This window comes from Amblyomma maculatum, chromosome 11 (assembly GCF_055883805.1).
Source record: "Amblyomma maculatum isolate TAMU_Amacu chromosome 11, ASM5588380v1, whole genome shotgun sequence".
In the NCBI taxonomy this organism is placed as follows: Eukaryota; Metazoa; Arthropoda; class Arachnida; order Ixodida; family Ixodidae; genus Amblyomma; species Amblyomma maculatum.
In genome coordinates this window covers 142576754-142648842 of record NC_139354.1, presented here as the reverse complement: position 1 = coordinate 142648842, position 72089 = coordinate 142576754, and the positions used below count along the sequence as shown (strand labels likewise).

General features: G+C 43.9%; 2 protein-coding genes across 2 annotated transcripts; one reads left to right on the top strand and one right to left on the bottom strand.

The window, feature by feature from the left end:
• Positions 1 to 31075: 31075 nt before the first annotated feature.
• Positions 31076 to 34418, bottom strand: LOC146175106 (uncharacterized). Its single transcript, XM_084584533.1, has one exon. The coding sequence runs from the start codon at positions 33247 to 33249 to the stop codon at positions 31159 to 31161; it is 2091 nt and encodes a 696-aa protein (XP_084440659.1). The 5' UTR covers positions 33250 to 34418; the 3' UTR covers positions 31076 to 31158.
• Positions 34419 to 40324: 5906 nt separating this feature from the next.
• LOC146175105 (uncharacterized) lies at positions 40325 to 52109 on the top strand. The gene is made up of 8 exons (XM_084585524.1): positions 40325 to 40329; positions 40990 to 41198; positions 43297 to 43371; positions 43454 to 43504; positions 44806 to 44910; positions 48174 to 48406; positions 51082 to 51241; positions 51859 to 52109. Exons 1-8 carry the CDS (start codon positions 40325 to 40327, stop codon positions 52107 to 52109), a joined length of 1089 nt encoding a protein of 362 aa, XP_084441650.1.
• Positions 52110 to 72089: the final 19980 nt, after the last annotated feature.

The following is a 72089-nucleotide window of genomic DNA, read 5'->3' as shown; positions in this document are numbered from 1 at the left end:
AGGGAAACCTGAATTTCTCCTTTTATTTCAAACCTTACAGGAAAATAGCTTTGAAACCACAGGTTTTCTTTTTTCCCTGCCTATGTGGAATCGCTCAAAGACGGTCCTGAATTACGTGTGTATACCGAGGGTCAAAGACATGCTCATCCGTTACTAAATATTAAGATTCTACTCATTTATGCGCGATACTATAACAAACTAATGAGATATCTGAACAGAATAATGTGTACACGAGAAGCTAAAGTGAAATACATTAACCTATTAAATTAGATATTACATTTTTATTCTACTCTTTTACACACACAGCTTTAACCAGTAAATGCTTTTAGTTTGAGCTGGTTTACTTGCGAAGCTAAATAAAATAAACGGCTATTAATCAAACTAGACTATTAAATTGGAATTTAAAGGTTTATCGACACCCGGAAAAGGTACCGCTAAACCGTAGGGGGATAAAACACGCACTGCTGGGACTGCTGATAATACCTAAACCATAGCAAAGTACATATAGGCTGTCAGGAAGTACTGGTGTTACGTTAAGCAGAGACTGCAGTGTAAAATGAGTGAACGTGCCTAACTCGTGGTTGCTTTTCAAATTAGGAGAGAAAACGAAAAAAGCATGTCCGATGGCATTTGTCATGACAGCGACAGCTCTGCCCCTAAACCAAATCAAGCATGAAGCTACTTAGGTAGTGCAAATAATAATAATAATAATAAATAACGAAGGACCCTATCCACCCACTGAAATTTATCAAAATTGCTGGAGCGAAAGACAAATAAGCAACGAAATGTACGAAAAATATCACATACTGGCAATTACCATCCAATTTACTGATTGGAAAATTAATTTTCCATCAAAATAATAAAATGAACAATATCCTGAGGCTGGCAAGTGCTAGTTCCCGACAAGCAGTCTCACGCTCACGGTTTTGGTGATCGGGCGTGAAGATGAGGCGGCACGATGAGGGTGCGATCCGACACAATGGCGAAGATTTGGCCGGGCCACCCAGGGCAGAAGCCCCGAAAAATTCAATCGTCCATCAGGTTCGCTGCCAAGGCTGGGGAGGCAGCTTCCACCCGCAGTGGGACACGGTAATTTCCTCTGTGCCGATGGTCAGATTGAAGCTCTTGTAGGTTTGCTGTCGCATTTTTGTTACATGCACACAGCTAATAGCGAACAGGCGCTGGCACACACACATACACCAGCATCATGCAGCACGCCCGCCAGCCGCACCGAACTCCGATGTCTGCCACCGAAAAGGAACGAGATACCAAGTGCTTAGGCGCACGGAGTTGAAATGGGGAGGGCAAAGAAGTAAGCACACACAAAACGGAGAGCTCGCGGCCTACGCGGTATAAAGCGTGGCAGCGAGGAGGAGAGATGAAATGCGAGCCAGCGACGCAGGGGCCACCGCTGTCTGAGAGGAAAGAGGGGAACGCAGGAGAGGAGGAGTCACTGTCTAGCCACTGCGGCCCTCGACGAAGCAACCGCCAGCTGTCGCTAAGGATGAGTCACCGTCTGACAGCGCGGAGGGGGCTGTATACTGAACTGCCATCATTTTCTTGATATTTTGAATTGCTCAACTTTACCGACCATGCTTTTGTGTACCGGACTGCGGCCGCATTTTAAATGAAAATGCGAGTTAGTAGGCGGAAAGAGGAGCATATAGCTATAACCCAGCACCCTCCTGGATTAAGGAACACATGGTGTAATAATTATAGTGCAGCGAAATCTGCAGAATATTTGAAATATTAGGAGTCGTAGCTATTTTCTAAATTGGATACAATTAACACTGAGCATGCAGGCCATGCTGAGTAGAAAAAATGAAGCTCGACCACATGATGCCAATATTGGATATTTGCAGAAGGTAGACGAAGGCCATATATTGCTAATATACAATAATTATGGCGCCTACATAATTAAGGCCCCGATGAGGTTATATAAAGTCCTGTTGACGCCAGGCATATATGGCCCTGGTCTGTCTATATAAGGTCAAGACGATGCCATATATGCCCTTTATCAGGCCACGTAAGGTCGCGAGGATACCATATACGCCCCTGATCAAGCCATATAAGGTCCCGCTACCCGTTCAGATATGGATTATATGTTGCCCGATATGGCCAAATCTGAGCCATATAAGGGCAAACTTTTGCACATATATGACTTATTTGTTGCCTCATATATTTGTATCTGGCAGCATATGTTCCATATCTGGAGCAGATATGGGATTTCTGTAAGGGCTGAGGCTCTAACGTCGACGTCGCCAGCCGGCGAAAGAAGAAACTAAAGTTGAACGCCGTATGCTGGGAGCGTACGCATGGCACGGGCTGCTCGGTTTCAGTAGCCTGCCAAGCTGATCCTACACTTCTGGTCCTCGGCTGCGACTTCGTGCATTGCTTACCAGCCAATATTTTCTGAAATGGTTGCTCGGTACGTACCGTAAGTTTATTCGTATAATTCTGTGGAAGCAGTGGTTTAGTACTGAGCCACAGGAAACCGCGGAATCGACGAGTCCCGTCCTATCAATTTATGTCAGCATTTTCAAACATGAATAAATATTGATCATCTTATACGGTAGTACTGTTTAGTGCGAAATCATGCACGATACTAAGGCTATCTGGCTAACTATAGACTGGCTTTTTTAAACACTGCAGGAAGTATAGAACGTTTTTCTATGTTGCCTTAAAATGCTGACCATTCATCCATCGGCAGCTTTACACACTCCGGCTTAGAAGTCCCCATTTTTTCTGCTCTCATCCGTGCACACAAATCATAATGCACTTCAAGGAACACCAAATATTTTCGTGCATTGGCCTCCATAACGTTGAAGCAACCTTGTTAGAAAAAAAACGCTATAATGTTGCAAATATAATTATGAAGTACAAGAAAATCAGGGGCCCTTCTAGTTGAGCAAATTATAAGAAATTATAAAATGCGATGCAGCAGCTGCTTCTGCAACCTTCCTTCTTTATGGCCTTAATACAATGAAACGGTTTCTTTGGCAACTATATTTTACAATCTCAATTCACTTTGCACTGATTCTTGAACTTCGAATTTAGGCGAACGGCATACGACTGCAGGCAGCCGCGTGTTACCCATGTCCCACTGCTACATCTGCGGTCGTCGATTGTGTTGCTGCCATTCACCACATGACTGCTAAGCCAAAAACAGGCATGGCCTTGCGATCTGTATAACCCTTAATTATTTTATTTTCTACAGCTCGACATGAGGATAATCTCCAGTTGTATTTCTAGTAAAATTATTTTATTAATCGTCAGCAGCACAGGAGAGGTTTGGTGTGAGTCGAGACATTAACGAAGCAAAATCAAATTTGTGACTATATCATTCCATGCAATATACCTAGTGGAAAGAGCAAAAAAAAAATTTCAAGCTTTCAGAAATGAACTTTCCTCGCTGTTCGAGTATAGAGTTACTTTTACGTAGTTACAACAAACATACACTACTACCGACTACAGGAAAACTGGAGAACTGCAAAAAGTTACAAAGAAAAACGATGAAATCTGACATTGCAAACAAACTTTCTGTCGCATTATTGTCACGGGCCTAAAAAATTTATCAGATGGAGCATCATCTGAACTGGAACGTATGGCTAGACGGAAAAGTATACGATTAAAAATAGCAATCAAGTAGCTTTTGCAAATTAGGAAAATCTAAGTAGTGAATTCGCATGACATGATGCACATAGAAGTAGATATCAAACGGTAACCAGAAAATCTGTACAGAATCTGGCATTTCCACACTGCAAATAAAAAAAGGCTTTGAATTCTGCACTTTATATTGCTGCAACTATTCAAATAAATACGAATATTTTCAGAGTGTTACTTACAAAACGGTGTACGGGTCGTATACGTCTCAGGTTTATCTGTCTGATTCACTGGTGATGAAAGAAGAGAGAAATTAGCAATCTTACTACAATTATTGCTTAACATTGGCAGATATTGCGATAATTTATCAAGCTTTTAAATAGCTCTAAGACGGTGCTCTCTGACAAAGGGAGTAACATCTTAGGCACAATGAGACCATATTTACTTAAGACGTCTATGTTGTGCTCATAGCATATATTTCGTGAACACAAGGATAATGGAAAGCGGGAAGAATAATTTATTGATTTCAGACGTCTCCAATTGGTTTTGGCGATAGGTTTAAATGATGGGTTAGTTAAGAACACGATGTTACTAAATCCGTTACTCAGTGGCTTTCTTTAAACATTCTCTATCCGTATGAAGGAATGTACTTGTGGGAAAACTGTTCGACTAACAAGCTTTTGTATAAGGATAGTTATCGGTGGCGTAGAGGTGGACCAACCTCCTCTCCCGCAAGAGGACTGTAGTTCGTATCCCGGTAGGCGCATTTTCCTACCGCATTAAAAAAAACATTTCCTGTCGATCGAATTGCATAAATAGGTTTGAGGTGCAATCTGGTAGTGAACAACACCTCTGGAAACGCACACTCTCAGCAGAACAAGATTTTGCTACACTGACGTAGTAACTGGCCGCAACCTGCTAGGAATATTCACACAAAACTCCGATCATCTTTCCCCAGAGGCTAAAACAAGGTGGGGGTCACACCTATGATGCCACGGAATTTGTTTCGAATGTTTGGCTCCGGAAAGGCCGCAGCTGGGAACTGACCCTGGCTACAATGAATGCTAGAACTGTAGCTAGGGATGCTAGTTTTGCAGTCCTCTTCAAGGAATGCGAGCATTATAAGGGATCTATGGATTAGTGAAGCTAGAAGGTCAAATGAGGCATACATTGTGCTTAAAGACAGTCCTTTACTGTGTTATCAAGAGTTAGTGGGTCGACGAAAACAAGGAATAGTGTTTCTTGACAATAAGCATATGGATGGTAGCATTGATAAACTCTATACTAATAATAAGATATTGGCAGCCAACGAATTTAAGCTTAATAAGTGGAATAAACTGAAGGTTGTACAGGCCTATGCGCCTATATGCAGTCATAATAGCAAGGCAATCGAAAGCTTCTACGAAGCTGTACAGCCGGCATCGAAGAAAGTTTTAAAGCAGTATACTGCAGTGATGGACGAATTTAGTGATCAAGTATGCAAATTTCCGGCCGTACACCAGGAGTGGGTAGGTTTGACATGATAAAGCCCTAACGAGATGACCAAAAATAAGTTTGACTTCATACTGTGTTCCACACCTTGCATTGCTCACAATATAGAGGTGACCGAAAAGGCGAGATACTGTCACTACTGGATAATAAGGCCTCAAACAGCCTAGTTTTGAGCAGCAGGCGTAATAGATTAGTAAGGATGAAGTAGAATAAATAATTAGCGATGAGAGTAAAGCTAAAGGAATTCAGTATCTCGTTACAGACTAGATATTAAACTCTATCCGAGGAAAGCGACCTTAGCCTAGCAACAGTGAACAATAATTTCAAAGGTATCATTATTGATTGCGCGGTAGAAGTAGGCAGTAGGACAGTTCGAGAGGATACCGGTAAACTATCTAAGTAGACAAGATATTTCATTAAGAAACACCAAAGTATAGAAGTAACCAAGCAAATATACAGCGTAGAGTTAACAGAGATATCAACGCTAATCAATAGGCGTAAAGTGGCCGACATAACGTAGTATAACATGAGGAAAATGAACCCTCCTCTACAAAATGGCGGTAGCCTTAAAGCAATGGAGAGGAACTTAGACATAGGCATAAGTCTTTTGTATGCGTTAAGGGACAACGCAGGCGATGTGACCACTAATATGGACAGTACAGCTGAAGTAGCCGATGAGCTCTATACTGGCTGACAGGGTAGAGGAAGTAGTGAGGACAATATTGAGATTGGCTGACGTTCAGCCAGTAACGAAGGAAGTGGTTAAGAAGTCTTTAAAAGCTCTGAAAACGGAAAAGCAGCTGGCAAGAAGCAGGCATTTAAAACCTTGATGAAGGAAGGGGGATATCTTGCCAGTAAAACTGGCCATTCTTTATAAGCAATGTCTGGTGGCATCAACTCTACAGGAATTACGCCAGAACATTGACATTATCTTAATTCTTAGCAAAGGGGATGCTTATGACCTGAAAAGTTCTAAACCAAGCAGCTTACTATCCGTGAGGTACAAGGTATTTACTGAGGCAACTGCTAAAAGAATCAGGAATGCTCCGAATATAATCCGTCCTTATTATAGCATTTATTTATTAGAAAAAAACATTCAACTGCATAGAAACCTCATCAGCTATACAGGCATTACAAAATCAAAGTGTACCTGAGCCATATGTGAAGTAGTCGAATATATTGCCGCGAAACCGTCAAAACTGTATTTGTTGTTCTGCGAAACTGCTGGCGCTTACCGGTCCCAAAAAGGCGTCGTCGTCATCGTCCTTCGGGGGAGCATCGACGGGAGCGCGTGATAGGCAGTCTGCGTAGGAGTGCTTCTGGCCCGACTTATAGACTACAGTCAAGTCAAGTTCTTGAAGTCGTAGGCTCCATCTGGCAAGGCGACCGGAGGGATCTTTCAAATTAGCCAGCCAGCAGAGCGCATGATGGTCGCTAACAACATTGAATGGTCGGCCGTATAGGTATGGACGAAACTTAGAAGTAGCCCAGATGATTGAAAGGCACTCCTTCTCGGTCGTCGAGTAATTGACTTCGGCTTTTGTGAGGGACCTGCTAGCGTAGGCGATTACGCCTTCCTATCCGGCACTCTTCTGGACAAGAATGGCTCCTAGGCCCACACTGCTCGCGTCGGTGTAAATTTCGGTCTTGGCGTGTTCATCAAAGTGGCCAAGTACAGGAGGGCATTGCAGGCGGCGCTTAAGTTTGTCGAAGGCTTCTCCTTGCGGCGCTTCCCATTTAAAAGGTACGTCAACCTTTGTAAGCTGCGTCAACGGTTCGGCGATCCGTGAAAAGTTTCTGACACATCGTCGATAATAAGCGCACTACCCAAGGAATCGGCGCAATGCTTTCTTGTAGACAGGTGGTGGGAATTGTGCAATTGCAGCTGTTTTCTCCGGGTCTGGGCGAATACCGTCTATGCTAACGATGTGACCTAGGAACCGGAGTTCTTCGTAAGCGAAGTGACACTTCTCTGCCTGTAGCGTTAGTCCCGATGACTTGATGATTTTCAGCACTGTCTGTAGTCGTTTTAGGTGGTCTTCAAAGTTTGACGAGAAGACAACAACGTCGTCCAAATATACCAAACAAATTTGCCACTTCAAGCCTGCCAGGACTGTGTCCATTCCTCGTTGAAATGTGGCTGGTGCGGAACAGAGGCCAAATGGCATCACCTTGAACTCAAAAAGACCGTCCGGTGTGATGAATGCGGTCTTCTCGCAATCTCTTTCGTCTACCTCAATGTGCCAATATCCGCTCTTCAAGTCCATCGATGAGAAGTACCTTGATTTGCAGAGCCGTTCGAGAGTGTCGTCGGTGCGGGGAAGCGGGTAGACATCTTTCTTCATTACGCTATTCAAGAGGCGGTAATCAACGCTGAAGCGAAGTGTGCTGTCTTTCTTCTTCACCAAAACTACTGGTGCCGCCCAGGGGCTGTTCGATGGCTGGATTACGTCATCACGCAGCATTTCCTCAACTTGATCGCATGGCCTGGCGTTCTCGTGGCGATACACGATAAGGGCTTTGGCGCAGCGGTCGGGCGTGTTCGTCCGTTTTTATGCGGTGCTTGGCCAGTGGTGTTTGTCGTACCTTCAATGACGATGAGAAGCATTCCCCGTAGCTTCGAAGCAGACTGAAAATCTGGTCGTTCCTGCTGTGGGTCAATGCCGGGTTGATGTCAAATGTGGGCTGACGGAATAGGTCCGGTGCGTCTTCCAGCGTTTGGTCGTGGCGGGCGACTACATCTTTGAGGTCCGCTAATTCGTCGAGAAAAGCAATCGTCGTGTCCTTGTTGAGATGTCGGTATTCTTTGTTACCAGAACCTGAGCTCGACCTCTCCGGGATTTCGTGATGCCTCTTGCGATGCCGACATCTCGTTTTAAGAGCAATCGGATATTTCCTTCGACGATGTCTTCAGCGGTTTCGATGTTTGCGCTACCTACGCAGAGTGCGATGCTTGATTGGGGCGGGACGGTCAATTCTTCATCGAGGACGTTTAGAGGGATGTGTTGCATCGACGTCGTCGTAGCAGGAATGGCTTTGTCTGCAGAGAGCTTGATGAGCTTGGATCGCAGGTCGATGATAGCCCCAATGTTCATTTAGGAAGTCCATGCCTAAAATCACGTCGCGGGAGCACTGCTGTAAGACCACAAAGCTGGTGGGGTAAGTACGCCCATTTATGGTTATTCTTGCAGTGCATCGTCCTGATGGAGTAATCAGGTTGCCACCTGCGGTGCTAATCAGCGGGCCATACCAAGAGGTGGTAACTTTTCTGAGCTGAGAGGCTAACGGTCCACTAATGACTGAATAGTCAGCTCCGGTGTCTACTAGGGCAGTGACTCTGCGACCGTCGATATCAACTTCAAGGTCACTTGTTCGCGTCCTCGCATTGCAAGTGGGCCTTAGTGTCCGATCTCGGCTCCGTCGTTTCTTCAGGTCATGGCCGGGGCATACCGTTGTTACTTCGCTGGGCGGCGGTGTCTGCTTGGACTCTGGTCGTGTTGTCGTCGATGACGTCGTGTGGAGCTGCTTCGAAATGGCTGCGTCGTCGTTAGTGGTCGTCTGCGGCGGAGGATGTTCGTCTTTTCGCCGTTGAGCAACCTCACCTCCAAAGGTTGCTCTGTTTACTTTCACCTGCGCGGGCTTGGGGACCTTCCGCGCATACTCTCATCATAGGTACGGCCTGGCGACGCAAAGCGGGCCCTGTACGGCGATGGAGATCTGAACCGACGGCTTGGTGGCGCAATCTCACTGCTACGCAGATAGTTGTCAATTTCTTGTGGTCGTTCACCCGGGCGTGGTCGTGGAGCGTCGACTGCAAATCCGCGGAGACCGATTCGTCGGTACGGGCAGTGGCGCAGAATGTGGCCGGCCTCACCGCAGTGGAAGCATAATGGCCCGTTACGCCGAAGCAAGAGCACTACCAAATGGTACCGCGGCATAAGTCGCCAAATTTTTTGTCGAACCAATTCTCTTGCGACCTGGCGCCCCAGAAGTGCTCATCACGGACAGAGGAACGGCGTTTACGGCAGAGTTGACGCAAACCATCCTGGAATACAGTCATACAAACCATCGACGAACACCTGAGTACCATCCCCAGATCAATGAGCTTACGGAGCGCCTGATTAAAACTATCGCGGACATGATCGCCATGTACGTCGACGCTAAACACAAGACCTGGGACGCCATCTTGCCGTACGTGATCCTCGCGTATAATACGGCAGTCCAGGAGACGACCAGAGCAACCCCGTTTTAGCTTGTGTACGGCAGGGAGCCCACGACGACGCTCGACGCAATGCTGCCGCGCGTAACCAGCGAGGACAACCTTGATGTCGCCGCCTACCTGCAGCGTGCACAGGAAGCCCGACGACTCGCACGGCTGGGTATTAAAGACCAACAGCGCACCGACAGCCGACGATACAACTTACGACGACGCCACGCAGAGTACAATCCAGAAGACCAAGTGTGGGTTTGGACACCAATTCGCCTTGACGGATTAAGTGAAAAGTTGTTGCGTCGATACATTGGGCGGTACAAAATCATTCGCCGCGTCGGACCACTGGACTATGAAGTCATTACCGACGGAACGTCAGCATCACAACGGCGACGCGAACGCCCAGAAATTGTACATGTTGTACGACTGAAGCCATATTAAGCGCGTTAAAGAATCTGTGGTGTTTAAACTTTGCAGTGTTTATGTTTAAGTTTCTTTGTTTTGGAACATCGAAGCGATGTTTTTTTTTTTTTTTTTAAGGGGGGAGTAATGTCGCGAAACCGTCAAAACTGTATTTGTTGTTTTTTTAACAGCCGCCGGTATACAGGCTTATCACTCTGATTCTGGATCGCGTATCAGTTCCGTGATCTTTGCCATTGCTCGATGTCGCGAGTCACACTTTTATCTGATTCGTTGTAGCGCAAAATGCACCGAGATCTGTCTCGAAGGTTCCGGCCGCTCGGGTGTCCTTCCACAATGTTCCAGCCCGTGCTGGTAGTTGTTTGCGACGTTATCTAGATTGTTCCGTGCAGCCTTTAAATTGAGCGTTGGCGAGTGTGATGAGCATTCTTTGTTCGACGATCGACGAGCACGTTTGTTTCTATCGCCGCCGCCGAGTTGCTAAGTTCTTTTTCGGGTGCAAGTCAGCCCAAATAAAGAGTTTCTTTAGTGCAATCATCGGCCCCTGCATTTGTGTCGTCGACCTCGTCACCACTGCGGGACAGTATATATAGTGGCTGCAGCAAGAATTACATTTCTGCATATAGGAATAGTAACATTTTAATAAAGGAACGTAAAATTAAATAAAGAAAAACTGGATTTCTCCAGAGCTATTAAGCCATTTCTTAGAGTAAGTATTCCATAGTGGCCTGCTTCTAAGCCACTTTGTGCGGCTTGTAATGCAGTTCCAGTGTCCCCATTCTCATGATGGTAAGAAGATTTTTTGTCCTTTCCTCTCCAGTGGGAACGACCTCCACTAATGCTAAGTCAGCAACACTATACAGCTAAAAAGCAGACCCCCTGGGCTCTACACCTATGAGAAAGGCTGTACCTTACTTCTGAAATGCAAGGTAGGATATGTGTTAGTTTGAATGAATCGCCAATTAATGATCTCTGCTGTTGTCAGTGTCTTGTGGGGTGGCGATATTTACGTCTCTCCAGCCTCAGATGCTCCCATACAATTTCCATAATTCTTTTACATGAATGGTCTATGCATGGGCCTCGTGGTTCTTCCGGAAAACTAATCCTCAGTTCAGGTCATTCGCCGCCTCATTCCCTTCGAGCTTTTCCTGTCCAATGATGCATATTGCGTCGACGCACATTCGGCCGAGTACAGGTTTGATACTTCCTCCGGAACTCGGTGTTTTGGGGAATAGCGACTAGCTACCTGGGGAACAGTGATTATAATTGGGGAGATCCCTACCTTCTCGCTATATCGCATAACCAGGCCCACTGTCATGGTTTCTGCCTGCTGTGAGTTATGATTTAGTTACGAAAGATTTATGGAGAGGCGCTTGGGAGTGCCTTTGTCAAAAGCCTTCCCGAAGTTGGGGAAAAGGGCGTCGATAGGTGTGCTAAGGTCTCAACTAGTATTTATGTTTTAAACAAATAGCGCAAGTTGGGTCTCACAGGAAAGTCCTTCTTGAAGTGCCTGTTGGTCGCAGTGAAAGCATTTGAAAGATATGAAAAAGAACTGTCATATGTTACTAAATAATGTGCATTGTAATTTTGGAACAGACGCTCGTCAGCGTTTTGTGTCGGTAAATAATAAGACATGGTTTAGAAACTTGGGGAATATTACCCCCTTTCCAATTATGATGGATGGTGCCCAAAGGCGACAGCTGAATAATGTGGGACAAAATAATACTGGCAATTTACATGGTTTTTAAGAAGGCTTTCGCATTTCTTCCGTCGATATCCCCTGATGAAGTCAATTTTAAAGATTCAATTAGTCTTAAGATTCATTGGTAGAAAATGTGATTCCTGACATGACGCGATACCTGAAGGGATTTGCTACTTCTTCGCTGTGGGCATGCTGTCTTGCGTGATCCAATATTGGTACCGATTTTCTTTTTCTCTAGTAATATACGTTCCACAATAGTTTAGTTTAACGCTAGGTAAGTTAGGCAGATGGAGTCATAACATAAGAGTTTACATTAAATAACCTAAGAAGTAAATACCTTTTATGCAGTGTAGTATTTCTGTCGCGCCTCTGAGCAGTTAGTACGTTTTACGGCACGAAATGGTCGGCGCTTTTTGTTTTTGAGGGAATTTTGTGCAGAAATGAGCCAACGAAAAGAACTACGTTCACTGATGTTTATTGTTTGAATATAACTGTCCATTAGTTCATGCAATTTCGAGTTAAACATTAACCCGTTTTGCTGGAATGACCACGGAGTAAAATTACCAGATAAAATTTTCAAAACATACTTCATTGAAATCGCGAGAACTCCCTTAGTCACATAAGCAGAATTTTTTGTTATCCTTAGAAGTGTTGAAGGCAAAGTCAGATCATGAAGTACCAGTGGAAGTAAAGACTGCGAAAACAACGATAGGGGCATGGCGATACAGAGATCGTATCAAGTTATTTGCGTCGTGGGACTGGCACACGAACGAGGGTTCGGAATAGGGTTTCTGATATGAGGGGTTGCAGATCTAAAGCATAATGTCGCGTAGTGGTGACAAGGCCGTAGACACCACAGGAGGACACAGGCGTGATAGTACTGAAATTAACCCCTTATTGGGCTCACTTGGGCCAGCAATACAACTAAGCAACTCGGTGGGCGTCAATAGTCGAACTAAGAATGCCTGTTGCACACGTCAACGCTCAATTTAAAGGCTGCTCAGAACCATATAGATAACGACGCAAACTGTTACTAGCACAACCTAGAACATTGTGGAAATATACACAAGTTACCGTAATCTACGAGACAGATCTCGGCGCATCCTGAGCGACAAAGAATCTGATAAAGGTGTTTCTCGCAACATCGAGCATTAACAGAGTACAGAATTGATATGCGTGCGAGAATCACAGTGATAAGGTCGCATGCCGACGGCTGCTAAAAAACAACACAGTCTTGAGGGTGGCGCGGCGTTTCCCGCCTTAAAAAACAACGCCTCGATGTTCCAAAATAAACAAACCAACTTAAATATAAACATTAATAAGTTTAAACACCACGGATTCTTTAACGCGCGTAATAAGGCTTGAGAAGAACATGAAACATTTTTGTGTGCGTGCGTCGCCGTTTTGATGTTTTCATAAAGTCGGGAATAACTTCAAAGTCGAGTTTCCGACGCGGCGGAAGATTGTGATAGGCACGAAGTAAACTGCGGTGAACATTTTGAAATTCTTCTCAACAGCAGCCTCGGCTTTTTCTTGAAACTGATTCTCAGAAAAAATAGTAAAATACCCTTCTTTATATGCCTAGAGCTGATCTGATAGAGCCTAGAGTTGATGAGGCTGAACAGGTGACCATGTCGAGCTGTATTGAAAATGAAGTTGAAGATTCTGATAAGTCGCGGTGCATCCATGATTGCTTGGAAGTGTTAAAGCACAGAAAAGAAGGATTAAAGGGGAAACAGTGCCTTATTAACTATATTGCAAAATGGATGGCCTCAAGAGACCTCAGAGTTATACTATTAGATAAAGAAAGGTATTTTACTATTTTTTTCTGAGAATAACTTTCAAGAAAAAGCCGAGGCTGCTGTTGAGAAGAATTTAAAAAAGTTTCCTATGAAAGCGACCATGATAAAAGAGAGGGCTATGGCTCTACTAGGTGATCTTGGACTTGAACGGATATGTGAACAGGTGAAACAATGCAAGCAACTGCATATGGAAGTATTCTTCTCGGCAAAAACCCATAAACGAGATGTTCCATTCAGAGCCATTGTATCTGAGAAAAGGACGTGGCAGCACCTGGTGTCCAAATGTTTGCAGAAACCTCTTTCCTCGTTGACTTTATCAGACCCCCTAAGGCTACCTAACTAAGAAGCCCTTGTTGTTTTCCTCAAAGAACACAACCCAAGAAAATGTGTTGGCTTTAGCATGGATGTCAAGGATTTGTATTATAGCCTCCCCCATGACTGCCTCCTTAAGCGGGTTCAAATGTGCATTATTGAAGACAATAATGAATGTGACTTCATTGACGCCTCAGGTGTGTGTTGGAAGTTTCCTTGAAATTTTGAGGTTCTACCTAGAGTCCACCTTCGTAGGCTGGAAGAACAAGCTGTATACGCAGAAGGCTGGAGTATGCATTGGATCGAGTGTTGCACCGGTCTTGAGTGACATCTTAATGTACGTGGACAGACACCTGAAGGATAACTTGGAGGGCTTGCTATATTCCACCTTCAGGTATGTGGACGACTTTTTAGTATTCACACACCGTGAAGGATTCAATCAACGAATGGATGACATTATGAATGTTTTTACTGAATGTGGATCTGGGCTGGAATTTACTGTTGAACAACCAGTGGACGATCGGTTACAGTATTTAGATCTATTGATTCAATTCGGTGATGATCATGTCTGTTGGGAATACAATACGAGATCGATGAAGCCGTTGCTAAGCTCCAATTCGGGGCATTCCAAATTAGTGAAGAATGGGATGATCAACACATGCTTATTAAGTGCATTGAAGAAATGTTGTTACCACGGCATGGGCAAGAGTTTTGCAAGACAAGTGACAAGAATTGCAAAGGCCGGTTATCCGGAGTCAGGTATTACTGACGCCAGTGGGCAGGTACTGAAGAGCATTAAAAGAACGCACAGACTTAAATCCCTGCCCAGCATGGGTGAGAGGAAGAGGAAGGTTGCAGTGGTGCCGTATGTGCACAGAATTTCGCATAGCCTCAAAAATATAGGCTCGAGGTATGGTGTTGACGACGCATTGACCACCCCGGTGATGCAGGCATTGCGAAATCAGGGTGTAGACGAGCCGTACGTAAAAGTGCTGGAAGATATATATAGTGGTTGCACAGCAACCATAGTTCTGCATAAATAAAGTAACAAAATTCGCATAAAGAAAGGTGTTAGGCAAGGAGACACAATCTCCCCAGTACTATTCACAGCTTGTTTAGAGGAAGTATTCAGAGACTTGGAATGGGAGCAGTTATGGATAAGGGTAGATGGAGAATACCTCAGTAATCTGCGATTTGCGGATGACATTGCCTTGCTAAGCAACTCGGGGGATGAACTGCAAATAATGATTGATGACCTAGACAGGAAAAGTAGAAAGGTAGGCTTGAAAATCAATATGCAGAAGACTAAGGTAATGTTCAACAGCCTCGGGAAGGAACAGCAGTTTACATTAGGTAGCGAAATACTGGAAGGAGTAGGCGAATATGTCTACTTAGGACAGGTAGTAACCGCAGATCCAGACCATGAAAAGGAAATAACAAGAAAAATAAGATTGGGATGGTGTGCATTTGGCAAGCACTCGAAGATTATGACTAGCAGCTTACCGGTATCGCTCAAGAGGAAAGTATACGACAGTTGCATCGCGCCTGTACTCACCTATGGGGCTGGAACGTGGAGGCTAACCAAGAGAGTTCTACTTAAGTTGAGGACAACCCAGAGAGCTATGGAACGAAAAATGGTAGGGGTGACATTAAGAGATAGAAAGCGTGCAGAGTAGGTCAGAGAAATAACACATGTTACCGACATTCTAGTAGAAATTAAGAGGAAGAAATGGACATGGGCAGGACATGTTGTGCGAAGAGAGGATAACCGATTGTCGCTGAGGGTAACAAACTGGATTCCAAGGGAAGGAAAGCGTATCAGGGGGCGGGAGAAAGTTAGGTGGGCGGATGAGATTAAGAAGTTCGCAGGGGTCAAGTGAAGCAGCTAGCACAGAGCCGGGTAGTGTGGATAAATATGGGAGAGGCCTTCGCCCTGCAGTAGGTATAATCAGGATGATAATGACGATGATGATGATGACCGCCCCGCTCAAGATGAAGAGGATCTGCCCAGCTATTCAAAGGGAAATAGAAGCGAAGAAGCAAGAATGTGGGGTAAAACGTATAAACCCATATCTTGGACGCAAGACAGGTGGTGTGTACAGGCTTCCACTCTCTTGTGGAGCAAGTTATATGGGACAAACAGGACGATGTATTAATAAGAGATTACAGGAACACCTGAACAACTTGGAAAGTGGAAAGGACAAGACGTTTCTGGTATTACATTGCCACTCATGTGAAATAATGAAGGAGAAGGAGTGCACTCCTAAGTTTGACAAGGTTAGGATTTTGTATCGCCACAAAGAGAAGATGACGAGAGAGATAGTGGAATCATATTTTATTTCAATGGACAATAAGTGTGTCAGCAAGACTTCTCTTGCTCTTTCAAGCTAAGAGGTGTTTTTTTTAAGTGATGTTTTGTGCAGCAGGTGAACCCAGGGGTTGTTTCACGTGACTGTTTCGTTTTCTTTATGTTTGTTTTTTCTGGGCCTTGGAATGAAGGGCTAAGGCATAGTTGTGAGTCAGCGCTTGTACGGTGGCTTTCTTGTATCTTGTCCTTTGTCCTCGTGTTCGCGCTGTTTATAATCGTGACAAGCAGTCTGCATCGGAGTGCTTGCGACCTAACTTGTGGACGTCTGTGACGTCGAATTCTTGAAGACGTAGGCTCCATCAGGCAAGGTGGGCGGAGGGGTCTTTCATATTTGCCAGCCAGCAGAGCGCGTGATGTTTGCTTACCACGTTGAATGGTCGACTGTATAAGTATGAACTTTGAAGTGGCCCAGATAATCGCAAACACTTCTTCTCGGTCGTCAAGTAAATGGCTTCGGCTTTCCAAAGGGACCTGCTATCATAGGCGAATAATTTCACCTGTCCGGCATTCTTCTGATTGAGAATAGCGCCTAGGCCGACATGCTCGCGTCAGTATGTATCTCGGTCAGGACGTTCTCATCAAAGTGACCTAGCACAGGAGGAGATTGTATGTGGCGCTTAAGTTCTTTGTAGGCTTCCGCTTGCAGTGCTTCCTATTGAAATGGCACGTCTGCTTTTGTAAGCGGCGTCAAAGGTTCTTCGAGGCGCGAAAAGTTCTTGATGAATCGTCCGTAATATGCACACAGTCCGAGGAATCGGCACATAGCTTTCTTGTCACTGGGATGTGGAAACTGTGCGATTGTAGCTGTTTTCTGTTTGTGGGGGCGAAGTCCTTCCTTGCTGACGACATGACCCAGAAACAACATCTCTTCTTAGGAGAACTGACCCTTCTCTGCTTTCAACGTTAAACCTGAGGACTTGATTGCGTCATGTACTGTTCGAAGCCTTGTCCTATGGTATTCAAAGTTTGACAAGGACACTACGACGTAGTCCAAGTGTGCCAAACAAATCTGCCACCTTAAGCCAGCTAGGACAGCATCCATCACCCTTTGAAACGTGGCTAGTGGGGGGCACAAGCCACATGGCATTACCATAAATTCGAAAAAGCCGTCTCGATTAATGAACAATTTTCTCGCTGCCTCTTTCGTCGACCTCCATTTGCGAGAACGCGCTTTTCAGGTTCATCGACGAGCAACACTTAGCAACACATAGCCGGTCCAGTGTGTCGTCGATGCGGGGAAGCAGGTAGACAACCTTCTTCGTTAGGCCGTTCAAGCGGCGATAATCAACACAGAAGCCAATTGTGTCCTCTTTCTTTACCAAAACGACTGGTGCTGCCCAGGGGCTATTCAATGTCTAGATCACGTAATCGCGCAGCATTTGCTCAACGTCATCGCGGATGACCTGGGATTCTCGCAGCGATACGCTTTCTCGCGGTTTTGACCTAGCAAGCGAGCGTATTCGTCCGTGATAATGCGATGCTTTGCCAACGGGGTTTGCCGCGCTTTCGACGCTGAAGAAAAGCACTCGCTGTAGCTTTCAAAAAGAGTTCGGTTCCGGTCTTGTCTGTCTCGGGGGAGCGCTGGGTAGTCAAAATTGGGCTGCTTGGCTAGGTTGGGCGCATCGTCTTCAAGTTGGCTGGAGAGGGCGAAGACTTCTCGGGTGTCTGCTAGCTCAAGGAAAGGCAATCTTCATGCCCTTGTTCAGGTGACGGTATTCCTCGGGGAAGTTCGTGACGAACACTTGATCTGGTTCATGACGGAAACGAGTGACGCCTCTTGCGACTTCTAGTACGTGCTCCAAAGCAACTGGGTGTTTCCTTCGACGACACCTTGAGCAGTTTGGATGTCGCTGGTAACTACGGAGACGACGATGCTTGATCGGGGTGGTATACTCAATACTCCGTTGAAGACGTTTAAACCGAAATGATGCGTCGTAATCGTCGTGGAAGGTATTGCTTTGTACGTGGTGTACGTGGAGAGCTTGATGAGCTTTTGAGCGGAGGGTAATGATCGCCTGATGCTCCTGAGAACGTCCGCACCCAAAATCACGTTACGGGTGCACTGCAGCAAGATCACCAAGCTCGTAGGGTAAATGCTTTTATTCATTGTCGCTCTTGCGGTGCATCACCCGGAGAGTTTTGCTGGTTTGGTTTTGTTTTATGGGGTTTATCGTCCCAAAGCAACTCAGGCTATGAGAGACGCCGTAGTGGTGAACTTCGGAAATTTCGACCACCTGGGGTTCTTTAACGTGAACTGACATCGCACAGCACACGGCCACCTTGCTTTTCGCCGCCATCGAAAAGCGGCCGCCGAGGCTGGGATTTGATCCCGCGTCTTAGGGAACAGTAGTCGAGCGCCGTAACAACTGCGCCACCCCGGCAGGGCTCGAATGGCGTAATAAGATTAGAATCAGCGGTGCGGATTAGCGGGCCATCCCAAGCGCTCGTTACTTTCCCGAGCTGGGAGGCATAAGTCCACTGATGACTGAATAATAAGCGGCGATGTCTACTAGGGCAGTGACTGTGCGGCCGTCGACAGCAACCTCAAGGTCGCTTGTTCGCGTTCTCGTATCGCATGTTGGCTTCGGTGTTCGATCTCCGCTTCGTCTCTTTCTGACGTCGTTGCCGGGACACACCATCGTCATCTCTCTGGGCGGCGATGTCAACTTTAAGTCTGGTCGTGATCTCGTCGACGTTTTCGTCGTATGAAGCGGCGATTTAATGGCTGCGCGTTCCTCACTCATCACGCGACATCAAGCATTAAAAAATAAATAGTACAGAATTGATATGCGTCCCAAAATCACAGTGATAAGGCCTCATGCCGAAGGCTCCAAAAAAGCAAGAAATACAGTCTTGAAGGTTTCGCGGCGATAGTATGAGCACGATATTTTAAGAAGTAATCGTTGTTAGGTAGCAGATCAAGTCAGGATGAGTAACTATAATGAGGCCGCCACCATGTCTGATGTTGGGGTTGGCACACGGAATTTGAAGCAATGATTACACGTTGGCATTTGTTGTTCGTTTGCGCATCTGAGAGGGCCCCTGCAATGGTAAATTTTTCATGCACTAATCCCCACAATGAAGGAAATGCGGAGGAGAGGAAGGAATTGGGGACAAAATTTTTCCGTGGTAAAGTTAAGGAAAAACATGAAATATCAGGAGCGCATGGTGTCTTGGCGAGCAAAAACGATTTATGCTTTTTAGATGGGCAGAAATAGTATTTGTAAATAACTCGATTTCGAAACGGAGCCATGGCACTGAAGTTAGACTAAGTGAACTAATCGCTACTCAAGAGCTATTGAACAACTGAGGGCACTTTGAGACTAAAGCTTTGCGTGCACAACGGGTAATGGCACCTGACCTGATGCAATACTGCACGACGGGACTAAATATTTTTATATTATCCTACTTCGCCAATCTGTTTTGGCCGTTGCCAAACTGAATGCACATGGCAAAATTATTGAGTGAATGCTCCGTACTTTGCGCAAAGAAACATGAATTTACAGGCGCCCCTTTCTAGGCAGAGAAGCATGTCATTCCCAAGCAGCACATGACGACGGTCCAACGTTGGGCCTGAGCTGGCAAACGTCGGTCCTGTGAAGGCCCCGCGTTGCCTATGTACTCCCAGCCTCGGCTAATCCATCTTTAGAAGTTGGCGTCATTGGACCAATGTCTCGGATGTTTTCCCAGCCTTGGCTCAGCCACTTTTAGAGGATGGCATTATTGGACCAGTTTCTCGAATGTGTTCCCAACCTTGGATTAGCCACTTTTAAAAGATGGCATTATTGGACCAGTTTCTCGAATGTGTTCCCAGCCTTGGTTTAGCCACTTTTAGAAGATGGTATTATTGGACCAATTTATCCGATGTATCCCCTATCTTAGCACTGCCATTTTTAGAAGATGGCAATAATGGACCAGTTTCTCGGACATTCTCCCTGCCTTGGATCTGCCATTCTTTGAAGTTGGCAATAACGGACAAGTTTTTCAAAATTTTTCCCTGCACTGACTGTGCCATTTTTGGACGACGGCAGTATACTAGACAATTAATTTTCTACAATCGCTTTCCGAAGTAGGCCGCGCCGCGTTAAAACGTTTGCTACAGAGGAACATCGCTTGCTGCGTCGTTCGACTTTTTCTTACTCTGCGAGATCGACGCGATATTATTTTGCATGGCGTACATGAGCTCGCAGCTTGTGGGATATATACATGTATATCTTCTGCGTTAACTGCAGTAATTATCCATAAAAAAGGATACCTCGATCCGTATACCCATTCGATTCTCGGCAAAAGCAGGCGGACGTCAACACAAGGTAATGCAGCTGAAGTAACGTATGTCCATTTGTTACCTATCTAATCGCTTGCTATAGCGCGTATACCTGACGCCCAGTCTTCGAGACTCTCGTGGAGCTGCTGAAAAGAGTTGTGTACGGCGCGCATTGCTGTCACTTATACGCGCGCGCTGGCTGTAGGCGAAGCTACGTATGTGTACCAGCAGGTACACGCATCACATTCGCGAGCCGTTCAAAATAAAGTGTCATCTCGATCTGCTGCACCGATCGCCGAAGACTGAGCGCCGGCACAACACAAAAAGTTGTAATCTGTGTATGAAACTTCTTTGCTACTTCTTTACGTGCACGCCAAATCTCCTAGAGGCGTTTGGCGATGACCAGCAGGTGGTGGTGGAAAACATTTATATCTGATACAAATACAAGAGCTGACCATGAGCAGGCCGTCGAGGAATGTCGAGGCGAAGACGTGCTGCATCGCAATGCATGCGATTGTATACAGCAGGTAGCGCGAATGATCGATCTGTTTCCATACGAAGCAGTTTCTCTGGCGAAATTTTCGCGTACAGCAAGCAGCAAACCCCTGTAGGTTCAACGTAGCGCGAGTCGATCGAGTGGCGCCCCTCAGCCGTCGTCACACTTCGGTAAATCCCCATATAAATAGCCAGAAATAAATACTACAGTTCAACGCTGCTGTCCAGCGACTTGTGTGAAGCAGTGTATACAAACGGAAGACACGCTGGTTTTCACGCACGCGCGCAGCACAAACTGACAATTTATTGGTGGCACACTCGAACTTCGAATAGGACACCAATCGCCGCATTTCGGGCAGTGTGTAGACACAAGAAAAACAGTCGCTAAAGTTACCCACCACGCGGCTCACATTTGAACAGTTGTGTCAACTTGGTTTGTCCTATAGTTACTACCAATAGTAGATCGAAGCACATATGTGCAGCATCGTATCTGTCGTACCAAACCTATGCGAAAACCTCAGTTGATATGTCAGATATGCCGAACTTAAAATACTGCCGTACCCGGGGTAAATCTTTAGGCTGGTGCGACGCATTTTTAGTTACAGCACTTAAATACAGCCGTATCTGAAAAAAAAAACGCATCAGGTCCTTGCGATGTACCTGTATCCATAGCCCCTTTAACAGTTTTCTTTTTTTTTTAAGTGAAAATGCGCAAAGTTTCTTCGGAGGCATGCGAGTGCCCCCTTTTGATTGTCTCCTATTCGTCCTTTAAAGCAATGTGCAGTCATGCAATTATTGAAGTGACTGTGACATGAGACTGCTCAGCAGTAACAGAAGCATATTTAGTGTGCAGGTTTGATAGAACTTCGCCTTACTGGCTATATTTCATTTTCAACAAATTCAGTCAGATATATGTCTGCAAATTAATTGCCTCCACAACTGATCTTTTGGTTCAAATTTAAATAACTAGGTACAGAAACAAGTTATAGAAGCAACTCGATTATACCATTAGATTTGCTGTTTGGTCATGCACTTGGATATCACGAACGCTTTTGTCAGTACTTCTATGACATTAGCAAAACTGCACAAGAACATATATACATGGCAGAACTTCGGTGCCAAGACGACATTGGCTTATGACAAAAGGGCCATTTGTTCAACCTAAACCAGCTACACCAGTGTAGGAAATGTCAGATACCTATAATGTATTTTTGCTGCACTGGTGCAGCAGGTGTAGATTTAAAAAAATGGCCCTAAAATGACACCAAATGAAGTGTCCATTCCGCCACACTTTAGTAGCACTTGCAAGAGCTAACTTTTCTCTTCATCCTCCAGAATGTGCTACATCTTCCTTGCTATCATCTAATGCTTACATCTGCTCTTGAAGACGAGTAAGGATGGAAGTTCTATATTATTTAGAGTAGCTAACTTCCCACTGCATAATCAAAAGGAAAAAGTGTCTATAGATGTGTCATTTATTGCTGACACGTTGCAATGCTCATAACACGATTGAGATTCGTGATGGCACAATTACACAAAATGAAACATTCACAAGTAATTAAGCATTTCCATTGTTTTCTGCTAGCATTGAAGTTACATAAATGCATTTACTTAAACAACATCATTTCAAAAATGGCAGGATGAGCTTGAACACAAATTTGAATGCCAGGCGACTTCCACCAACATGTACAGCTGAGGAAAGAAAAATATAAACCTTGCTTTGGCATTCACATGCTTGTTCCTTTCATGTGCAAGGAGAAAAGCAAACCAGAACCTGTAATATGCACCTAACAAATAATGTTTTCAGAGTAATAGATCACAATATTTTAACCGCTGAAAAGTTCACACCATCTGAAACTGATGAAAGCCATAGCTCTAGTGTTCTTGAACTTGTAGTGTATTCGGTGTGCAGCAAGAAATTGTAATAGGTGCACAATCAATTTGCCTTCTTCGTACGGCACGGACAGATACATCAAGGCAGCCAATAAAATGCATTATAAAATCATGGTGTATATGCTTCCAATAAAATGCTTGATCGCACGTTCTATGCCGAGATACGCGCAGGTTACTTTGCTCGATATTCGTCAGCATTATGCACATAGAACCCGTTGTTGCTATCAAAAAGGATGGATACTAATTTGAGATGTGTACGGTCACTGCACGCTATCTAGCAGTTTAATTGTATTCACTTCATCCATCAGATCTGATGGAACAGGGCATTACAGGAAGCTCACAACACGCCTGTGCGAATGAATGTTTACCAAGCTGTATTCTATATATAAGGCACGTTTTCATATATCTTATGTGACTCCAGTAGGTTAGGTATAGAATAACTTGGATAAACTGTATAAGGGCATACACTTGTCAGTTTTGTGATGAGTGTGAGTTGACACTTCAAATGATAAATGTCTCGCTGCAATTAGCTCATGAACACCTATCAAGTTTTTCGTTTTCATTGTAACACTGTCGTCTTGATAAGAAAATTTGCCCACTGAAGAAACTGAATGTATGTTCTTTCATTGAAATAAGTTCATGAACTTTGAATGTCTCGGACTGAGAGAGTAATGAGACGTACTGCACACTTTTATAAAAATTCACTTTTCCCACAGTACACATTTCAGATTGAATTGAGTACAGATCCAAATTGAAGGCAGCATTTATGGCTGCTTCTGAAGATATACCATCACAGACGAGAGAAGTGAATAAGTTTTGCACAGTATAGTTAAGATTCCAGGTCCACACCGATATGAAGACAAAAAGATATTTCCACGTTCTTTTATAAATTTGCCTTCATGTGCAACATTTTGTACTGTACACTGCATTTAGACTCATATGCACCAGGTTAGAGCCACCATGAAATTCTGACCTCTAAAGCTGCACACTTGTGGAGAACTAATAAATCATTACCTTTCATTTGACATGTAGTTTTACACAGCATCCCATTGATACAAGCCTAGTAATAATATAAGATAACAGCAATCCAGTTTAACCTAGAACAAAAATTATATAGTATGACAGTTCCATATGGCTGGTTGAAATAACTAGCCTGCCTTGTTCAGAATTAGTTGTTACCAGTACAATAACTGCTCAGGACTACATTTCTAACTGATGCTCCACCTGCAGCACTGAAGCCCTCTCATAATTCTCATAATTTCATCCACATGGTAGGAACAGCTCTTCTGCTAATTATGATAACCTGAACCAAATGATAGTTGTGCAATATTATCAGCACCACTGGTTCATGGCGAGTATTGCATTTGTGACCATTCAATTCTGCAAAAAAGGCAATATGGTGATTGCATGCATTAACAGCCTCACAAGGAAAATAAAAGGAAGTTAGTCTTTGGATACATCTGTGCCAAGTGACACGCAGAGGCTTGCATGTTATCATTGAAACATCTGTTGCATTCAGCAGATCCTCACTGACATTCACTGACCAATAGTGCTGGATTAAGGAAAACGGGGGCCCTAGGCTAAAGTGCATGTAACTCCCCTACCCCCCACCCCCGTGTTGTTCCTTCCTCAATCCCATACTACACTTCTGCAGTATACTCCGTTTCATTCTAACTGCACAAACATAAAAAAAAAAATCAAGATGTGATCCCTGTGATTAGTGCAAGAGTGGTGCGTTAGCAGCACACAGAATACAAGCGCAGTAATTAACATTCAGACATAGAAGTAACAAATACTATTCTATCCTATTCTTGGACTCATTCTGACTTTGCCTATTTTCCTCCCGAAGGAACTTCGTGAGAGATATGTAGGGTAATAGAAATGCTGGCAGTGGAAATTTTCCTTCTTATTTCCTCTATTATTCCAACTGCATATTTTTTTATGTTATGCACCACCACAGGATAGAGGGACCAACAGGAAACACTCTCCAATCCTATAAGCAATTGGTGCAGATAACCTCACATGAAAGGGACTAGCTCCGAGAGTGGTGGGGAATTCCTACTTTTGCAGCTCAACAAGGTCTCACCAACTGCTAAACAATTAAGTCCAATTAGGTGGAGGCCCTATCTCTTCATTCTGTTTTTTTCTCTCCAAAACCTGTTGCTCATAAGTTTCATTGCTTATGAGTCCATATATGGAGCAGGTAAGAATGGGCCCCCTCCCCCTACCCTTGGAGATGAGGCCTGGGCTGCAGCCTTCACTTTGATCGAGTGCAGCTGACCAACACAGTCATGAAGCATCTTTTCTTGCAATTATGGCTGTTCTATTTGAATAACTTTATCACATGGTCAGGTAATGATAAGAACAAGTGGGCAAGTTGGTCAGACGTAGTTTCAACTGAGGCTGCTTAACAGCACAAGGCCTAGAAGAGATTTTCAGTACTGTATTCGTCCTCTAATATCCTCTAGGCCTTGTGATACTTCACTATGTCACTTGAAACTAGTCAGGTAATTAAATGAAATCTGGAATGATGCAAGCATACAGTAGCAATGGATATCACAAGACTAGGCCAGCTGCACAACACCAAGAGACTATATGCCCCTGCAGTTTGCATAACCGTGCCAGGAATGGTGCCAATAATAAATTTCATTATATAAACTATACAGTCTTCCACTTAGATCATCATGTTCAAGCGCATGTCTTAAGCTTTATTTAATGTGTACTATAATGTTTGCACCTCTGCACTCATACATACTATCATTTGCATAAGTCATGAATTGGTGGCATATATTCACCATATATTTATTTGCACATGGTCTTATTTGCAGTTGCTCACTTCAGGGTATTGCATTAAAATGCAACCGTTATTTTAATATTTTTCACATTGAGTAAATATTCGTTGGAGCATCCTTCACGAAATCAATAACCTTTAAGGTGCTGTAACTATTATTGTGGTTTCCTTACCGAAATGCTAAAAAGTTCCTAAAGAGCACTGAGCTGGAAAGCACGTTTTACATGCAAGACCAGTGCACTTTCTCGCGTAGGCTAGAAATTTCAGCAAGCTAAAGATTGGCAGGTCATATTTTGCCTTGTATTATTCATCATTGATTGCCTTTGTGTAACTCCTCTTGATCGCATTCTTGTTTATGGCATAGTACAGCAGTTACAAGCTTATTTCACTCTAGTTATAGCAGGATGCTGGTTTACGGGGCACTGCTTTAGTTCCTTTAACCTAATATATTCTATAAATTGTTTCCATGGAGCCTGAGGGTTCCTTGGAGTGTTTATAGGGCTCCCCAAGAACCTCTATTTATGTATTACTTGAATTACTATAAAACCCCGGCCCTCAGTCCCCGGCGACTGCGAAACAATTGACCACGGCGGCGGTCAGACCTGTGACGCAGCAGGGGGTGCTAAGAATTTCTGGCTCCGCTGGACAGGCCGCCATTAGAAACTGACCCTGGAAACGTTTAACGTTAGAACCCCAGCTAGTGAAGCAAGTCTAGCAGTGCTGTTAGAGGAACTAGAGAGTATGTAGCAATAGGATGTCATAGGGCTTAGTGAGGTTAGGAGGCGGAATGAGGCATATACCGTACTGAAGGATGGGCATGTACTGTGTTATCGAGGTTTACCGGAGGGGCGAGATCTAGGAGTAGGTTTCCTTGTCAATAAGTGCATAGCGGGCAATATAGATGAATTCTATAGTATTAATGAGAGGGTGGCAGGCATAGTAGCTTAATAAGCGGTATAAACTGAAGGTTGTACAGGCCTATGCACCCACATGTAGTTATGATGACCAGGCAGTTGAAAGCTTTTATGAAGATGTAGAATCGGCAATGCAAAAAGTAAAGACGCAGTATACTGTACTAATGGGCGACTTCAATGCCAAAGTAGGGAAAAAGCAGGCAGAAGACCAGGCAGTAGGTGACTATGGCATTGGCTCTAGGAATAGCAGGGGGGAGTTACTAGTTGAGTTTGCAGAGCACAATAACTTAAGAATCATGAATACCTTCTTCAGCAAACGGAAGAACCAGAAATGGACATGGAAAAGTCCAAATGGGGAGACTAAAAATGAAATTCACTTCATACTATGTTCAACCCCCACCATTATGCAAGATGTAGAGGCAATTGGGAAAGTGAGATGCAGTGACCACAGGATGGTGAGGTCCCGAATTAGCCTAAATGTGAATAAGGAACGCAGCAGATTAGTAAGAAAGAAACCCACCAACGAATTAGCGGTGAGGGCAGAAGAGTTCAGGATCTCGCTACAGAATAGATATTCAGCTCTAACCGAGGATGGCGACATTACCCTAGAAGCAATGAACAGTGACTTCAGAGATATCATTACTGAGTGCGCTGTAGAAGTAGGCGGCAGGATAGTTAGAGAGGATACCGTTAAGCTGTCTAAGGAGATGAAAGATTTGATTAAGAAATGCCAGAATATGAAAGCTTCAAATCCAACAAACCAGATAGAATTGGCCGAGATATCAAAGCTAATCAATAAGCGCAAGGTGGCCGATATAAGGAAGTATAACATAAAGAAAATTGTGCAAGCTGTGAAGAATGGGGGGAGCCTTAAAGCGGTAAAAAAGAAATTGGGCATAGGCAAAAGCCAGATGCATGCGATAAGGGACAAGGCGGGCAACGTCATTACGAATAGGACAAGATAGTCAAAGTAGCCAAGGAGTTCTATATAGATCTTTACAGTAGCCAAAGTAGTCAGGACCGTTATGAGATTGGCGGTAGGGAAAAATAGTCAGACATTCCTTCAGTGATGAAGGACGAGGTCAAGAAAGCATTAGAAACTATGAAAAGGGGGAAATCAGCTGGAGAGGATCAGATAACTACAGATTTGTTAAAGGGCGTGGGGATATCGTGCTAGAAAAACTGGTCACCCTGTATACGCCGTGCCTGGTGTCATCGACGGTACCGGAACCATGGAAGAATGCAAACATTATCCTCATTCATAAGAAAGGGGACTCTAAGGACCTTAAACATTACAGACCAATCAGCTTACTGTCTGTTACATATAAGGTATTTACTAAGATAATCGCTAATAGAATCAGACAACCTCAGACTGCAATCAAGCAAAGGATCAAGCAGGTTTTCGGAAACGGTACTCTACTATTGATCATATCGATACCATCAACCAGGTGATAGAAAAATGCTCGGAATATAACCAGACCTCATACATAGCATTCATTGATTATGAAAAAGCATTTGACTCAGTTGAAACCTCGGCGGTGATGCAGGCATTGCGAAATCAGGAGGTAGACGAGCCGTACGTGAAAGTGCTGGAAGATACTATATATAGTGGCTGCACAGCAACCATAGTTCTGCACAAAGAAAGGTGTTAGGCAAGGAGACACGATCTCCCCAGTACTATTGACAGCTTGCTTAGAGGAAGTGTTCAGAGATTTGTAATGGGAGCAGTTAGGGATAAGGGTAGATGGAGAATATCTCAGTAATTTGCGATTTGCTGATGACATTGCCTTGCTAAAGTAACTTGGGGGATGAACTGCAAATAAAGATCGATGACCTAGACAAGTAGAAAGGTAAGCTTAAAAATCAATATGCAGAACACTAAGGTAATGTTCAACAGCCTCGGGAAGGAACAGCAGTTTACGTTAGGTAGCGCAGCACTGGAAGTGGTAGGCGATTATGTCTACTTAGGACAGGTAGTAACTGCAGATCCAGACCATGAAAAGGAAATAACAAGAAGAATAAGATTGGGATGGAGCGCATTTGGTAAGCACTCGCAGATTATGACTAGCAGCTTACCGGTATTGCTCAAGAGGAAAGTACACAACAGTTGCATCTTACCTGTACTCACCTATGGGGCTGAAACGTGGAGGCTAACCAAAAGGGTTCAACTTAAGTTGAGGACAACTCAGAGGGCTATGGGACGAAAAATGGTAGGGGTAACATTAAGAGATAGGAAGCTGCAAAGTGGGTCAGAGAAATAACTCAAGTTACTGACATTCTAGTGGAAATTACGAAGAAGAAATGGGCATGGGCAGGACACGTAGTGCTATGAGAGGATAACCGGTGGTCGCTTAGGGTAACAAACTAGATTCCAAGGGAAGGAAAGCGTAGCAGAGGGTGGCAGAAATTTAGGTGGGCGGATGAGGTTAAGAAGTTCGCAGGTGTCAAGTGGATGTAGCTTGCACAGAACCGGGTTAATTGGAGAAATATGGGAGAGGCCTTTGCCCTGCAGTGGGTATAGTCAGGCTGATGACGATGAGGACGATGACGACGATGAATCTTTTTGTACTAAACTTTATTTTCTGCAAAGTGGCTTGTTGAGAGAGTTGGTTGGGCATTATATTAAAACAGTGCTAGGAACATGGACATTTTTTATTTTCTGACTCATCACGTTATTTATTTGAGACTTTCATTATGCAGCTGGCCCACATAACTGAATGTGAGCATTTTTTAAGTACTGTGAATCTGCAGACTTTCTTTTCAAGGTAGGTAGGCATGACAGTAAGAAAGACAAATGGAGTTTCTCAGCCGTAATTGAAAGCTATTTGTTTTCTTCACAGTTGAAATGATTGACTCCTGATTAACCGATCATTAGGTTCTGAGGTTGTTACTCATAATTTTTAGCATTGCATCTGTGGCAATCAGGCAGTACCCTTGAATGACCTAAATTTAAAAAAAAAAAAAAGCCGAAATAAATATTTGATTTAATGGTGAGTACTATTGCAAACTGAAGTGTTGCATGACCCACATGTGTGTCATTACAGCAGTTCAGATCTGCTTTCCTGGACACTGCAAACACATCTATTATACTGGGCACGGGGGTTTATGACCCTTTCAGGACCAAAAACTTATGGCCAAAGAAACTTGCATGACTACGATAACTTCATGAACACGTCATTTCCTGCCACAGCAATGTGTATGGTACAAAAGGAAATATGAGCCCTCTCAACTTTTTAAAGCGTGCAAATGAGACTGACAAAAATACACACTTGAAAAGAGTTCCTTCACGAGTGTTTCCTGTAGCGAAAAAGCAGTGGAAAAAAAAAGCCTTAAGTATCCTGGGATACTGTCCAGTCAGGAACTTCATTAACCATGGTTGCTGATGGGGCTGTAGTCAAAAATGAATGCTGGTTTGGGAGTGTTACGACTATTCACAGCTTAGAGGAAGGAAGCTGACATTTCCACTTGACCATCATCAATGACCAGTTAACTTCACTTATCCTTTTGTGCACAATATGCTTTGTACGTGGAGCACGGAGCCAAACTGGTTGATGTCAGAGCACAGGACTTATTTGGCATGTGGTAATGTGATAAATGCCAAACCCCTCTATTTTTGAATCAATGTTATATTCTTATGATCAGTCGATTTTCCCTTTATTTGCAGAAGCCAGTGTTATTTTAATGTTATTCTTGCAGTTTTTAGGAATGAAATGCAATGTGTCACCCTATACATCTGCACTGCACTTTAATTGTGAGAGCACATGCTGCCAGAAATGCCTGTAAATATCTGTATGTAATCTAGCATCTAAAAGCCCTATCTTCAGTGAAAGTAACCTGTCATGAAAATGGAGTAATATATCAAACAGGTGAACAAATTTGTGATTTGTGAAGTTTAACATCTCAAAGGGACACTAGAGCTATGAGGTCTATTAAGTTACATCCTCCTATTACATTAATTTTTTGTAATAATGTCCATTGTGCACCACTTCATGCAGTTATGCCGCATATACCAATTTCTCTCACCCAAAACTTATCAATCCACATTAATATAGCCTTGTGTGCTAAATCCTTCATTGTTTTATTCTGTATGTCTATTTTATTAAATAGAATGACAGATTTTGGTGGAAATGGGGAGCAGTCGAAGGCCCAACTGCAGCCCTGCCAGCACGTTTGGGTGGCTCTGAAAAGAGCCGTTATCTTCGAAGTCCAAGCTCCAATGTGAGGCTGTAAGAAATGATGATCTACCAGTTGCTGTCCTTGGCACCAATAACTGTGGCCTGCATCTGAATATGAGGCTGCAAGTCCGATTCTCAGCAGCATTTCGATGAAGGCAAAAGACACGGAGGCATACCATGCTGTTCCCTCTTGATAGAGGTACATATTTTTTCATGCTGAAATAGCCATCTGACCCGTCGCAGTGACTTAATGGTTAGGGCGCTTGGCTGCTGAACCCAAGGAAGTGAGTTTTATCTTGCGGCCTTTTTTCAATGGACGCAAAAAGCAAGGAGCCCATGTAGTGTGTGATGTCAGTGCATATCAAAGAACCCCAAAGTGGAACAGCTTCCCAGACAATTCCTGTATGGTACCCGCCGGGATGGCGCAGTGGTTACGGCGCTTGACTACTGTTCCCAAGGATGCAGGATCGAATCTCGGTATCGGCGGCCGCTTTTCGATGGAGCCGAAAAGCAAGGCGTCCGTGTGCTGTGCGATGTCAGTGCACGTTAAAGAACCCCAGGTGGTCGAAATTTCCGGGGTTCTCCACTGTGGCGTCTCTCATAGCCTGAGTCGCTTTGGGACGTTAAACCCACAAACCAAAACAAACTTCCTCTATGGCGGTTCTCATAGCCTAAGTTGCTTTTGGGCATGAAAGCAAACCAACAGCAATAAGAGATTTCACTGCAAGTGGAGAAGAGGAAAAATAATGTGCCCTCGCTTGTATTTAAGCTTCAAGCATTGAACTTGGTTCCTGATATACGAGAGAGGCCACATCTTAGCCTCTTGACTGAGAGCGCTGTAACGCCTTATGTGTAGCCGAGAGCTCTCAATTGGTGTTTTGAAGAAATCTCTGCCATTTGGCAAGATGCCAGCCTTGACATTATCTTCATGCACTTCAGCAATGAGAACAGCACAGTTGTCTATTAAGAAGCAGTCGCCCACTTTCACATGTCGGTCAACTCTTGTACAAGTCTGTGTGCACTCCCTTGCTTCTGACATTCTGCGGCTGAGCTGTGCCAGTGGCTTGTTCGTAGTTCTCAGCTTCTTCTTAACCTTTCCTAAGTAACTTTCGAAAGGAAAAGCACTGAAATCATCCACAGGTCCATGCTGAAGACACTGCTCTGCCAAGTGCACCAAACTGTGTACGTTGTACACCAGCTGCTTCACCCCATATAGTACACCGAACTGCTGAACAAAATACCTCAGCAAGTCCCGGGCAAAGCTGTTCAGAACTACATGGTATTCAGGTGCAGCGAGTATTCGCAAAGCCACATGTAACTGTAGGAAGTGTTCATACTTTTCTTTGGGCAGGAGAGATTTCAGAACAACAGGTCCTAGGTAGAGCAGAAATGTTCTGAATTCAGTCGCTTTCCAACGATCCAACTCCTCTGTTCCTCTGGGTTTTCGCTGGAAGGAACTTGGAAAGGCTTTAGCTGTTTCTCGCAACCTGTTGTTGAGTTCACTTCGCTCATCTCTGCTCAGTCGGGCAGCGTGCCCTTGCGAGACCCAATTTCTTAACAGCCGCCGCATTACACCCAGACAGACAAGGTGCATGTATTCCGTAGGAAAGCATGCCACCATATCAACATCCAACTTGGTGAAAGGGGAAACACCAGTGTGGTGCCGCTTATCTTCTTGTGCACGAAATGATACATCACTTCGCTGCGGTGCATGAAGGTCAGGAAATGTCAGCCTGTTTTCCACATAGCGACCCTTTTGGCTGCATCTTTCACAAGCATGGTAGCCTCCGTGTCCTATAATTGCGTTTACAAAGCTCCTTGCTGGGGCATCGCAGATCACAGCTGTCAGTGTCACAGTGGCACTAGTCCCTTTCACAAGTAAACCGCTGCTGCTCAGACTGTAGACTTCGTCTAGGAATGGAGCGAGAAATTGCTCCAGACAAGGTGGCTTCCCTGCACCACAGTACACACTGACCATAAATGGTGCAGAGTTCTTGAAGTTCGTTATGCGGCAAAGTATTGGCCACAAACCAGTCTGGCTGCTTTTATACAACGGCAGGCCATCTATGTTAGCATGCAGCCTGATGTTCTCGGGCACAGGTCCTTGCCCAATCGCTTGCTGGATGCCTTTGGCAAGGCCGAAATGAGCAAATGTGTCATTCTGCTCCAGCTGTGATCTCCTTTGCGTCCGCAGCACGGTCCTTGCATCTTTTGGGAGCTCCGGAATCCCGCGACGACGGCAAAAGTCGAGCATATCATTAAGCAAAGCATGTTTGATGTTGTGCTTGTTAGCTATGACAGCCAACTCCTCAGTCGCCGAGAGACTATGAAGAAAATTTTCATCAGGCTGACCCACATTCTCAGCCGCTGGACTGCTAGATGTCTCATCACTTGACTCTTCCGAGCTTGTGGCATGATCATTTCTTGAATGTTCTGCAGCATATGAATCATCCATAGAAAGGTCTGAGCTTGAAGCCTCATCACTTAGCCTGCTGGCTGTGCTCAATGTGCTGCTCCCTGATGCATTATCACACTCGCGCACAAATGGTGCTGGTGGATCTGCAGGTGGCCCGCTTCTACTGGTGCAAGCGTCGTCGGCGCAGACTCCGATTCTCCGACGCGTGGTTGCTTCGGACGGTGGCAGGGTGCGAACGTCGAGTAACGGTGCTTCACTCTGCGATTGTTTTCTGTCCCCGCGTTCTAAGCGTGACGACGCAGAATCGACCGGCCGCCCCGGAATACCGAGCTCTTGCAAGATCTCCCGGTATTCTTTCTCGACGATGCGGTACTTACGCCTTTTTGCGCTCATGACGAAACGCAACGCTCAGCGGTGAGAGACGAGGACCGAAACAGGTGCACAAAAAGACAACAGATGGATACGGGCCGCACCTCTACGCCACGAAAACACAGCGATGACAAGCGAGCGCGCGCTCGGAACCACGTTGGAAGAAAGAGGTGCTCCGAAGGCGCCGTGCGAAGCCGAAGCAGCCACTTAGTGTGGGCGCCAGTGCACTGAACTATGGTCACCATAACTGTACTGTTCCGCACGGAGCGGCCGCCAAGGGCAGTGCCGGTGCTGAGGGTCGCTCGTTTTGCTGGCGCTTCTAACTGGGCGAACCTGCCACAGGCGCTTCATTTCGACGCGTATGATGTTCGCTTGCATGAAACTACTACTTTCGCATTCCACTCAACAATTAGACCCCTAATTCTCGAAACAACTGTCTCCTTCGCGCTTGGCTAGATTTCAATGTATACTTTAACAGCTAGAGCAACTGCTTATATAACGGTACTGAGCTGAGAACATATAGAAGTTGCGGTTTGGCGCTGCTTTCACGCGTATATCGTGTTACGGCACATGTTAAATGGTGTAATAATTGATTTCAGAGTTTTCGTTTGTGAAAAGCAGCATCCATCTATACCAGGATACTTCTAAAACACCACGTAAGATACAAAAAAAGTATAAGCGATGAAGCGCAGGAAAACGACTGCGCATGTGATTGGTGTAAGCTTGGGATGCATATCAACTATCGGCAAGCACGTATGAGTATACATATACGCCGTAGGTATAAGCTGTCTACGAAACATCTGATGCCGATACAAAAAGTACAAGAAAGAGTGTTGGCGGCGCACTATAACGGGATGACACTTTAATTGCATATCACTGTATGCGCTTCCGATGCCCCGCGCGCGCCAGGCGTCTTCTGCTCGAGCACAGACGTTTCCCATACAGGAATAGCAAATACAGTTTATTTGCGCAGAAGGCAGTGTGAAAATTTATACCAGCTCAGAATTAGGTGTTTACATAACGAAAAGAAGCATATATCATGTTAGAGGTGCCTGAATGCTAACTGAGGTTACAAAATTTCAGCGCGCCTGCCGCTGCTCCGTCCACTGACTCTGGCGGCCTCTTCCGAGCACACCAGCCGAGCTTTTTCGCGGCCCAGGCTTCGAAGCACTACTCTCTTACACTATGCAAAGAACCTCCTCGATCCGGATGCATGGAGAGAGATAGAGAGAAAGAAAAAGAAATACCCGGATGCAAGTTGTCACGAAAAAGCGCCAACACTGTGCAGAAGAAGAAAAAAAAAAAGGCTTGCAAACAGTAAACAGTTGTCACGCAAGAAAGCCAACATTGTGCAGAAAAAAGTAAAATGATTTAACGTTACGAGCGGTACGTAAATTAGATATAGCCACAGCAATTTTACCCATGAGCATAAATAATGCATATTTCCTTTATAACATCCATTCGTTTACAACTTCATCTACTTCAGCACTACGGCATTAGGTAAACACGCGTGTGTTTGCTTTCGTAACTTGAAAAAAAAAAAAAAAAAAAAAAAACACGATGTGTAGCTCTTTAAAAAAAAATTGAAGTGCAGTAAGAACATAAAAACAAATCATGGTGCCGTTGTCAGCACTCAGCTTCAAAGAGCTGTTCTCCACTGCTTTACGCACTATCCCTGTAGGCATCCCTGGGCATCCCTTTAGCGCGCAAACCCGTTATCCCATGATTCCCCCGGTCATTTCGTGGTTCGTCTCCGTCGGCTACGGAAGCGCTTGCTTTGTCTTAGGCTCAACTTTGGCGTGGCGACTCGTCTGGGTGACCCACAGGAGCACGAATGAACTTTTTACGTAAGTATGCATGTTGATCTTCATCCCCTTGCATATTAGTGGTCAATTAACAGCTAATTACTCGTGAACTTAATGCCACGAGAAACAATGAGCCCGACTCGCAAGTAGCCCTTATCTGTCCGTAGACATCATTGGTTGTATTTTGATTAACGCGTCTCTGTGCATCGCTTCTGAGAGGTTTCGTTTATATCGGGTGTGTGCATGGATAACATTCGTTTAGCGCCAAAAATTATAGGCTTGTTATAACAAGCCTATAATTTTTGGCGCTAAACGAATGTTATGCTACTACTGCTCGTCATGGTTGCGATGACAGGCAAGTGCGAAGTAGTCGACAGCTTTTCATCGCAATTTTCGCGTTTGTAACGCTAATCGCTATTTAATATATGCGCTGTCATAGAAACCAGCCTACATGTCTTGTGCTTGAATGACGAATGTTTCCACGGCAGTGCTTTGTTTCGTTGCGAGTCCTTGTATGATGAGACAAATGTGAGCAGAACAGATGAGCGAACACAATTCTTTTTCAGCGCTGCCAGAAGCAATGCAAAACCTGCCAGTTATCTGCTCCAGAAGGAGTTTATTTATTTATCTATTTATTTATTCGTTAATTTATTTATACAGGTGCCTGCAGCACCTCAAGGGCATTACTGCTGAAGTGGGGAGGGGGGGGGGAGGTGACAACTGGAAGAAAACATGTATTCAGTAAACATGAAAAAAAAAAAAAACTTAACAGCACAGTACAGTTGCTAAAAGCAAGAAAGTAACTTTTTGTCCCCTCCCACTTAACTGAGTTTTCTATCGCAAACCACGGTAAAAATTTTCCCACTCGTTTCCTGCTGGCATCCTACTGGTTCCCAGTAGTATTAGAACCACCAGCAGCTACTAGTAACAGTAGCTGATGGAATGTGTAGCAGCTGGGTTTCTGTCGTGAGCTGCAGAAAGTCAGACTTTGGTGCATTGTTTTCATGGGGTCCTTTTGGCCTAGGAATCATGGTGCAGCAGCTACCTTGGGCCATACAACCAAAACAATGATGACGGCAGAGGTTTTATTTCATGAATCATGCTTTATTATTACTTATGCCTACATAAGCTCTGCAGTTCGCTTGGCCAACCCTTAGTTTGAGATTGTGGTACTACCGCAGGTGTGCTCCAGCTCCAAATCAGATGGCGCCATGAAGTTAGCTGCACAGAAAAGGACTTGTTCCGAAAAACATGCTAGCAACACCATGCTACTGTTATTTACATTTTGAAAGCAGCCACTCATGAACCACACATGTGGTGAGAATCCACACGGGATCAGGTCAAGTGTAGTACAGTCAAGTCTACTTATAACAGATGCACTTATAATGAACGCTCACTCGTTATCAACGAGGGTCGGGGTACCGTCAAAATATGCATTAGGGCTACGAAACTGTCTCAGATTAAATGAACAACCGTGACCATACCACTTTGTTACAATAAAAAGAAAGGGGAAGCCTGGTGACCCGCCACACCACTGCAGTTGAAAGACGCACGCTTGCTGCGAATGCGGAGAACAACGAGCACATCCCAGGTATTGGCGCATCTAGTGTCCACCTACCATAGGACAGGTTACAAGGTCTGTCGGTGCACGTGTACCCTGGATGGGTAAAGAACCTAATGTAAAAGCAAATGAGTGGCAATCACGTAAAAGGACCAGTCAAAAACCACCATCTCCGATTTGAGTTATGAATAATAGTCGAGGTATGCGGTGCTCGCCCACCAAGACCGGCGTGTGTGTCATTGACAGAGTCGAATCTCGAGCTTCTGCACTGCTGCCACGTGGAGGCGGCACACAAGAAAACAGATGTGTAGTATGTCCTGTGCACACATGCACTGTAGTAGCTTGGGCACTGCTATCTTGTGGAGAATCGAAGAGTTGGGGGGCAAACTACGAAATAGCATAAGCGCCTCATTAGCTATCGCTATTCCGCGTTCATCAAGCAGCTGGTCCGCAGACTGTTTCGGGCAGGAGCATATGATCACGCTGCAAAGCTTAGAAGGCAGCTTGATAGTGTCCGATTTGGATAAACAGATGTCCAAAAACGACTCTTGGAAAAAAAACAAATGCCACTTTTGTAGAAGTTTGCATTCTTTTGGCTGAAATAAGGGCAGTCCACTTCACATGAACTTTGGATACAACGAACAACATCCGTGCGATTGTTATAAGTGGGCTTGACTGTATAATCACATAGCCTTTAATGAAAATTTTTCATGAATGGTGCTCCACCAGAACTTGAGAAAGGGTGAAGGTGGGTCACACATTGTGTGCACTAGTGCATATTGAACCTAAACCCACACATACCAACTGTGTTCACTCAACACTGAGAACACCATTTCTAGGAGCAGTGTAAGTACATGGCCTTAGCATGAGGCCGTAAGTGCTGGTGCTACCAGTGAGGTTACAGGTATACACACCGTTAGCCAGACCTGGCTGCTCAGTGCTGAATGCTTTTGTCTTGTATGGAATGCCACACAAGACACACCTATACGCTGCAGTAGCTATAGTAGTATCAAGACATCCAAAAACGAATTATCATTGAAAGCTAGCCTACTTGGGCTTCGATTGGCATTACTGTAAACAGTGCAGTCAATAACCAAGTGATGAAGTGGGGCACTTGTGTGACACTGCAGCAAGTGTCGCAAGGATTATATTACCTAATTGCTTCTGAGAACAGCCCACATAGTATCGCAGTGTATGCAACAGATCGAGCATCCAAATGCTGCTACACAGTGTATGCCATTAAAATTATTGTGGTACACATTACCGGAAAGCTAGCAAGAGTTCACGGTCACCAGTACTCTGCAAGCAAGTCTGTAATAACCTTTCTGTACATTGGATTCAGGTGGCATCACAGACACCATGACCAAGTCCAAGACATAGCTTCCACAGTGCATGTCGAAACAGGCACCAATAAGCAGATTAGGGAAACATTCAGCTTTCCACCAAGCTTCTAGTTTCAAACGCAGTGCCTGATGCAATGTCCGTGCTGCCAATCTAAACAATAAATAACAAAGAAGCCAACAGACACAGAGGGAGGCATAGGAGAATGGTAAAAAAAAAAAAATCCCTTATGCTTTCCTTTGTTTCAATGGCTGTTGGCTCCTTTGTTGTCTGTCATAACGAAGCCCCTCCCTACATTACTTTGCAAATCTGAAACATGTTACACAATAGTACACATTTCATTGAAGGTTATCACACCCGGAAGAGTTGCTTGTGATTAGCATCTAAAATTTTCATAAAAATCCATTTTCAAAAAAACAACTTGTAACAATTTTTGATGTGAGAGTGCAGTTTAAGGTAGCAACACAACGAAAACAACAATGCTCTCATCATAACAAATTGCCATATGCAGAACAGCAACAGCAAAGCACTGAAGAAAAAAAAAAGATTTTCTGGATTGTTTTAGATGTGCTACGATGACGTATTAACATAGAAGTATTCACAAAATCCCTTTGTCTGTGCTTTGCTCCGTTCTCGTCCTTGCCGCTCTGAGCGCAGTACTCCTTTTTGTACCAAGGTAAGCGGTGAAAATAAATTAAATATATCGACTATAGCATTAATATCAGCACTGCGCGTTCTGCCTCCCGCGAAACTGCCGGCGAAAGTAACTTTCCTCTGAGCATGCTGAGCTTTTTTCTCGCAAAGCTGCACTGCGATGTAGCTCCTCGAACTATAACCATAACCAGTAAAGGCAAGCATAACTTAGTTTTGAAAACGAACATCGTACTCTACTGCTACTGCGGCGTAGCGCATTAGCTCGGCCGGAGCTCCTGCTTTTTTTTTTTTTTTTTTTCTTGCCTGTTTATATATCTCCAGGCTTGCTTCGTAGTTTAAACGTAACTATTATAGTACCGCTTCACGGGCAGCACTAACTCCAGGCTTGCTTCGTAGTTTAACCGTAACTATTATAGTACCGCTTCACGGGCAGCACTAACAATCAGAGGCTTTTAAGGTCACGTTTTATTATTATTTTTTCTTTTTTTTTTACTTGCGTACAAAAATACGGCCCATTTGGAATTACGGGGTCATACCACCTCACTTCGGTAGTTCACTCCGTTTTCATCAGTAGTGGCCATCACTGCCGGACATGCTTGCGTTACTGTTGGTCTTCGCCAGTGTCATAAATTAGTCCTCGCAAATCTGCCAGGTAGCAACAATCCAATCGGACATGTGTTTTTACGGGTCACAGATAAGTCAAATATACTTAGGCAGAACTACGGGCCAACAAAAGTGATCACCTCACTTGGTAGTTCACTCGATTTTGATCAGCGGCGGTCATCATTGCCGGGCTTACGTGCCTGAGAACCGCTGTGCCCGTTTGCGTTGCTGTTTTCCATTCATTTAAATGAGTCTTAGCAAAACCGCCGGACCTGAGCCCTAACGCGTTACACAAGTCGTGAAGACCCACAACACGAGAGAGAAATAAGCTTTTACTCACAATTGCAGCGCGGTGCTAGGCCTTGTAGAAGAGTCGTTTTACATTTTTGCGTCTTGCCAGATTGTCATATCGCTCAAATTTACGTAGAAATGCTCTAAAATAATTCATACCAAACATGTTAAAAGCGCAAAATACTCGCGGTGCATCGCGCTCGTAAACACGCATTGGTACACAGGCACGAACATCTGTCGCCAAATTCGGCACTCCCTCAAGATATTACACTGCGTAGACTTCAGGACAGCCACTTTTGGCTTGTGGAGGCTCAAGTGGCTCAAGCCTATGGCTCAAGCCGTAGGACGTGGTCATAGGTGCTAGAAACCTGCAATTGTCAAACTGTAATGCAAGAAATACGTGACATAATAAAAATTATTTACATTATTTAAAAAATAACTTCTTGTACATAATTGTATTCGCTGCACTTAGAGAGTTAATGCCGATTTGTCATAAGACGCGTGCGTCGTCTGCTGCGCTAGCAGACAGCAGAAGTAAACAGTAACGTGCACTATGCTATAATAAAGGAAATGTTTCTTCTAAATGATAAAACTTCTTGTGTCCCTGACGCTTGGAATACCTCATAGCGATATTCCACTATGTGGCTACTGCTCGAGAAAAAAAAAAAAAAAAAAACAGACATATGCTTAGCTTGTTTGGAAAATTGCCTGTTCTTCGATCGTCTACCGTTGTATTTCAGCCCACTATAATTCTTATAATGTAGCCTAGACTTACCAGAACCATGTTTTAAATATTGGTACATAGTTTCCGTTCTTTTTTTTTTTTTTAGTGAAATGCGTAAAAATGCGGTAAGTGTATGCAACAAGCTTTTGTATGGGACTGCATAAACTCAAATGCATGCTTTTGTACACCTTCAAGCCAACTGAAGATCGTCGGGTCGTCTGCTGGTTTCAGCAGACACCAGTACAAACCAGTAGCTCCCAGCCAGCACGAAACGAGCAGGAAATTTTCACCTGATTTTCATGGTTAGGATACATGTGACATGAAATACTGGGTGAAAATCTCAAGCAATGTGTTTCCTGTCTCTCTTGCTCGTTTGGCCTTTTCTTGCATTTTGCTTTTTTTTTTTCATCCCCGTGCTCCTGGTAAAGTGCACTCAGTGCAATATTCAAGTTCTATGCTATGATGCTGGCTGTGATATGTGCATTTCGTTCGCATGACGACAGGCAGAAAGATTGCTTCAATAAATCCCAGATTGCAAGCACTTGTGACACACGTAACTGTCAACTTGCTTTTGATGAAAGTTCAGGAGTGTGGTACGGCACAGAACGAGGTGGATGTGAGAGTAGCGACGTCAGTTGTAGAGGGGCACTATAGTTTATGGCTAGCCTAACAGGAGTACTTAGAGAATATCACAATAATTCTCTTGGCTGTAGGGCTTAGACACTGGGCTGCAAAAAGTTTTTTACACTTCTCTATTAATATTTTGTCCTGTTTTCTCCACGCAGCATGTCGAAACCATTCGCATTGGTGAAATTCCCTGATGAGGAGGACAGCTTGGCAGCTGTGCCGGTGGGCTGGCTTGATGGCGACAGCCATTGCTTCTGGCCTATGGCCAGCCCAACGGCAGTGATTCGCCTGGCCAAGAGCCAGGCTGATAGAAATTCCAGCGGGCACCAATGGACACGGTGCCCAGTGACAGTGGTTGCCTCTTGCCGTAAGTATAGTCACATTGTAGACTATGTAAAGATGATGATGATCTGGCTAGCAATCGTAAAGAGCTCTTTAAGAAATTCTTTGAGCCTTCAACTCTATGTGACTAAATTACGACTAAGAAGTTGTAATTTAGCAGCCACTTAGCCAGTTATCAAAAAACAAAGAGGAATGAATTGTTCTCTGTAAGCCGATCGAAGGCGACTTTTGAAACATACTAGTGCCTTATTCTTGAAGTCCTACAGTTTTCAGCGTAACTGCTGGAGTCAACATGCAAAATAATTACAGTTAAGACAGAAAAGTTTAATGCGGTTCAGTTTTTTTTTTCTTCCAGTTTTAAGTAAGCGTGCTGCAGCAGCTAAGCGTCAGGCACTTTGCTGCTGGGACGAGTCCCTGTGTTACGTGCATGCAGTGAAATGGAGCAGTGCAGAATGTGCTTGTGCAATATAGTATCAGTGCTTGTTAAACTATCCCACTTGATGTAAATTAGTGTTCTTTCACAATGTTGTCCTTCTGTGCAAGCATTGACCTTGATGCCCCTTTTACACTACACGAGCTTGAAGCTGCACTTCTTGCTAACGCCACTCGGTCGGCTCCTGGTGAAGATGGAATCACTTACTCTGCTAACGCAAAAGATAACGCAAAAGAGTACCTTCTCAACCTCTATAACACCGCCTGGGAAGAAGGCTCTCTGCCATCTCCTCCGTAGCCATGTGTTGCATAGTTTTTAAACCCTAGAAATTGGAAACACGTTTTAATTGTAAATATAAAAGAATGCCTCTGCCACATGAGTGTTTCAATGGCATTCAAACATGGATGGAGTCTGTTGGCTGAACTGACTGGTGACTGCAGTTACAAGGGCAGCTGAACAGGCGTCAATTCGGCAAAGTAGCCTAGAACTTCTTTTACATACAGCAGTATCATGCACTTTCGGATGTGTATGTGTTATGGCCAAGCGTTGAGGAATGATATCAATGAAATTTATAAAGAAGGGCAGGTCGTTCAACCAATTGCATGTTTGTGCTTCTATGGAAGTCTATGATCCTACTTCCAAGTTTCGATGACCGGGGTTGTTGCATATTTTAAAAAATGCGATATGTAATTGTGATCAGGAAGCCCCTTCCATTAAGAGTGACCGCCATAATTAAATGCTCACAAGATGTCATGACAGACAGCAGAGCGTCAGCAATGAGGTAATAAGTCAAAGAACAGATTTCTTTTATTTTTATACATGACTAGCCATATTAGCAGTGTGCATCTTAGGGGAGTGCTTGACGAACATTGCTACCAAGCAAACAATAAATGTAATATGTGTTTTTGCCGGCATAAAGGCATGATCAGTTGGGCTGGGCAATAGATGTCTTACATATAGCTTATTATGCGGCAATCTGCCGCGTCATACCGGCAGCTACAGCAGCACTATCAGCAGTCTAGTGCTTTCAGACCCGCAATGCCAATAAAGCTGATCAGCAGATGGTTGCTTGATCTGTCATAGGCTGATCGAAAACCACTTCGTTGAGGCAATGGCCTAAGTAGTTGCACTTGTCTGTGCCTTAACCATTTAAGAAAATGAAATAAACAGCACTTCAATGTTCAAACTTTAACGTTTATGAGCAGTGAGCTATGCCAGAAATTTCAGTCAACATGGCCAGTTCTACAACAGGTAAACCTAGCAAAACATTGAGTTGGCCATGCTAGTTGGCACAGCTATACCAACTAGCTGTATACCAACCTATGGTCATGATACTACAGCGTAAGAAAAGAAAGAGGGATCAGAGAAAGGAAAACACGGGACAAGCGCTGACTTACAATTAAGGGTTTTCTTTACCAATGATTTGGTATATAAAGAAACACTCAAAGGTGTGAAAGTGTTGATGCAGATAAACCATATAACACAACACTAAAGCCCACTCAGATATGTATGCAACCTCCAAGCATTCTCAAGAAAGGCAATCTCCCTGTCACTTAGAAAACTTTTTTTGCCTACGCAGTTATCTTGGTCCAATATATAAATCTTCAACCAGTTCCTGTGTTGTCTAATCATCATGGGTGTAGTGCAGGTGTAGTACAAATTTCATTCATTTCATATTAATTCTTTGCAGGCTCTTACAAGAGCGCCGAAAAGAAGATGCGAAAATATGAGTTCACATCTGCTGTGGAGACGTCGGCAGTTTCTGGTAATTATAATTCCTGGAGTTATAATTAACAAAAAATTATTTGCATACTGAAGATGATATTAATGTGCAATTCTTTCTTTAGGAAACGAGGGCCATGAAGATTGGCCCGTGGAAGTGGAGCTGCCATCACCTCGTATGTTATGAATTGTCATCGACATTTAATCTATAAGCTTGATTTTAGTTCAGATTGTGAATATATGGCAGTAGGTGCTTGCAAGAGCTGCAAAAAAAAAAAAACTGTAGCTCATTGCACTCTCAGAGAAATAGAACACATTTACCGTATATTCTCATGTCAGTATACAGATGTCAGTAACCATTTCTTGGCAAACTGCCAGTTGCCCGCAGTTCTAGGGTAATTTTAGTTTACTCAAGAGGTAAAGATGCAGTGTTGAAATTTCTAGTAGACTGCTTGAAATTGGAATGATTAAATTTCTTGAGTTAGGCAAGCATGGCCAGATGTACACGTGTCACATGCTCATTAAGTATTGAGGGATTTTGGCTCCTTGAATAAGGAAAAAAATAGTAATATCTTGTTAATTTGGCCTTCAAGGGATCAAGAAAAATTTTCGAATTATTGAATGATACTATATACTGCCAAAAACCTCCTGCATCACAGTAGTTTTATGTGACGAATGCCAGAAATATGGTTGTCTGTACTTGAGAGGTAAAAACTTATTAACATTGATCATTTTCCATGGCTACATCAAGTACTTTGCTTTGTGCACAATGTCAGGAGTGTTGAAGAATTGCTATAATATGATGCCTGCATAGCCCTTTTCACAGTGCAGTACAGTAGCAGTAATGCCTCTTCACAAATGGCACTGCTGTGTTTCAAAAATGCTTGCATGGACCATGGCTCTTGATGGCAGCGGCAGAATGTTGTGAATTTAACAAAAGTGAAACAGTGCTGCTGGGATATATTTGACAGACGGGGGACTTTTTATCCTAGTCACTCTTCTGCTATAGTGTGCATGATTGATGCGTGTGCACGGGCGCCACTGTTCCATGCGACTCAAGCTGGGAGGTCTATTTTGGGAATTGCTGTCTTTCTGGGTTGCATAAATTAACACAACTTGGGGTTTGAAATAGGTGCCTTTTACTGTTACCTGGCAAAGAATGGTCAAACAAAAGCACCACCTCACTTTAATCTGGACAGTATGAAGAAGCACTGAACAGGGTAAATGGGGTACACCTCAGTTTGCAGGTCGAGCCAACGTTTCGACAAGTGAATTTGTCTCCGCCTAGACGAAGACAAGTCCACTTATCGAAACGTTGGATCGACCTGCGAACTGAGGCGTACTCCACTTACCCTTGTTCAGTGCTCGTTCATACCGTGTAAACCATCTTCTTCCTCTCGTTCTACCTTTAATCTGGACAGTTTGTTTATTATTTTTTGTGCCTCCTGCATTACCACTAATGATGTTCGTGTTCCAGCACCTCTGAATGAAGGCGCTGAAGTGCCACTGTCTGAAGCTGTCGGCAGGGAAAGTGCAGCCCTGAGCTCCGAGGAGGCTGCCAATGAAAGTGGGACTGTTGAAGGTGATATTTTCACTTTGTTTTCTTTTTTTAATGTAAAATAACCTAGAGCAAAAAAACAGGAATGCTAGCCAAACATGGGGACAATGTGAGAGGATGGGACAAATGTTTGTCCTGTCTTACCAATTTTTCCCTGTCTGATTTTCACTCCTATTTCTCTGCTATCAAGTAATGCTCTCAGCTAGAGGTTAGACCTGTTTAGCCTTAAAAAAAAAGCAGCAAATTTTATTTTCCTCAATATATCCTATGCTAGTGAACTGAAGTTGGCATTGCCAGAAATATCTAGAGAATAAATATTTAGGAAGGTATTACACGGAGTTCACGATCAGACTGAAATTATGTTCTTTGAAAGTGATAACTCTGAAAATGTTTACTGGTATTCTTCAAAGACAGTCCCTACTGAACCAAAGTAATGCTAAAACATACAACCTAGTATTTCGATTCGCTTTCAGCTTTTGTCATTCATACTGCACTGGCTGCTGTAGTTAGTAACTTTTGTTGTCATCTTTTGGATCCTGGCATTGCTGCTGCCTCTCTCTGCCTACGATCACCAGAAAGCCATCACCATTAATGTACTGCGTGCAGTGGTCCCATGTTCTGTGCTTTTTCTTCTTGCAGAATAATTTATTCACTTCCAGGGGCATACAGGTCAAAGGGGCTCATATTTTAACTTTTGTTGTCTTTGATAGTATCTTAAAAGTTCATTAGCTGGAAGCGAATGCAGTGCCTCAGATGGAGTGTAAAATGTGGAAGAAAATTAATTTGGACATCATGCAGCCCCTGTGCACTCCCTTATAAGGTACCCAAAACCAACAGGGTGGCACGCTCTCATTTAGGAAAGATCTCAGCAGTCTAACCACCTTCTGCAGCATCCGCTGCCATTCATCTTTTCTTGCATACAGCAAGATTTATGTGTGATAAGCAATAATTACGACCTTTTTTATTTCTCAAACATTCGCCTGTGCCTAGCAAGAAATGTCAGTTGGTCGGCAAAAAACAGCCCGCTTTATAGAGATGGTGCCACATTTTCTGACTTAAAATTCCATTTTTATTTGCATACTTCAACTTAAAGTGGCAATAAGCTGAACAGTGTTTACCACAAAATGCTTTCATTTAGTGCACACAAAAATGCTTGCACTATTTATTCTAATACTCTCAGAGCGTCTCACATAGGACTGTATGCCATGTATGACGTCATGTTTATCTTGCTGACAGATGCCAACAATGAGTCACTAGATGATCATGTTTGACATATATGCTGGCAAAAGTTTGCTGTTTGAAAGAGGCAGTTGTTTCAAGCTGATTTTCCAGCGAGTTAGCTTGTGGACTAATATTTGGGCATCGTTTGAGGCATATGTCTGCTTTATGCCATTGTGATGGAATACTTCATTTAAATGTTGCCAGCATATTCGTGGAACAGGAGATATTAAAAGGGAGTCTTCGCAAATCCCAGTTGGCATGCAATATATTTGCCCCCCCCCCGACCTTCTTCTTAAATCGCTATCATCTGGTGTTGCTTGATCATGAACCCACCCTGGTATTTTTTGTTGTTTAGTTCACTTTTGTAAGCACTTGTTTGTATTCTTGCTTTTGGCAACTACCTTTTTATTCAATGCCTACCTCTCACTTATACTGGAAACTATAAGCAAAATCCAGATGGCAAAACTAGAAACAGTAAACTAGTCACAAGACCAGCACTACATTCAATTCTCGTGTCCAACCCAGCTGGACTGTGCATAGAATCACGCAGCAGCTCACAGGTTATTGGCTGCCCCCTGCTTCGGCATCAGTGCGGCATAGGCATACTTTTGCTCTTTGGCAGTAGAAGCTCGTGGAACCCCTGAGCTCTGCAGAACCCAGTTTGAGAACCCCTGATTAGTGCATAAACAAAAAGAAAGCCTAGGAGTGGTACCTTGCAGCTTGCGCAGTTACTTTGTAAAAGGTATGCAAAACAAGATTACCTGCTTAGAGGTCTGATCAGAACTAAATTTTCTGTTTAGTGATATTGCAGATGACTATAGTGTAGCTCCTAGCCTTTGAAACATGTTACTGTGCATCACCCTTTATGCACTGCATTTTGCATTGGAATGTGATGAATTACTGTGGCAAATTTTTCTTAGCGTTCCTTTTTCAGAATTCTGTGTTGTTCCTTTTTGTCATAAGCAATAGGCAACTGTGTGCAGTGTCTGCAGTTCGATAGTGCAGAGATGTATGAAGAAAGCCTATCTGAAATATTGAACATAATATAGGGGTGCCAGCGGAAACACAAAGATGCGTACACAAGAACGAAGAGGTAGCTACAGCACAAAAACACACATCTGACGCATGCGCATCTGCGGTGGTGCTGCAGATGCGCATGTGTCGGATGTGTATTTTTGTGCGGCAATGCTTCTTCAATAAACCACAGTTGATAGTCCAGCATCCGTCTGTAGCTACCTCTTCGTTCTTGTGTACGCACCTTTGTGTTTTCGCTGGCACCCCTGTAATTATGTTCAACATGCACCAACTGGCCCAAGAGCTAATGTTATTGTATCTTATATATTTCCTGTATTTATTTACGTCCACATGGTGGTGGGCTCATCTTGGATTTAATCTTTACTTTGTCCTCTGATGTGGAACTTGACACATGATTCACCTTTTTGTTGCATTTTGTTTATCAGCCAAGGACAACAGTGCAATAGAGATCTTTGCTGCAGCAAGTGTAATGCATTAGCTCCCAAAAGTACTTGTAGTTACACAGAACAGACTCCTACCTCCAAAATTTTTCTAATATCATCTTGCCATGAAAAACACTTTTCAAATGATGCAAAGCTAAATTACAGGCGAAGGCCTGCTCTGCTTCCTGACTCCCTATTAGCATGTGCTTCTCATGAGAGTAGAAGAATACATTAATCCTTTCTGCAATGCAGTAGCAGTGGAAATGCTTCTGAAGTGCCATAACCATTGGCAGAAGCCCAGACTGAGGAGGCATTTGCAGAACAATATCGCAGCTCTTTTGCTATCTGTCACACGTAGAGGAGCTCTGTTTGACCTAAGTGTTCATCAGTGTGATGACATTTATAACTTTTACATTAGGCTGGCAAGGAATAGATGCATGTGTTATGAGTGTCTCTGTGAAAGCTGTAGAAAGTTAGGAGCATAAGCAGCATGTTGCTTCTTGCTGTTTACACTCATACTGTTTTATTGGTGCCTAGGGCATAAGTGATGCTATCGGCCTTAGGAAGCTGTACTCTCACTGAATTTATTATTAATTGCTTCAATTACAGCTGCAGTGCTCAGGGTTCTGAGGATTTTGCTTGAGGTCCGACAGCAGCAGCGGGAGCTGATCCAGCGCGTGCAGCGCATTGAAGATAGCCTGCTGCTGCGGTCGGACCGAGAGCCAGGCCCAGGCACTGCGCAGCCAGTCTCCCCACCAGCACCTCCTCCCGCCCTTGCTCTGCCCGCCTACACTGCAGAGGAGCTGGAGGCAGCCGACGCTGCCTTGCAGGATGATGGTGTGGCTGGTAATCTAATGCTTTTTAATAATTCTTAACTGAGAAAAATGAGTACCTAGTCAGGGTTTGCAATATAAAGTAATTCAGATGTTTGTGAAAAAGGTGCATGCCATGCTCTGTGGATAACATGCTCATCATATTCATAATTCTTACTGATTTGCTTGAGTATGTTGTCACTTCTGCATGTTTTATTAATGTAAATATCTTGTGCATGAAAGCTGCATATACAGATTACTGGGTGCTTCAGTGAACATTTTCAAAAATTCTGAATAAGGGGAGGCTAGAAAAAATAGATTGTAGGAACGCATTTCCTGATGCAACAGGCACAATGTACGGCTAAACTTTAGTAATTACATGGTTAACTAAACTCAGTTATTAAATCTTTAATTTAATTGCGATTTGGTGGTTAGTGGCAGTGGGGAGTTCAATTCCATCAATCGTGCCATACTTTTTTTCAATAAACAAGTTTCAAAAGCACTGCAGCATGAGGAAATTACACACTTTTTCACTTGAAAATGGAAATTATTGTAAGAGGCGTGGAAGCTCAGTGAGGATGGCAACGTTTGCTGAGGCTTGTTGCAGTGACCATGGCACTAAATTCGAACTGTGCTTTATTTCTCTTTATTGCTCTAAGAAAGTAACGTCTACACATTTGTCTATTACTGTCCTTTTCTTTCCATGTAAATCTGATGCAAAAGTGCTTGCAGTTTGAACTGAGCACTGCAACATGTCCGCAGTGGGTGTCACATCTGCAGCGACACTCCTGCATGTCTAATGCATAAAGTTTCAGTTTTGCTTCAGGAAGCATTACAATTGCTCGTGCTGCAGGGCTTTTGGCAATTACATTTTCATTTCAGGAATTGATACTACTACATGGTCTTGTATATGGTCTCAAACCGCTTTTGACACTATACCACCAAACTGTGCAACAACACTGATGTTTGGGCCTGTTGATGTTGATTCATCAACGTATAGTGCTCACAGCACGAAAAAAATGAGGACATGAAGAAACACACAACAGGACGAACTTCCAACTAAATTTTATATAAAATAAAAACAAGCTTAAGTATGGTGCTGTTATTGCCATGTGGTAGTCAACCGTGTTTGTCCTGAAAGGCCATTTCATTATCATACAGAAACAATGAGGGGGGCTGACACATTGATCTCCCGCTTTTCTGATATGATATACCTCAACAATATCTCTTTCAGTCTGATCTTTCTCGCACCCAAGAAACTTGGTTTTTCGAAAAATTAGCTTACACTTACAGTTTCTGCATTCAGTGGCAAGATTACTTCCTTTACCGTCTTTGATTTAATCATATTGCTCCCTGGCTCTCTCATTAAAACAGTGTCCTGTTTGACCAATGTAAACTCTATTACAAGTGAGTGGAACACTGTAAACTACCTTTGTAGTGCACCGGGTGAACCAGAGTTGGTGCTTGATACTACAATGCGGCTTTTGCTCTTTCATCATCATTGGACAAATTTTTTAGAGCTTACTTGATGCAGAGAAGAGCATGTTTACATTGTATCTTTTTGCAACCTTCTTAAATTATGGGATACTTTGCGAATGCACGGAATGACTTGTGTTGTCAGCCTCTGATCTTGCTTATCTTGCTTTTTACTGATCTTTTTCTTTTTTAGCAGGCTGTCTGCAACTGCTAAGTATCTGGAGGATAGCCGGACATGTGCAAACGCTGTGCTTGTATTTTAACGCTCTGAGATATTTGATGACAACATGATTTTTCCAACGTGTAATTGAGGCAATTCATGGCAACTGCTCATTTTACTACCTTCCAATGAGCACTACTATAGGGGAGGAGTGCCTTTTGTGATCTAGGATTATACATCCAACATATGTGCCCTTTCAAAATTGAAATTCTTAGGTCACGGAACTGTATGCTGTCTTCATGTGGGAGCTCATGCACAGCCCATGAGTTCACAGCCCTGTGTTTTGTTTATGTTGTGGTGTCAAGTCCTTGTTTTCGAGCTGTTTTTTATCCCCACTTTTTCCTCTCTTGCCCATATCATGCTTTCTTTCATTACTTGATCTGCTGCCAAAAACAGGAATGTTAAGACTGCTTAAAGAAAAGTGGTTGCTAGGCATGCAGCTTTACTCATGTGCTTGGGGTACATAATATTAGATCATGCTCAGTTTCGGGATAATGGGCCCCGTGGCAGCGGCTCAGTCATTCAACTGCTGAACCCAAAAAGAGTTCTAACCTGGCTGCAGCAACCACTTTTCCATGGAGGTGAAAAGCAAGGTGCACGTGTGCTGTGCGATGTCAGTGCACGTTAAGGATTCCAGATGGTTAAAATTTGCAAACCCCTCTTCTACAGCATGCTCTTAGCCCGAATTCCTTAGGGACTGCAGCCCAAATACATCCAGCACACATATCTGCTAAAAGCCTCAAGTTATAACATGATAAGAACGACCACTTTTGTTCAGCACCTAAATTTGTCTGCTCCTAGCAAATTAGAAAAAAAATGTCTTTGTTTGCAGTGGTAGAGAGCTGTTGCATCATACAAGAATGATGCATTAAATAGCAGGCACAATTGTATGAGCTGCTGACAATTGGTCACACAGTTATCTCAGTTATTCTATTCAGAAATAAACTAACAGTACTTGTTATTTTATGTCTAATAGCATTTGCGCAACTATGATTTTCTTTCTTTTCAGCGACAGCAGCTGCTCCGCCTGGGGGGAAAAGGGCTAAAGGAGGTGGCGGCCAACGCCATGACGGCCATCATGGGGGTGTCCGTACAACGCCTGTACAGTCTGCACGGCCGGAAAGGAAAACTTTCCTTTATCGGCCTTAGATTGTGCAGCGTGGTCACAGGTATATTTTTTTATTAATTACAGTAGCTTTTAATTTTAAAACATGAGCGAAAGCACATGTAACAGGCTTTGCTGCACTTTGTTTCCATCTGTAAAATCTGTTACCACTTTACCCAGCTTACGACTTCTTTTTTATAACAGATGAATATTTTGTTACTGCAATTGTTTGTGGGGCTGGTTGCAGTTTTCCTCAGTGGGCATCTAAAGAATGAACAGCAGATGTATTTTGAAAAAGCCCTCAAACCAGTCAAGTCCATCTTTTCTCGCAGCATTGCAGTCATGTTGCACTGGCCAGCTATTTGTGTTCCCCCTCTAGTCCTTGAAAGGTGGACCATAGTGTCATAGTAGCTATATACAGTTGGTTAGAAGAGCTTTCTTGCGAGAGCTTTTTCTAAAGTTGCATTTGGTTGCCTATAGTCCTTGAATTATGAGGCCCATTCCGTGTAACATTTACTTGTGTGTCCTCTTCTGTTTTTTTCAATAAAACTTGTTGCTGGGCTGGTTCCTCATCCTTTTGCGCTACCTTTTATTCTGTTCTTCTTTCAGTGAAATAAGCTTGATTTCTGTGAGCCAACAAAGTGTTCCTGTTGGCCTAAAATGTCCATTTATCTTGTGCAGATGTCATCTGCCAAAAGACAGGCGTGGATGTTGCTGAAGCGCACGGCTTCATTAAGAAGTGGTTGCCAGGGTCAGTGGACCGTGGTGGCGGTAGAAAGCGGCGCTTTGCCGAAACACTAAATACAAGTTCTGCCGCCAGCCTGGCAACCACACCGAACCCCTGTGCTTCGGCGACGTCCAGCACGGCACCCTCACTGCCTCACCCGGCCCACACCTCCAGTGCTGCCCTGCAGGGCCCTGCTGGCACCTGAGGCTGCTCATGAGTTGCCTCTACCCGGTGTGCCAGCGCTCTTCTTGGTGTTCTACCGCTCCTCCTCCCGTCCGTGACCACCAAAACGACTCATATGGCCCTGCTCCCCTAGCTCGTTCCCACTACAGGGCGCCACCTCCTCCGCAACAACCCCAGCGGCTGGACTTTGCTGATCGCTGCGATCCTGTTACCGAGGGCTATTATTTGGACCGTGCTCGTGAACCACCCGTCTGTTACCGCTGTGGTATGCTTGGCCACATATCCAGATTCTGCCGCCGCCGGTACCCGCCACCACGCTACCAGTGCCAATGGACAAATCGCCGTTCTACTGTGAGCCCAGAAGTCCATGACCCGACCTATCCCCCTCCTTCGGGCTCCTACCGCTACGTACCACCATGCAACGACTCGCCAGTTTCTGATCGCAGCCTGACTCCTCCTGCCCGCCGCTCCCGACAATCGCCTTCTCCCCGCCGTTCTTCTCCGCCACCGGGAAACTAGCGTGTGCGGCCGATGGAGGTGCGGTCGCCAGGTCATCGATATTGCCAATTCCTCTACCGGTCGTTATGCTGAAGAACCGCTTGGAAGTGTCAGTGGATGGTGTTTGTGTTATGGCCTTAGTGGATACTGGTGCTACAGTTTCCATGATGAGCTTAGATTTTAAGAACCGTCTCGGCCGCAAAATTATGTTTGGCTGGGATAGAACTGTCATATTTCGAGGTGTAGGTGGAGAATCGTTGGTTCCGCTTGGTATTTGTTATGTCAATGTAGCGATGGCTGGACACGAGTTTAGAACTGAATTTACGGTGCTCCCTCGCTTTACGCACGACGTTATTCTAGGAGTTGACTTTTTACAGCAGTGTGGCGCAACTCTCGACTTCAACAGTGGAGAGATATCAATAAGCCCCAGCCTTCGATCGGCCCTCATAGAAGAATCGCCGCGGGCGGTCCAAGTGTTTTCTGTCTTCGAAGATACCGTCGTTCCGGCGATGTCCGCCATCTTCGTCCCAGTTGTGTCTTCGGGTGCGGTTCCCAATGCCTTCGACGCTCTGGTGGAACCCACTTCCCTTTCCGGTGCCAAAAAGAGTGTGTTGGTGCCCCGCAGCGTTGTTCGAGTGAACGAGGGCCGTACCACGCTTTGGACTGTCAACCATAACAATGAACCCGCCGTATTGCCGCGTGGTTTCAAACTCGCCGACTTTGAAGAACGCCTTTCTATGCACATCGCCGCGTTCAATGAAGGCGTTGCTCGTTCAACTAGACGTCCCGATCATGCTGATTCCCAGTTTAAGTCTATGATAAATGAATCGCTACCCACCAACGACCAGCGAATATTGATGGAGGTTCTTATGAAACATGCGGACGTGTTCGACTTTGCTCGAGATCAGCCACCACCGATTCCGCCTTCCCGCACCCATCACATGATCGACACTGGATCTGCACACCCGATTAGACAGACACCATACCGTGTTTCACCTTCAGAACGTAAGATAATTGACGAACAGGTCCGTGATATGATGCAAAGAGGAAGTAGTTCATGTAGTTCACAGGTAGTTCATGTCGCAAGAATGTACACAGGTAGTTCATGTCGCAAGAATGAAGCGCTGCCACTCTCGCTCGGGACTCTGACAGCCCAGGGGCTTCGTCTGCCAAGGGGGAAATGTCAGGGATGCGCACAGAAGAGGAGAAGGAAGTGCAAAAAGAGGCTCTCCGGGATAGAGAAAGAAGAAGAAGAAGCTCACCATCTGTTACTTAGCACATCAGGCTAAGGTGCAGAATCGCTCTTTAAATAAACCCTAACAATATGTTATTTTTAAATAAATGATAACACTTTGATTTTTGTTGCGCCTCATTTTATGCATGTGTATATAAAGGGTGCAGTTTGGCAGTAGTAAAGCATGTGGCTTGTATAATGCAAATATTAGCTGGAATGCACTGAAAATGCATGGCCTGAATTCTGGGCCAGCTTTAACAGATAGGCTAAATGATTGTCTAATTGTGGCATGTCCACTTTTGGTAGACTGGCTGAATGCAGGTTCAATCATGGCATGAATGTCGGGCCAATGTTATCACATCGGCATAACACTGGTCTAATCATGGGTGAACGGCGGGCCAACATGAATATATGGGCAGTACAGTGGTTCAATCATGGGTGAACGGCGGGCCAACATGAATATATGGGCAGTACAGTGGTTCAATCATGGCATAATGTCGGACAAATGTAGGCTGAAGAGTGGTCCAATCGTGGCATGAACGTCGGCCCAAGGTTGGAAAAAGTCTCTTTTGGCCTAAATGCCAATGACGGTCCGACTTTCGTGCCATTTTTTACCAATGTAACGCCAGCGCTGGTCCATTGTTGGTGTGCTGCTTGGGTTATACAGCAAGATTTTTAGGTTATATTGGTAATGCTAGGATTCCTAATTTAGTCTGCCACATATTGAACTAGCGCGCTGTCACTCAAATGAAAAAGTTGAACTCGATATTTCCATTCATGCCAGAACTACTAATGCTTCCGTAGTGACTCCCATTTGTGAAGGATAAGAAGCACAGATGTTTACTGCCCTTATGACACTTAAGTGCCTACGATGGTCAACAACGCAACAATGGTACTGCAGGAATGAAAGTGTGTGTCATGTATTTCAAAGGTTGGCATTCAAGGAAATAATGATTTAAGCAGAGGTTACAGTGCGCATGGCCTTTGTTCTGTAAGCAAAGACGCAGACGATAAACTGAACCTAAACAAAAGGTCAGGCGAAACCTAGTCTAGCCTCAACGCCATCGACAAGGTTTAGTTGCAGTGTAAACGTGCCTCGCCAGGCTGTACTCAAACGGGTAGTCAAAATGTCTGCTGTCGCTTCGCTGGTTTTGAAATTAGGTAGCAATAACACTACCTAAATAATCGCCCCTGAACAACCTTAAAATCAGAAGTGTCCCGGTGACGCAGGGCGAGGATTGCGCCAAGATTGTTAAGGATCTCGGCAGTGCGATTCACTGCCCTGTGAACTTAGAGGATCTAGATACAGTGCACAGATTTCCCACCCGCAGCAAGAATGAAAAAAAAAATAATTGTTCATTTCCTCTCGCGAAACAAGAAGGCGGAATTCCTTGCCAAGGTTAGGAAAACTCACCCTACCACAACATTCTTTGGTTTCCCTGAAGCGCACAATGCTCCGTTTATGTCAATGAACATCTTTCCCTCGACAACAAAGACATTTTTTCAAAGGCGCTTAAGCTCAAGAAGGAAAAAAATATTCCTTCTTGTGGACATCAAACTGCTCTATTCCGGCTAGGAAGGAGCAGAACGCGCGATCTCTCATAAGTAAGGTACATGATCTAAACATTTTCCGTGAATTAACAATCCTACCACTGCTGACTTTCTACACTTTTTCAAACCACCAAGGCTTCATTTTCACCGATAGTAAGCTTCCTCGATCTTGTTCGAATCGAGCGGTCTATCTGCCATCCACATCAATGCCCGTAGTTTACGGAAGAATTACGATAGCTTAACTGCTTTGCTTACTTCCAATCAACATCAATTTTTCATCATATCATTTTTTCAAACTTGGCTATCTTCCCTTGATGTAGACTTGTATGCTTTTCCTGGTTATTCATGCGAATATGCAAACTGTGTTGATAATGCCTATGGCGGCTCTGCTATCTACGTTTTAAAGCACATCGCCTGCAAAAGACGCCTTGATTTGTGCTTGAATGTTCCCAAATGCGAATCTGTTTGGATCGAATTTGATTGTCGATCTACTGGTCACACAAAGAGTAATACTTGCGGCGCTGTTTATAGATCCCCTTCCAATATTGCATCTCAATTCTGCCGAGCTTTTGACCAAGCACTTCATAAACTATCCCTCGGAAATAATATGGTATTCGTCACGGGTGACTTTAACATTAATTTGCCTGACATGACCAATCCTATCAGTATCCACTACACGACCTGTTTCTACAGTTATGGTCACACAAATTTGATTAACACCTCGACACGTTGTACTCACCACGGCTCGCATTCCTTACTTAATCAAATTCTATCCAATTTACTCACCGCTCCTCAGTTTGGCTTGATAAAGTGTGATATCACTGATCATCTTCCGGTATTTCTTTACGCACTATTATCTTATAGCATTAACCACATGTCTACACAGAAATTAGTGTCCAATAGTGATAAATACATTGAAACCATATCTAACACCGATCTTACATTCATTTTGGGTATCTCGAATCCAGAAATGGCTCTTCACGAGCTGTCGACTATAATCGTATGAGCAATTAATAAATGCTCGTCACTTCGTTCATCCTCGCGAAAGTATGATACCCCTCTTTCCCCATGGATAACTACTGCTCTCTTAAAATCACTGCGAAAAAAAAGAAAACATGTATAAGAAAACTAAACGCCAGCCATTTAATCTTCTTAAATCACGATACATCAAGTATTCTAGTATACTATCATCTCTTCTAAAAAAAAGCTAAATGAAGCTTTTCTGAAAACCAATTATCCAATCAAACTAATAATTCTAAACGAAAATGGCAGCTTCTTGAGGGATGTTTGAAAATTGGAAGCTCACTCAATATAGTTAAACCTATTTTCAACGATGGTGTTCTTATATCTAATCCTGAAGTAATAGCGAACACGTTTTGTAATTAATTTTCTTACCTAATTATCCTTCCTCTTCATCATGCACACCTTGTCTTGAGCGCTGCCCCCATTCTTTCTTTCTTACCCCCCTTGCCCAGAAGAAATTATATCCGTAAATTATAACCTAAAGATTACCGGTCCCGGCATTGACAACATCCATGCAAAACACGTGAACATTATCCGATCAATGCTCCCACCAGCTCTCAGCCACATCTTCAATCTTGTTTTTTTTAAGTGGTTGCTATCCGCAGCAGCTCAAGATAGCAAAAATAATAACACGGTTTTCGACGCGGACTATCTACAGATACTGCTATATCTTCACACATAGATTACATCAGGCTTGCTATCGATAAAGGAAAGTTTTCAGGTGCAGTTTTCATTGAATTCAGCAAAGCATTTGATTCCATCGATCCCTCCATCTTGTTTCAGAAGCTTGTTTTACGGCATATCAGGACCTACACTAATGCTTCTGAAGAGCTTTCTTTGTTACCTAGAGCACATAGTCTGTATTAATAACCATGCACCTAATAATGTTCTCACTAACAAAGGGGTTCCACAGGGTTCTATTCTAGGCCCAGTAGTGTTTCTACTTTATATTACGATTTACCATCCTGTTTTAGGCAATGTAATGTTATATTATACGCAGAGGACTCTACCATGATAACATCGCACCATGACATTTACCAGCTCATATCTAACCTTCAAAATGACATTCTCTTGATCATTGCTACCTTATTAACCGTATTACAGTGAATGTTACCAATACTTGCTTTCAGATTTTCCATCCCCCTCAGAAGCCATTGTTCGTCTCACCTCTGCTATACTTCAATTTCACTGCCATCGCGTCGCAAGACCGAATTTTGTTTCTAGGTACTGTTATTGACCCTCACCTAAAATTCCATTATCATAAAGTGAAAGCTTGCAAGAAAATTTCATTTGGGGTACGCGCACTAATCAAACTCCGATCCTATTTCCCAATCCACACGTTACTATCACTCTACTAAGCATTCGTCCACAGCCCCTTAAACTACGGCATTTCATCTAGGGGTAACGCCTATCATATTCATCCTTGGCAATTAATAAAACTGCAAAAGCAATCCATACGCATCGTAACCTCCTTCCCTCGAATGTCACCGTCGCACATTTTGTTCATAGATTTAAATTTTCTACCCCTCTCGGCTATTTATAATATCGGTATTCTATTCTTTAAGATTCTTCACCCTCAGCTCCCATTTAGCATTTTGCTTCCCGGCATGATCAAAAACAACATCGTGACACGGTTCACTCTACGTAATAATTTTCTACTATCTAAGGTCAGTACTAACTACGGGAAACAATGCCTTCAATTTTCGTCCATATCATTTTGAAATTCTTTGAATTTTGACATTAAGCAAACTAATATACTTCCTTTGTTCAAGTTGAACTTAAAAAAAAAAAAAACATTCTTCTTAATTTCTGATTTCTTTATTTATCTTTTGTGTCGCGGAATTTTAAGTGTCTGTGTACTTTTTTCTGTATTTTATTTTTGTATATAAATATGTCGGCAATGCACTCTTTCGTGTGTATTTTGCTATTTATTTTCAGTGTTGCTCCATAAATTGTCTTACAATAATATTATTCTTTATGTTGCCTATCGATATCTATTACCATGGGAGGTCCCACCTACGGTCTTGTATCATAAGACCTCTAGCTTTATAATCTTGTACGCTGTTTTTTGATTCCAAAATAAACTTTCAACTTTCAACCTGGACAATGTTTTTCTAGATTCAGCCGAAACCTGAGGTGGTTCACGTCGAGCGCATGAAGCCGTACTTTTCGCGAGAACTGCGCTAAAGATTAGCACACCGCCTTTCCGCCTGTTTCTTCTGTACTTTATTTTTTTTTCTACTGTCGAATTCATCGGGTCGACGTTTCTTGTTAGAGATGGGGGTAATATAGCGTGTGCAACAGCAGCCGCAGGGCGGTTGCTCATCGCGAGTCTCGTGCAATGACTTGTAGAAGTGGCCCCGTGACGTTCGATGCGAAGCGGCTGAAGTTTGGTGCTGACCGTCTCCCGGTGCTCTGGACCTGGTCTCATGTGCCTGTTGGATCAACCCCCGTTAAAGCCAACCTTCTGGATATCGGCCGAAACATCTACGTCATAATATTGAACAGTTGCTCGCAAACCTCCAGGCATCGCTTTCCCATTGACTAGGACTGGGATGTTGTTTCATACTCTGGCGGACGTGTACCAATAGGCGGCCCTCAAGGAGGGCTTTCCGCATCGTGGATTGCTTGGGTTGCATTGCAGGATCGCAGGATGGCATGCAGCGGCAGATTTCATAGCTAGCTCTTATTGCATCGTAGTCGTCGCCTTATGATCTCGCAATACCTGCTGAACTTCACCGACAACGTCGGTGAACGACGCTACATTAGGTGGCATGGGCAATGCAGGAGTCGGTACAGTTCTTCCCTCATGATTTCGCGGATAAGTTCTAATAAGTCGTTGCATGCAATGGACATTGCATGCATGCAAATCCTGCAGTCTTGGACTGGACGATCATACTGTCGATTCCGGGTGTTGAGGTCCATTCACTGTTGGAGGCTTCCCTACTGAAAAATCAAAAGTTCTACGGGGCAATAACCTAATAAAATCTCAATTAATCACATAGACTCTCATACGATGCACATCATTATCATAAAATATCGTACGTACATAATTTATGACATTGAACAAGAAACATGAGACCTTATGCAATTATATGCAACTTGTATGTGATTTCATATGTGAATTGAATGAGATTATGTGAGAAAATGTGAGGCTATTGCCTCATACAATTTTTTTCAGTAAGATTCCTTTGCGATTTTGCCATCAAGTTTCGGCACATTCCTCGCCTGGCCAGCAAAACGTGGCTTTTTACACTTCAGCTTAATATTTTCACTTTCTCTTCCACTCTCATGTCAGGGTTGGCCCGACGAAAAGAACGCTTATATTTTTTCCATGTATGCGAGAAGCAATTCCTTGGAGATCTTGGAGTGAACCAGCCTCATAGCAGCCTTCTCAAATACCTCCAATATCGACTTCTTCAGTACGTCTAATGTCGTGAGGGAAGGTTCATGGTGACAAAACATGTGAAGGTGGCACATTGAAGCACCAAAGATGTTCCGGAGTTTCTGAATATAATTCCATTATTTGGAAAATGCGCCTCGCTCGTATAGCTTTAGCGACTCTTCGTCATTTTTTCCTGGGTACGATGGAAATTGGTGACGTTCGGGGTCGCTACATAAAAAACAGAACCAATGCTGCTACCTGGTTCCAAGCTTCTTGTGCTGTCGACCGAGGGCCGGCGGTCGGCTACGTTTAGGTGGTAAGCTTTGAAATCGGAGCCTGGCTCAGTGCACTGTAGAAAAGTCCTAGGATGCGACACTTTCAGGGCTGTTTTCATATGTTTCAGGGGGTTGTCCCGCCCATTGAAGGAAGCATCTGTACCAAACGTCGCATATTCGTGACAGTGCCTTAGATAACAATTTATTAAGCCGGCTAGCGCCCTCAAAAAGAATTAGGCAATTCGGCATCAATGATAACCGTGCTCCTCAATAGTTGAACTAATGATGGCCGTTGCATTCGGCAGTGAGCAGTTTATTTTAAGCTCATAAACGTCCATATAAACTAGCTAAGAGATACTGGAAAGTCTGGAATAATATGGAAGCAGTTTTGCTTGCCTGCAATAATTTCAGACAGATGTCGTAGCAACAAATTTTACAAGAATAATGATAAAGTTGCGTTTCGCGGCAAGAGTGAACTCAAAGCACGAGATTGTACCGTGCGCAACAGTCACAAAGTTAAGGCCGCAGTTTGCCGGCTGTTCAAAAAAACAAAACAAAATAACAATTTCAACGATCGCCTCAACACAGTAGGTGGCAATGATTTCATTTACGCTGCTTACAACATGCGCTGGGGTGCCATCCTGGGTTAAAATTTGGCCCCTATCTCGCTTCTGTAGGCTATTTGTAGTGCATTGAACAGATTAGACTGCACTATTGAAATTGATGACATTGTTAGTGGGTTGAACGGCTGCATATTGTAAGTCTCTCATGTTGAGGGCATTTGCCTATAAACCTATCTGTCAGGCCTAATCATGCTCCGAAACTCCACGCGATTTTGACTACCTATAAGCATCGCTAGTGGCTCGTCATCTGGAAGCACCTAGCGGTAATGCTGCCATGACTCCCTGGTGAACTTCGCTTTGCTGTACGAAAACACGTGAGGAACCGATGCTGCCCTGTCCTCAACATGCTTCTTGCCGTATCAAAATTCTTCTCCAGCGCTGCGATAGAATACAAGAACAGAAGGAAAGACACGTGCTACTAATAACTGAAGTGGTTTGGAAACATACTTGGAAAAATTTGTACCATTTGAGAGAGTGCCAGAGAATGAAAAGATGAAAAGAAGAGGAAGACAAAAATGCCTAGGAGGTGGCACTTGAGTTACGTTTTGTGCCATGTGCGAAGCGAGTGGTTTATGGCATAACTTTTATATTCGACCAGAGCTACACCGGCCAAACCGGGAAAAGCATCAGCACGCGGTTACGCCAACACAAAACATATTTGAATGGCGCTCCTTAATCAAATTTGGCTCTACATTTGAGTTTGTCACCTTAACAATCCAAGTATGCTTAATGTGTCAAATAAAAAAGCTTGCATTTCTTTTTTCAACAAAGCAAATGTTACGTTAGATATCACGATCATTTGGCAAGGAAAATTTGGGAAGCCTATTTTATTCACAAGAACAGCAACACAAGCACCTCATTAAATACACGTGACTCAAGATTGATATCTTGATTTCTAAAATCTGCTTTTTATTCTAAAGAGGGAGAGGAACACATGCGGTTCTGGTTGTCTTTTGTGAGTATATTACCAGTATATTTTTCAAATAAACTGTAGTTTTAACATCTCCTTGTTGTCCTTTCTTCTCTGCTTTGTCCCCTGTCGCAGCGCTGGTGAAGGTTTCGAAGAAGTACCTACTCGCTCAAATGTCTGATTTGCCGTTTCAAATATCAGCTGTTTGTGCTGCATTCACTGCTCAGTATAGTTTCTACAACGTGCAGGGTTCGACGGAGTAACATCAGTTCGGCAATCATGGCTTGATAATGTTCACTGGTTACTGACCATGCTCAAGAACGAATTATGTTTCTGGAGTGCTACGGCTCCGTTCCTCTCTACGAGCAAACGGCTGGATGTCCCGGTTTTTTTTCAGCAGTATTATAGTTAGAGATTTCAGACAGATAGGGTAAAATGCGACATTATTCCTGTTTATTGCATGCATAGTTTCAATAATTAGTGATTCGAGATTTCGGCGACTGATATATTCTTTCTGTTGTCACTATTTCTGCTTCGTAGGAGTTATTATCTTAGACTGTTTTCTTCATTCCCTCCGCGATTCAGTTCGCTGGTACATTGTATTTACCCACATCGTAGTGATGACCTTTTTTGGGTATTGTGGACTTGCTCAATTTTTAAGGATGGCGGGTGTTCATTGCTTCTAAATGGTGACGAGGATGGGATACAATCTGCAATTAAAGTAGCACGATATGGTAGTGCAGCACCGGAACGCCGGATAAGGCAAGCACCTGGACGCCGGATAGTAGCATGGCTACGCTCGGCTAGTTCGACCTGTTTGCCGAGGACGGGGACGAAGATTTCGAGTCCTATGTCGAACGCTTCCAACATTACATGCAAGCTAACAAAGTGAGCAACGACTTGAAGATAGCGACTTTTGTGACTGCCATTGGAAAGGAGACTTACTGGACGATCAAAAATTTGCTAACTCCGGAAAAGCCGGAGGAGAGAGAATACGATCACTTCATGAAGGTACTCAAGGAACACTACTCTCCAAAACGAATGATAATAGCAGAGAGGTTTCGTTTTAACTGCCGAACCCAGCATTTAAACGAGGCAGTGGCCGATTGCGCTGTGGAATTGAAAAGGCTAACGGCGACCTGCGATTTTGGGCAATTCTTAGATGAAGCATTGCGGGACCGTTTTGTAGCTGGTCTGACGGACCAGGTTACTAAACCAGAGCTCCTAAAGAAAAGCACGCTGTGGTTTGCAGATGCTGGCGACTTCGCCAAAAGCATTGAAATACCCAGCACAGAGACCACAAAATTTCAACCTGCCTCTAACGAAGAGGATGAAGGGAACGTGCTCAGACGAGATATGAACGCTATAAGAAGAGGCACTTGGAAGGCCATACCTGCAGCACGAGACACAAAAGCAGCACTAGCAGAGCCTGCGGAGTACAGACTCAAAGCTCGTGGTTGTCCCTGTAGCGGAAACGCGCACGCTGAAGCTACCTGCCCGTTCCGGAAATACCGCTACCGATTCTGCAAGCGGACAGGACATCTGGCCAGGGTCTGTCTAACACGGGATTGTTCAGTGCGAACCGTAGAGGAGAGTGCAGACCAAGCAGCAGTAATGAATGGTGAGGACAGCCTGGTACTGCATAGAGTATTTTTTGTGACAATAGTCGCCGTAGCTACAATGTGAATGTTCTTGAGGGTGGTAGAAATGTCACGGTGCAAATTGTTACATGCGCGTCTATTTATATTGTTCCAGAAAGTGCTTATGAGAAGTACTGGCCAGCCCTAGCCCCAGGAAGCTGTTCACTAAAACTGAAAGGTTACAGGGGAGTACCTTTAAAGATTGTAGGGAAATTAGATGTCCCGGTCGAACACAATGGTCCAACGGCTACTCTGCTTTCTATCGTTGTGCGCACTTCACAAAGGTGTGAAACCTTACTGTTGGGCCGCGACTGGCTGGTGAAATTAGACTGGACGAGCATCTGCAGAATCAGTGTGGACTAGTTAGCAGGCATTGTGGAGAAATACTCCTAAGTATTTGAACCCGCACTAGGATTAGTCAACAGCGTTCCAGTGAAGCTCCTATTGAAAGACGCTAGTACTCCTGTGTTCTGTAAGCAAAGCCCTGTGCCCTTTGCGTTCCGCGAAACAGTACCAAATGAGTTGCCGTCCTTGGTAGAATCAGGACTGCTAGTCCGAGTCGAACGCAGTAAGTGGGCGACTCCATTAGTAGTCAGTCCCCAAGCAGGCGGAAAATTAAGAATATGTGGAGATTACAAAACGACTGTAAATCTGTGCCTCAGAGCAGGCTATTATCCGTTGCCGGTAATTGAGGACATATTTGCAACGTTATATGGCTGCAAGTATTTCACGGTGCTTGATCGTTCCACAGCCTACTGAGAGCTAAGTTGCACTCGGATTCCCATGTTCTTGTAACGATAAACACGCATATCGGCTTGTCTACATACAGATCTCTTCCGTACGGAATAACAAGTGCGCCGTTCATATTTCAGGCTGTAATGGATGAGGTTCTCAGCGAGATCGGAAGGAGTCTCCTGCTATCTTGATGATGTTTTGATAGCCGCTAAAACGTTGGAAGAATGCTATCAGGAGGTCGAAAGTGTGCTAACGAGGCTTAAAAAAAGAGCAATCAAATTAAAGAAAGAAAAATGCAAGTACTTTGAGACCTCAGTAACTTACCTGGGTCATGCGATAGACGGCAAGGGAATATGTCCTTCCCCGAGAAAGTAAAGGCTATCAAGGAAGCACAAAGCTCTAGGGACAAAATGAATGCCGAGCATACCTTGGGCTAAATAATTTTTATGGAAAGTTTCTTCCAAAGCTTTCAGCAGAATTGAAACCGCTGTATGAGCTACTCCGTAATAACGCGAGATGGAAATGGACAGCTGAGGCAGAAGTAACTTTGCAAAAACAACAAGGGTGGCTTACGCAGAAATCCATACTAGCGTACTACTACCCTATAAAGGAGTTAGGGCTAGTCTGTGAATCATCTGCGTATGGCGTAGGAGCCATTCTGTTCCACAAGATAGATTTTCTCGAGAGGTCAGTCTCTTTCGCGTCGGAAACACACAGCAAAACAGAACACGGCTACGCCCACATAAAAACGTAAGGCACTCGCCGTTGTGTTCGGACCAAAGAAATTTCATAAGTATTTGTTCGGGTGGAAGTTTTGCATTTACAGTGATCATCAGCCCTTAGTATGTCTTTTAGGGCATGACAAGCCGATTCCCGCTATGTCATGGCCCGTGGTCAGCGACTGGCCTTGTTCCTGGTAGCCTACAACTACCGGTGGGTTTATCTGAAGTCTAGACAGATTACAAGCGCTGACGCACTGTCGAGGCTGCCATTGACAAACCAAGCTGACGAATCTGACAGCGTTAATGTTTTTTATGCACTTGATGAAGTACCTCTTTCTGCTAAATAAATAAAGCAAGAAACGCGCAAGGGCAAGATTTTATCAAATGTGCTCTATTATACACAAACCGGTTGGCCTTCGAGCATTCCAAACGATCTGCCCGCACCGTATTTTGTTCGCCGCCGCGAACTTTCCATCAAGATAGCGCAACTGGGGGAACCGTGCAGTAGTGCCAGTGTGCCTGCGTGCACAAGTGCTGTCAATCTTACACGACGGCCACACGGGAATCACCCGAATCAAAATGCTGTGAGTAGTCACGCGTGGTGTCCGAGGATTACTTAGGACATAGATCGAACGGTGAAAGAGTGTGCCACAAGATAGTTATCCCAGAACGCGACACGAAGTGTTTCCTTGGCATCTTGGGGCTAGCCCACGTATTGTGATGAACAGTGGTTTCTAGTGCCTGTCGACGTGCATTCGAAGTGGGTGGAAGTGTTGTTGATGAGGTAGACCACCAGTGAAAAGGCTGTGGAAAAACTGTGTGGTGTGTTTGCCGCATATAGGTTACCAGAAGAGGTAGTGACCGACAACAGCCCGCGGTTTTCCTTCGCATATTTTGAGAACGTTTTGACCAGGAATGGCGTTCGGAATAGTAAATCTCCTCCTTATCATCCTGCTTCAAATGGCAGTGTGGAGAGCTATGAGCAGACAGTTTAAAGAGACCTCTACAAGCAGATGCAGGACAAGCACCGGGAAGGGGAGGCGATGTCTATGCAGCACCGTATTGATCAGTTCTTGTTCAGATACAGAGACACCCAAACGGGAACCGCAGAGGGCGCACCAGCGCAGAGATTCCTGTCGTGGTCGCCCCGAACCCGACTGAGCCGGCTGGACCATGACATGAAGCAAAAATGAGGAGCAACTTCGATCGTTTAAAGCAGTCTGCAAACCGAACCCGCGGGTCCTGGAGAGAGTTCGAGGAGGGTGATCGCGTCCTGGTAAAGGGTCGCTGACCTTTCGATGAACAAAGAATAGCAAGAATAATTCGCAGGCTGGTGAGCGCCTGCACGTTATTCGTTCTTACGGGAAACGAAGAACGATACGTTCATATTGATGACCTCTGACAGTACATTCCAGGACAAGACGACGTCTAACCACCCTTTCATCCAGGCTGGTGGTGATCCGAGCATCCAAGTGCTCACAAGGTAACTGGTTTCGATTACACCGCGATTATTCCAAAAGCTCTGCTACAATCACCATCACGCCTGATTTCAGGTGGCGATGCATAAGTTTCCACTCATCGCTCAATTCCTTGGTCACTTCATCGTAGAGGTAGGTACATCTAGCACTAGTGCATAGTGATGACAGCAGCAAAAAAGGTGGTCATTCTGCTCCAAGAGAGTCAAAATCGCTTGGGAAAAGTGGCAATTTTGCTTTTCAAGCGGTGTCAGCAAGCGAGGTACCCAGTGAGCAGTAGCCTTATTCATGTGCAGTTCCTCATAGCTCTTCCGTAACTAAGTCCAATCGCCGCCGTTACTCGTTCATAGTCGATCTTCTGTCATCGAAAACAACATCTACCCTGTCAACATCATCACTGATTGAGGGTCTACCCGCCCGTGGATTGTCTCTCAGGGACAGATAATCTCTTTGAAAGTTCCATCTCACAACCGCGTCATATGATGCACTTTCATCCCCTCCGACCGCTATCATTTTGTCTTTTGTTTGCGTTCGTTTTTGGCCTTCAAATGGAGGAAATTTATAATATTTCGGGGTTCAGTTTGGTTCATCATGAAGGAATTCGTACCATCTACAACCTGTGTAAAGAAATCTGCTCAAGATAGACATATTTGCACAAGTATGCTTGTTAATGACATTGATTATGCGCAGGAAGTTTCGTGCAATTTATCTGCACACATCTTTAACTTATAAAACGTTTGGATATCACCTCGTAGCGGTTGCAAATAATGCTGGGGAGATTGTATCTCCCTGCCTAGCCCATTTGTCTATGAACATTTTGTGACGAAAGCCTACAAATGCTAATACTCGCGTTGACCGTCCGTCTGCTGCATCCAAAGGCTGGAACAGTGATAGCTGTGACCTTCACCCACAACGGCGCACACCGTCCTTGCTCCTCGGCGACAGATGGCAGCGCCGAAGCTCATGCGCAGGTGTTTATAGCAGCAGTGATGTCACCTGCATCGCAGCCGGAGCGACTACATGGTGCGACGGCGCTTCTTCGCCAAACGTGTCGTTGCAGCCGAGGGAGTCAGTCGAATGGCTCCGAAGCAGCCCAGTGATTCCGCACCAAGCAGCTCGGATAAGCACAGGAAGGCGGATTACCCTAACACCAAAATGCGTGAACGGCGGCTCCAGGTTTCTCCTGGGACTAATGCAAGAGATGCAGAACAAAAGTGATTGCGACGGCGCAATGCTTCACTTGGGGCAAAACCAAGGCCATGTTGGCAGTCATTAGCAGTCTAAGTAGCACGGCAAAGGCGTTCGCTTAGCGCACGTTAGGCTGCCAAAGTGCCGTCAGAGTTTTTTGTTACTTTATTTAAGCAAAACTACAATAACGGAGCCGCCACTACATATCTTCCAGCACTGTCCAAAAGGCTCTAACACTCAGATGTTGCATTGCCTTCCTGAGTGCGGAGATTTCGTGTCGATGGAGAATTGTTTAGTATTCGCCGGTTCGCTGGTTACAATGCCTTAAAACGTACCTGAAGGGATGAAATGAAAAGAAGGATTCATGACCTAGACAGGAAGAGCAGGAAGGTGAGCCTGCAAATAATATTGTTACGCACGAGGAAGAAGCGGGCAGTGACTTGCGCTCGAGCACTCGCTCTAGGCTCGAAGAGATTCAATAAATCATCTCAAAATAATCAGCCATTTTCTTCCGGTTTGTGTTCATCGGCTGGCCACCTCTTGACAATATGATAAAGACTAAAGTAATGTTCAACATCCTCTAGAAGTACCAGCAGTGTACAGTACGTAACGGAACACTATAATTGGTAGGCGAATATGTAATCTTAGGACAGGTAGTAATCACAGATCCGGACTACAACAGGGAAATTAACAGTGCAATGAGATGAGGTAAACGTAGGATTAAGCACATGCGTCAAATGCTCGCCGATTATGATTAGCAGGTTACCGATATCGCGAAAGAGGAAACTACTTAAATATTGTATCTTGCCTGTATTGACCTACGCGCAAGAAGCATGGAGAGTAACAAAAAATGTTCTACTTAGGGTAAGGCCAAAGTAGAAAGCGACTGAACAGAAATTGGTAGATGTAACGTTGAGGGATGGGAAGCAGAAACTGCGAGTCAAAGAAATAACTCAGGTCATAGGCATTCAGTCTAGATCAGAAGAAATAGGCATGAGCAGGGCATGTAGTACAAAGAGAAAGTAATCGATTTCGCTAAAGGTAACAAATTAGTTTCCACGGTAAGGAAAGTATAGCAGGAATCAGCAGACATTTATGTTGCCGGAACAGGTTACGTCCGTCAGGTGACAGCGGACGCAGCTAGGAAAGGACCGGTTTAGTTGCAGCGATTAAGGAAAGGCTTTTGCCGTGCAGTGGATGCATTCCGGCTGCTGCTGCTTGTTCTGATGATGATGATGATGAATCTCTGTTAACAAATTTTCTGATTTATTTCGACGAATCTCTACAAAATAACTCTTCGAAATAATTCTTGAGAGCGTGATGTGCACTCCCGCACGTCAAACCTAATTATAGAGGCGCTTGAACGTCCTTGAATGTAAGATCAAAATATTGACATAAAATGAAATGAACAACGCAAGCACTTCTACCTGTGTTCTACGATATAAACCAATCTATTACATAATAGTTCGAAATATTAGTTTAAGCACCGAAATTTGTACATCGTCACCAACAAGAGCATAAAACATGATTTCCTTACATAAATATAAGGTGGACACCATTGCAATTAAAGAGATGACGACCACAAGGTTCACAACCGCCAGGCGTATCCAGGAAGGCTTGCCTGTGTTCTGTGCTCTGTAAGAGAAACGCGCCATTGGTGTGAGATTCAAAACGACCATTTGGCCGGAACGCGATATACAATCATTTTGTATTCGGCGACAAATGTGCGCATGCGTGCAAGTATGGAAGTTAGTTTGCCGCTTGCGGTAGATCTCATGAAAAATGTGCTCCGTTTTGGCGCAATCGGACGCACAACGACACATTGCTCGTTTTCGCTTCGATTTCAGCGAGTATACAATTGTACTCCGCATATCTATATATATAGGGTGTCCCAGCTAAATGTAACTAAAATTTTGGAAAATGTGGTCCGCCCGAGCCCAGTGAAACCAATTCACAGGTCTTCAGAACCATCTGTGCTAATCCGCACCATTTTTTGTTCACCAAATTTAATTAAATTGTAAAGACTAATAGATCATTTTTACAGTAATCCCTTGAGAGAAAAAGTATCAATACAGAAATTGTAGATCTCGATAAACTGCCCGCTACGTTGTTTCCTTACTGCTGCGACTTACGCCGCCCTATCTGTAGGCCTTCAAAATATGCTGTCACGTGACCAGCTGTTACTTTAAATCATTCGCGAAGTCAGTACAACCAGCTTCATCATTGAGAGCACGACTCAGGAAAGTGCCTTTTGTTACCCAGGACTCAACTCGAGTCTCTAAATTGACGCTGCGGACACGAAAAGGCTTTTTTATTGCGCCAGGCGTCGATTTTTGGCTGGTAAAAAAATCACTTTACGTAAACGCTAGTTTGATGAAAACAACCCAGCTAGCCTTTAAAAAAAGACGTGTGCAGCGTTTGCTTGGATATTTTCTTTCAAGTCATAATTAAAAATAGCTCATTAGTCATTACTAATTATATACTTTAGTGAGGTTGGCACAGGGGAATCCGTAATTGCTCACTGTGTTTATATATATACACTCGGTATATATATAATATATATATATGTATATATATATATATATATATATATATACATATATATATATATATATATATATATATATATATAACCTACGTTATTCGGTATCCCTCAGGGTAGCATTTTGGGACCGTATTTATTTAATAGTTATACAAATGATCTTGTTAACCTTGATGATGACCCAAAATTTATAATTTACGCCTATGACAGCAGCCTGTTTTTTGAGGGAAATTATTACGAAATGCTTATCAATCGCGCTAACAGTACTTTAAGCAAAGTTCATTCTTGGTGTGCTTGCAATGGATTGGTTGTTAATGCACAAAAAACTAAGGCTATTGTCTTTCTAGCTAAAAGCAAAATAATCGTATCAAAAAGTTATCTGCACATAAACCAGCAGCCTACAGAAATCGTCAGCGAATTTAGAACCCTTTGAGTATTTTTCTCGGAGTACATGTTGTGGGATGCTCATACAAATCGCGTCATAACGAGCTTAGCTCGAATTATAGGATTATTGTATAGAAATCGGGATTTATTTCCGCTTAGCACAAGACTGCTTATCTAACATACATAGTTTTTATCACACGTAAACTACTGTTTTTTAGTATAGGGCAAAACAACATTAACAAACGTTAGAAAACTTTCGGTAATGCAAAATAAGGTAATCCGGATTATTACAAATTCCAAACCAGATTGTCCCGCAGATAGCTTGCTCATGAAATTGAGACTAATTGACATGGAGAACCTCTATAATATCGCCTTTGTAAAATGATAAGAGATGAAAAGAAACTGAACGTTAAACCTGTCACTAACCTGGCAAACTTACAAAGAAACATGCATAGTTATACAACTAGGCATCCTGAGCCCTGGGTAGTGCAGTATAGCCGAACCAACTATGGTGACCAGATGCTACGACAGACAGTACCAAGTATATTAAACTATTTATTCCAAAAAGATGTTGACTTGATGAATGTTCCAAAACCAGTGTTGAGAGATTTATTCCTTCAGTAAACGTTTAATTCTGTTTTGTTCATTGCACTATACTTCATAAACTCTTTGTTTCTTTTTTTGTTTCTTTTTTTTTCTTTCCTTTTCGTGATTTTTGTTCTGAGAGAAAGTGAGTTTATTCTACTGAGATATCGTTTGTCTTTTTTTGTTTATTGTATTATGCTTTCAAATGACAGGGTCAAGTTGAGCGTGAATGTATGCTGTCTGCGTGAGGGTTTCATGGAGGTTATGGTGAATTCCCATTGCGTTAGTAATGTATAGATTTATCACTGTATGATTTCCGTATGGACACGTCTTTTGTGCGCTCTGCTGCTGTCTGTGTGAATACGGGAGGTGAAAGCTTGTCAAGCTGCTGTTCAGGAGCTTTTTCTTTCATGTCCCCATGTTTTAGAAAAACATGACATAAACATTATCTTATCTATATGGAGTGTCGCAGCTTAATCTAAAACAGACACACACACACCTATATATATAATATATATGTGTGTGTGTGTGTGTGTGTGTGTGTGTGTGTGTGTGTGTGTGTGTGTGTGTGTGCGTGCGTGTGTGCGTGTGTGCGTGTGTGTGTGTGCATGTGCGTGCGTGCGTGCGTGTAGATAATTTACCTTTTTTCAAGCGATTACTTGCTTTGTGAACATTTCGTCCTATTGCATCAAAATAAAAATATAAATGAATATCTGCCTGGCAACTTTCGATATAGCAAACAGCAATGGTTAGGCAGATCCATCGAATAGGCTCATAACTGACTTGTGAATTTTTTGGTCTCCGTTACGGTCCCAGATTTAGCTACAAATAAACACCCCTATCGTGTTCCCCGCCACCCGAGAACGACGGTTTCAGAGCTTCCGCGTCGAAGACTACGCCAAGAAACCATCCGGATGCATCGGATACGCCTACCGCCGAAGACGCCAGCATGGCTCCACAGCAGCCCCGGCAAGACGCCGCGGCAACATCGCTATGCAGTGGCACAGATAACGCAGCCCAACCTGACGCCGTGCTGGACGCAGACGAAAACATGACGGATCACGAATCCAGCCCAGTGGTTGCGACGATACCTGTCTCCAACCCTTTCTCTGTTCTTTCCATGGAGAACAAGCCGGGAAAGACCCCTGCTCAGGTAGGATCTTGCACTTTGCCGTTTTCGAAATTTGCCAAGCAACCTAGGATGGGGTTAAGCACCTCGCAGATAGCTCAAG

What these genes read in the sequence shown, in the direction of transcription:
- LOC146175106 (XM_084584533.1), bottom strand. Translation starts at nt 33,249, where the DNA reads ATGAGCGCAAAAAGGCGTAAGTACCGCATCGTCGAGAAAGAATACCGG.
- LOC146175105 (XM_084585524.1), top strand. An exon ending in TGAAAGTGGGACTGTTGAAG is followed by an intron (nt 44,911 to 48,173) that starts GTGATATTTTCA and finishes CTTCAATTACAG; the next exon opens with CTGCAGTGCTCAGGGTTCTG. An exon ending in CCTTGCAGGATGATGGTGTG is followed by an intron (nt 48,407 to 51,081) that starts GCTGGTAATCTA and finishes CTTTCTTTTCAG; the next exon opens with CGACAGCAGCTGCTCCGCCT.